The sequence below is a fragment of the Mytilus galloprovincialis genome, chromosome 9 (genome assembly GCF_965363235.1).
Source record: "Mytilus galloprovincialis chromosome 9, xbMytGall1.hap1.1, whole genome shotgun sequence".
Lineage (NCBI taxonomy): Eukaryota > Metazoa > Mollusca > Bivalvia > Mytilida > Mytilidae > Mytilus > Mytilus galloprovincialis.
Genome location: NC_134846.1, coordinates 61785293 through 61857381, shown reverse-complemented (window position 1 = coordinate 61857381; position 72089 = coordinate 61785293). Strand labels below are relative to the sequence as shown.

At 31.1% G+C, this 72089-nt stretch overlaps 1 protein-coding gene and 1 long non-coding RNA gene across 2 annotated transcripts; both read right to left on the bottom strand.

The window, feature by feature from the left end:
* Window positions 1-15635: 15635 nt before the first annotated feature.
* On the bottom strand, window positions 15636-49267 carry LOC143045533 (uncharacterized). The gene is made up of 3 exons (XR_012968969.1): window positions 48962-49267; window positions 17128-17211; window positions 15636-16305 (listed from the first exon to the last, which is right to left on the bottom strand). It is a non-coding gene; the product is annotated as an uncharacterized LOC143045533 (long non-coding RNA).
* A 17112-nt stretch (window positions 49268-66379) lies between these two features.
* LOC143045532 (pituitary homeobox x-like) lies at window positions 66380-71545 on the bottom strand. The gene is made up of 3 exons (XM_076218112.1): window positions 71203-71545; window positions 68494-68699; window positions 66380-67264 (listed from the first exon to the last, which is right to left on the bottom strand). Exons 1-3 carry the CDS (start codon window positions 71402-71404, stop codon window positions 66737-66739), a joined length of 936 nt encoding a protein of 311 aa, XP_076074227.1. The 5' UTR covers window positions 71405-71545; the 3' UTR covers window positions 66380-66736.
* Window positions 71546-72089: the final 544 nt, after the last annotated feature.

The window sequence follows — 72089 nt, the reverse complement described above, 5'->3', positions numbered from 1 at the left end:
TTGTTTCTTTTGAAAGATAAATTACTCATTGTGAGGGTATTACTAATTTACCTGATCTTAACAGAGGTAAAAAAAAAAAAAAAAAAAAAAAAAAGGATGTCCTTACAAAACAGAATACAAAAACATTGTACAAAAAGTATTTTTTTGTATGTAGACCAGTTTTTTTATGCTATTTCTGTCATCGGAACTTATTTCAAATGTGTTAACAGTTTAAAGAAAAAATACCATTGAAATTATCCTGTAAAACACGTTTTAATGAAAAAGATAGGTTACACTGTTTTGAACTTTACAGATTGTATTGTTGATGTAAACTTATTAGAGTTTTACAAAACTTTTTAATAATTTCAATTTAAGTATTTTTTTTTTTTTATTTTTCAGATCTATTTGAAGGTTTTGTAAATAGTTAACTGTCGTATTTTATTTTTTTTAATTTGGTCCCGAAACACAACTAATATTTTGCTTACATTTTATTTCAGTCCGATGGTTTTGGTAGTCATTGGTGGGACTTAAACACATTTGTTTGAATCCGATGGTTTTGGTGGTCGTTGGTGGGACTTAAACACATTTTGTTTGAATCCGATGGTTTTGGTGGTCATTGGTGGGACTTAAACACATTTGTTTGAATCCGTTGGTTTTGGTGGTCGTTGGTGGGACTTCAACACATTTTGTTTGAATCCGTTGGTTTTGGTGGTCGTTGGTGGGACTTAATAAAATTGAGAATGGAAATGGGGAATGTGTCAAAGAGACAACAACCCGACCAAATAAAAAACAACAGCAGAGGGTCACCAACAGGTCTTCAATGTAGCGAGAAATTCCCGCACCCGGAGTCGTCCTTCAGCTGGCCCCTAAACAAATATATACTAGTCCAGTGATAATGAACGCCATACTAATTTCCAAATTGTACACAAGAAACTAAAATTAAAATAATACAAGACTAACAAAGGCCAGAGGCTCCTGACTTGGGACAGGCGCAAAATGTTAAACACATTTTGTTTGAATCCGATGGTTTTGGTAGTCGTTGGTGGGACTTAAACACATTTTAAAAATATTTACTTCTATTTATACATATTCTTGCAGGATATCAAAGTTAGAGCAACCTAATATTTACAACATTACTTATTTTTTTTTTTATAATTTACACTTTTGTGCAGATTTTATACGAAAATTTTCACTTTATTCAATAAAAAAATATCAATGATAAAAATATAATAATAATAAAAAAATATAATGGAAAAATAAGGCGAAATGGTACATTTATCTATTTACATACCAAGCCATTCGGTAAAGTTCAAAACTGAACTCAAAATTTAACTTTATCAAGAAATTAGTTTTTGTAATTTGGTTGTTGAAAATATATTTAGTTTCTAAATAAATCATATGCATACATCAATATAAGTTTAATGCAAACATGTCTTCTTATATTTAAACTTTTGGGGCCAAAATTATTATTCTGATTTTTAAATTTGTTTAAAAATTTTTGTTTTCCCATATACTTTGCCTATCTTCAACATCATGATTCTGCAACTAATGTTTTCATTAATACAGCTTAAACATCAGGATATACATGTATGCTGGTAATGACTCCATTCCGAATTTAAAATTATTCATCACATTTTAAACTACACCACTGTCTGTTTTTTTGTTAAATTTAGGTACGCTCCCATTTTTTTTTTATAAAAACTGAAATTATGATTATAAAATCACTTTATTTTATTTCTTCAGTGTATTGTCCTGCTCACCTGTCAAGAAGTCTGAGTTTACAACAAGTCAAAACTACTTTTAAAAATATTTTTATTGATTTCAACCCTTTATTTTTGGCCAGTAACCATTCTCTTCGAACTCTGAAAACTGTCAAAAATATAATAAAATTGAGAATGAAAATCCAGATATGACAAATTGTGTTCCAAAATGGGTGTTGTAAGTGTTTGTATTTCATTTAGATCTTAAAATTGTCCTTAAGATATTGTATTGATCATTAAAATTCTTTCGTATGCTTTGTTAAAGAACATGTAGCATCCATTTAGCACATATTTTGGTCTTATATTACGCATAAATTAAAAATCGAAATAACATTTTATAAAATTCACGAACCCGAATCGTTTTTCTGGATTTACCTTCATCCGAAACGCTGAAAGTTAAGGATGGATAAGAACAGAAACAGATGAAGAGTATATGACCAAAATGGGCTTCAGCATAATAGCATTTATCTAAAAAAAATACTCAAGTGGAAATTGTGATGTTTTTTATGAAGTGGGTTGCAGCTGGAGAGGCTTAATACAATAAAATTCCTAGCTGTTGATTTTGTGGTTGTCATATCGTTCCTACGATAGAAAATGACAAGTTATGTTCTTTAAATTACCCAAAATAATAACGCAACTTGTTAATATGATATTTGACACATTTATCTGAAATTTGAACTTGGTCGAATTTAAGTACTAAAATAAAACTTTCCATAAGATATAACCACAAAAATGTTTACTTGACAGATCTTCTTGTAATGTCATGCAGTTTTAATGTTTTATACGAAAACAAAGAGAATGTATCTGTTATATATAGACATATGCTGGACCAATTCGTCAAGTCTGAAGAAAAAGGAATGATGAGGCCATGTGTTTTTTTATTACTTTAATCAGAGACTACTACATTGTGTTATAGTAGTCTTAGCTTTAATCTATAAATCACAACGCATTACAAATCCTCTAGATGTTTGCAAAACGTTATAATATATCAGAAATAATGTAACTTATTATATATCGTTTTCAGTCTTCAGACTCTCTGAATTCGATAGAAAAACGGCAAAAACTGCTTAAGTTAGTCTTTTTGTTTAAAACGTGTTCATTCACCTTAAATATTTTGCCACATGATGTCTTAAACAGAAACGAAAAATCTTTTAAAACGACAAAACAAGGTTATTATCATACTTAATTTTTTATTAAAATTTCTTAATGCATTAAAAAGTTAAAAAAAAAAATAAAAAAAACCCCTTCAATCGTACATGAAAATGTATTTTTTATTTGCAAAACCTTTTTCTCAAAGACACTTTCGAAATGAATTATTTCTTTGTAACAAGGCTTAACATGAGAATCAGCTTAAGGGTTTTTAATATCCCTTCTTTATTTTCCACTTGTTTATACGCAGAGCCATTACACAGATACAGACCATGGACCACATGTTACAGACCGTACATTGCCCGTTTTTGTAGGATGTTGTTTTCATCGGCTTGTACCCATAATTGTTATGTTAATCACACATACGAGTCAACAAAGGAGAGTTTAAAAAGTCATCAAACCTATATATACTTACGGAGAAAATCACTAGGAGTATTCTGAAAATATCGTTAGAAGTTCCTGTTCAACATATATTAATTTATGTATGCTTGACGTTCAGTGAAAAATATTACATACATATATTTAGGTATATAAGTACATAAGTATTATAATTCTGCTGAAAAATGCTGACGACTAAATTGAATATATTTGCCTTAAAATTTTATAAGATTCACGTGTCTCATTTTCTAAACAGAACAGAACAGGAGATAAAATGACGACTTTTCGTAATGTAAAATTGACAAAAAGGGAGGCAGATGTATAGTTTTCAAATTGCTGGAACCTTTGTGTATCGACGAATTATGAATAATTACTTGAAATTTTATGCTTTTTTTTTTTATTAAATTAATATTTCCATTAAACTATAAATGTGTCCTTTATATCTTGTTTATTTTTGTAAAGATATGCTATAACAATTTGGAATATATTGAAGTAACGTAAAGAAAGAAGAATAAGTAAGAACAGAAAACTATTACTATCTAATTATTGTTTTCACATACAATTCGAAAAGATGGAAACTTGAACTTTTATTTTATCTTTTAGTTATCATGTCACAGGTGTGGGACCTAAATATACAAAAGATAACGTTACCACGAGAACTATAAACTTAATATTCAAATAATTGCAATAAAGACACATCTCCCAAATCAAAAAGAAAAATATTTCATAAATTTTAAATAGACACTCCAATAATTTCTCACTCTTTTCTCGTTGTCAGTTATGAATCAAAGGAGGAATTAGTTATTGCGATAAAGGGATCATCGAACTGTCCACCCTCCCGTGTAAATGGCCATGCTTGATTCCTCCTAATCCAGATGTAGCTATTTATTTATAGTCCGGTCAAGTGATGTTTGTACCCAGATTATTTCACCTCATTACAAACCCCATATCTAGTCATATTACAGTTTCTTAACGACGAGTGGATGTAAGTATATAGGATGTAAAGCCCAAATAATGCCAAGTCTACATGTGGTCCTAACAAAGTGACAACGAGGCTTAAAAATATTAAAAATCTTTTATTATTATATGATATAAGTGACTGATTATGTAATAAATATTAGTTGGTTGATGTCGGACTTAATGCTAATGTTACAACATACAATAGTTAATAGTAGTAGTGATATTATATTTGCTGGTAATTTTATCCGGGGAACAAACATTAATGTTGACCAAGGATGATATTTGACATCAATGCAGCTTCTGACACATTGCTGTGTTGCACTGAAAAATACTATAACAGCTCTTCAAAGTTAGTCCATAGTATTTTGAGATAATGCCAGTAATTATGGAACAAATAGAATTGTCAATAACTAAAGCAGAATCTTAGTTTTGAGATTTTTGCAATAAATTCCAATAATTCCATCAAATTACGAAACAAACAGAACCAAAGTAATTCAGCAAACATTAGGTTTGTTTCAGAACGTTTCCCTTAACTTATCAAATATCTTGTTTAAAAGTTAATCTGGCTGACGATTTTGTCAGGAAATCATTTTATGTAAGTAGTTTTGATAAATAAATCTATAAACATATACTATAACAAATTATACCATGTCAAGTTTGCATATTGTTTTTGTCACTGTAGTATTTTTGAAGAGCCTTAATAATGCCACTGTTATTGCCAAAATACTTGACAAACACATGCACTATTTTTCAGCAACACATTACGATTTTTAACTTCTATCAGTTAGCTTGATAAAATTATTCATGCTGTTTGAAAAAAATATCATGCAGCATTTATATTCTACAATCTCCAGCCTTCCATAAAAATTCCTATGTAAACTTAAATAAAATAAAATACATGTATTTTTCTGTATTAAATAAAGGATATTTACAAAACAATATGCTTTTAATGTATATTTGGATCTGTTAAATAAATTTCAATATCATATATACATTTTCTATGATTATTTTCCAGCAGGCTAATAGAGCCAAAAATAATTGTAGTACTCTTAGATATTGAAGTAATTAAATATCTTCTTCGAAATTTGATTCGACAAAATATTTCTCCCTCTTTTCCTTAGAACCTAATGATAAACAATTAACACTTTTTGGAACCAGTAATTTTCTTGATTTAATATATTTCCATTTTTGTTTTATTTCAGACCTGGTATATTGAATACTCTGTACTAAGTGTCTGTTTAATTGTTGTCACGTCCAGTCTGTGTATATCTGCTTTGTATCAATGTTTTAGTTTGTTCTGATGTTCAGTTGTACTGTTATACCACTGTCTCAGGTTAGGGGAGAGTTGACACGCCTTCAAACTAATTTTACCCCGCCACATTCTTGATGTGCCTGTCCCATGTCAAGAGCCTGTTATACGTTGGTTGTCTTTTGTTGCTGTTTATCATATTTGTTTTTCGTTCATTTTATTGTTCATAAATCAGGCCGTTAGTTGTCTCGTTTGAATAGTTTTACATTTGTCATTTCGGTTTTTTTTATAGCTTACTATTCCGGTATCGGTTTTACTAATTATTGAAGGCCGACCTATAGTTGATAGTTCTGTGTCATTTGGTCTCTTGTAGAGAGTTTTCTCCTTGGCAATAATACTACATTGACATTTTCTTACTTTCATATTAACTGTATAATTTTTTTTTACAAAATTAAAATAAGTGGAATTTGCTTGCTTAGCTTTCAAACATTTTGCTATCAACGTTCCCGGTGAAAGTTCACAAAAGGGTTTCGGACTCATGAGTTGTTTCCATTTTTTTTACAGTTCTCGGTCGATATTGCTGCTGTTATATTATTAGTTCCCGAGGATATCATCAGCTCAGAAGTTATTCTTCTGTATACTGACATGATTTGTAACAAACTGTGCTTTGATTGTCCTGATTATAATTAAGAAACTAAGGTTTCAACTCCCTCTGGCAAAGTTTACCTTATATGAGTTTGGCTATTATATTCTTTAGCTCTTCAAATGTTTCTATTCTTTTACATCTTTGGGTTTCAAATATTTGGCTTTGAGCTTTTCTGGTGAGGCTATATGAAGAAAAGGGCTTCAGACGTATGAGTTTTATAAAGTGTTTAGAAAAAAAGTTATAAAAATGGAAAACAACACGTTATAATTTTCTGAGATGAATTTGTATTGCGCATTTTTGATTTAACCTTCATCAGGAAGATTACCACAGAAGATTTGAAAGCCAAGGATTTATAAGAACCCGAACTGTAGAAGACATAGATAAACGATAAAAAGTATTGAAATACAGCCATTTTAGAAGCTGGCATTTCTTGAAATACGATTTTTTTTTATTTAGAAGGAAATCACCAATGTACCTTGATTTGAAAGTATTTTTCCATGTTATATAAATACTTTTTTTCTGATCTTTTATTGAACATGCTCCCTAATAATAAAAAAAAAAGGTGGTGCACAATTAGCACCCATCAGAATAACAATGATTGAGATGTGAATTCCTCAAATTTAATCATCGTAGACCTTGTAAAGGTTTAATCATTACGGGTCTTAACAATTTTATAAAGGAAGAATAAATACCCTGCCACCCCCGATTTGTCATTTTTTCATTTTGTCCTTTTGTTTGATGTTTTTTTGTGTTGTATCAATTTAATGGGTTAAGTTTTTTTTCAACTGATTGTTATAGTTTGTCCCCAGTTATGGGAAGGGTTATGCGCTTACAAACATGTCTGACCCCTCTTCATTCTTTAAGCGCCTGTCCCAATCCAGGTACCAGTAGTTCAGTGATTGTCGTTGGGTCATGTCTGTCATATTTATTTTTCGTAAATTTTGTTTTTATAAATTGTGTCGTTATTTTTCATTTGAATTGTTTCATATTTTAATTTCATGGCGGGGCCTTATGGCTTTCTCTCATTATTGTAGCCCGTACTGTTGCTCAAATTGCCAAAGTCCACTTCATTTGAAATATGATGGACAGCTGTATCATTAGCAGTCATATCACATCTCCTTATTTTTATAGGAATGTTTTTTTTTAAATGTGAAAAGGAACAGATTTTTGATATTGCCAACCTCACGAGAAAAATATTTGTTCAAGGAAGTACTGTAAAGTACGGAAGAATATTAGCGCCACACATTTTTTTTTTTTTTTATTTTTCTTCCTATGTTTGCGTTGTAACGCAAACCTTTGCGTTATAACGCAAACATTTGCGTTACAACGCAAACCTTTGCGTTATAACGCAAACCTTTGCGATATAACGCAAACCTTTGTGATATAACGCAAACCTTTTGCGTTACAACGCAAACCTTTGCGTTGTAACGCAAACCTTTTGCGCTATAACGCAAACCTTTGCGTTGTAACGCAAACATTTGCGTTTTAACGCAAACCTTTGAGTTATAACGCAAACCTTTGCGATATAACGCAAACCTTTGTGATATAACGCAAACCTTTTGCGTTACAACGCAAACCTTTGCGTTGTAACGCAAACCTTTTGCGCTATAACGCAAACCTTTGCGTTGTAACGCAAACATTTGCGTTTTAACGCAAACCTTTGAGTTATAACGCAAACATTTGCGATATAACGCAAACATTTGCGTTATAACGCAAATATCTTGATTTCAATTATTCATTAAGTTTTGTATATATGTCGGTCTGTCATTCATTTCGGATGTGATTTACTAGTAGATAAAAAAAGAAACATACATACAAGGCCAAATCATTATAATAAATATGCATAGGAATAATGGAATAATAATAGTGCAATTATACATAAATTAAGACTGATTTGTGCATCAGAAAAGTATATAATTTAATAAGAAAATAGATATAGTTTAGTATATAGTCATATTAAAATTGAAAGATCAAAAATAATGTCATACAATTGTGAAACCAACCTCCAAGTCAAATAGACAAAATGATCTTTCTGCTTTAAAATGAATTATTAATAAGGAAACATTTTTTTTAAATCTCAGAATATGATCAAGATTCTTTGATAGAAAGTCATTGAATTTTCATTTCAGTATAATGAAGTATTTTTAAGATGCTTGGGTAGCAATTTGAATAGAGAGAACATAATTTTATTAATAAAACATCTTCATTCTATACATTTATTGCCAAAGGGTTGCTTGTTTGAATCTAACCTACTTTACACAGTTCTCAAACGAGAGCTTACTTTGGAAGTATATTTATTTTCGGTTATAGCTATATTACCAGGGTTGATTTTTTTCTTAGGTATAACCTCAATTTACTCAATTTTCATTGTAATATATATATATACTAGTAGAAACATGGATATCGTTTTTGGGGACCTTTATAGTTTGTTGTTCAGTGTGAGCCAATGCTCCGTGTTGAAGACCGTAATTCGGCCTATGATGGTTTACTTTTACGAATAGTGACTTAGATGGAGAGTTTTCTTATTAGCACTCATACCACATCTTCTTATATTATTCTGCTCATTATTAGTCATTGATATGATCTAATTATTCAAGCATTTTACTTTGCAATTACTACAAAGGTGATAAATTTTAATAAATACAGCCTCCTCCATTAATAACTACGGTTTCCTTTGGATCTTGAATAAGAAATAAGATAAAACAAATGTTTGCGTTTAACGCAAAAGGTTTGCGTTGTAACGCAAATGTTTGCGTTATATCGCAAAGGTTTGCGTCAAACGCAAAGGTTTGCGTTATAACGCAAAGGTTTTAACGCAAAGGTTTGCGTTACATAACGCAAAAGGTTTGAGTTATAACGCAAATGTTTGCGTTATATCGCAAAGGTTTGCGTTTAACGCAAACATAGGAAGAAAAATTAAAAAAAGAAATGTGTGGCGCTAATACGCTTCCGTAGTAAAGAGTATACAAAAGTTAAAAGTTTTAATATTTGCCACAGGTACCGCATAATATAACGCATAGAAAAATAATAGAATGGTGAATAGAAATGTCAATTTAAATAAGAAAAGATCTTAAAAAAATGAAAGCTTTGACGATGAAATAAGGAATTGCAACAAGTTGTTTATTTTTAATGTTGAGAGTACATTACATATACGTCATTCTGACCCAACGCCTTTCATTGTTTAGTGTAAAATACTTGTGGTCTCTGCATTCACCAGAAGACATGGTTCATTATACTTGGTGAAATTGTTTAAAATTAGAAATAAAACTTCACAAAGCTATATCAAAGAGGTAATTTCTTAGAAGGTAGAATATGGTATTTTCTAAAACCTATATTTAGTTATTAAATGTGATTCTAAATATTGTTAAATAATAATATAAAGTTATAGTCAGTAGAATAAAAAAAAAAAATCACACATATTCTTTCAATTGTGTGGTCATTAAATAGATTTGTTTTATTCTTTTTCCAGTAGCTGGCATTATCAACACAATATTTCTTCTCTACTTTAACTAATGAGAGCCAATAACACAACATAAAGATAAATATAACACTGATTAATTTATTGGTGTAAAACTTGATATTATTTTGTGAGAAGATCTACTTCTTTTTTTATAAAAAATACTCCTTTAACCTATGTTCCTAGAAAGACTAGCGGTAGCAATTGAAAACAACCTAGATGGTATTTGCGAAAAAGTTAATTTTTATTCTATTGGCGAGAAACAGTTTGTTTATAAATTTATTGCGTTGTACAAACACCTCAACCATCTCTTCTTTTTAAAAACAATACACTGAATCCTTATTCAACTGTCAAAACATTATAAGTGACTCATAAGATTTAATACTACTTGTATCCTCGTTTGCGACTTCCTTTTATTTTTCTCACGGTTACAAAAAGTGCTGTCACAGCCCATAAACAAGTACTAGGAAGTATTGTCTTTGTTCAGAAACATTAAAATGTATTACCAAGTAAATTTGTCATTATTTTTTGTTAATCCTTCTTGCTTTTAATACTACCGAGATGTAACAATATTCTATTGAGTCAAGTTCTCAACGTACACATCGTAGTGCTCTTTTCCCCGACCCACCTAATTAGACATATTACCGGGTGTGTTCTTACATGAGGTACACGACTGGTTCTACATGTAGAGCAGGATCTGATTACCCATCTAGAGCACACGAGATCACTCCCGATTTTTGATGGGTTCGTGTTGCTAGGTCTTTTGTTTTCTGTGTAGTGTAATGTATACGTGTTTTGGTCTTTTATCGTTATCGTCATGGTGTTGTCAGTTTATTTTCGACTTATGAGCTTGAATGTCCCTTTAGTATATTTGGTCGTTTGTTGTTTCGGTTAAACTGTAGATCATGATTATCTTACTCAGAATCAGGAATCACCCATTCAAAATACTTAATTTGGTGTTAAGAGAACACATTTTGTACTCCTGAGTAGGGAGTGAAGTTATATGACCGATAACCAAGGTATGCTCGAGACTTAAATTTTGAAAAAAAGCTTCATTAAATATTTCTTAAATGAAGGCTATTTTCAGAGGTTGTCTTTAGTATATAGATGGATGTTTGTTTTATTGTATTTTGTTGTATTTTGTTATTGTTTGTTGTTATAGGAATTTTCTTTTTTAACTGGTTCAAATTAATTTTATGCTGCGACCCTTTATGACTGTCTATCTGGTGTACGTTTTGTAGATTGTTGAAAGCCGCGCAGTGTCCATTAGTTGAAAACATCCTCGTAAGTGGTCTCTGATGGATAGTTGGGATAGTTTCATCATTGGCAATCATACCACATCTTACCATTATTTATGTTAGTTGACTTCCTGATGAATTATAAGCCAGCTAAAAAACAGTTCACCGGCAGCAAAACCGACTTTTAGCTATCGAGTTCAGTATTTTACGACAACTATGTCTGCCATACCTGTATGCTCGAAACCAATGCACAAAACAGTCAAAAGCATAAAACAAAATGAACACAATACTGGAATGACTTTCCGCACGAAGATAAAAAAAAAAACTATATACCTCTATTAAATTCATTTCATCAATAAACTGGAAATTAACAATAAAAATAAATTTGTAAATTTAGCCTACATACAAAACGTTTGGAGGATGGTTCCATTAATATCAGCGACACAGACCAAGTTGTAGTAATATAAACATATGATATTGATTTGAGTTTGCAAAACAGATTTTCTTAAGAATAACCTTTCATAGCCAAATTGTTACAATCTTCCAAACAGCATACAATTAAAACGGGCCTGAAATGACAAACAGCCTCAGCAAATGTCATACGCTTAGTTTCCCCTTATAACCTCTAATAATCATAAGTTTGAATTGTATTTTGGAAGCAAAACACAAAAAATATAGACACATCAATACACATTTTTCCTTGTGATATATAAGTAGCTATTTACTAAATCGTATAAAATGAAAGAAATGTCACGTGCTTCAAAATTGTGAAAAAATCTCCTCATTTGAACAAGTGTATGGATATTTTAAGCACGGAGAACACTTCCTTTCATCTTGTTTCTCCTTTCATTTTATTTGTGTGGTATTCAGCTCTAGCTTTACTTTCTGTAGAGTTTTTTTTTTATTTTGTTGCCATTTATATTTTGTTAGTATAGTCCAACCAACGATTTGTTGGTTATATTTCAATATACATTGTTAATGGAAATCAGGAGATTTTAGCTGTCTCGTAGCAGAGACATGTATTTATATGTCTCTGCTCGTAGTCATATCCAATAAAGAAATAAAGAATGAAATATCAAATATACAAAGGTTTTCAACCACCAGGTACCTAGAGGACCTTAGTCGGATATGAAACAACTCTTTTGAATGTTTATTTTATAGACAATGCCAAATTAGTAAAATTGGACAGACCTAACAAATGCTTTGTATCAAGAGCTGATGTCTATAGACGAAACGTAACTGGATACCGTCTGATGTATAGTCTAGTATCTTCAATTCCGTTTTTACTCTAATGTTTTGTCATATTTTAGATTTCTTGTGACCTTTTCATGCTATAATTGTTAAAACCGATTAAAAAGCATACCTCTTTTTCGATTTATAAGATTTATAAACTACAAATGATATTGTTTATAAACATTGCTCCACTTCCGAAGCACTGGTCAATGGCTGAAAACAATACCAATGGTTCATAGTCCTTTAATACTAGTTGTTACTCAATGGTATAAAATGTAAATCTAGTATTCACAACTTTTTTCATTTGAAGTACTTTTCTGTATTAACCTAGCTTCACCAAGAAAACTCCGAGCTTAGAGAAGTCATAGAAGTACTTTGTATATATCCTACCCAAAACTTATTTAATTTATATCTTAAATTAGTGAGTAGTCACTGTCTTTTGTTGATGACCATGAACTATCTTAGAACAGTCACAATGACTTAACAAATTTTCAATATTCAACGTAATATATCATTATGAAATATCTCTAATTTAGTACCACTAATTGTAGCGTCTCCTTATCTGCGCGTGCCTAAAAATCAAACACAATCATGCGAGAATTCATTACCCAGAGATAAATTATTTCAGCTTTATCCAAAATGACAAATTTATCATCGAGAAAGGGATATTAGGGGCAGTATTATAATTCAGGTTTGTCAATTACGAACAATTTATGATAGAAAGTTAAATCTTGTCATCTTATCATAGTTGCACGTCCTAGCTGCAGTGTAGTAACGTGAATGGTGACACGGATTTGGAGACTAACCCCATGGATTTCTTACACTATCAATAACAATAGAACCGTACATACAACTTTCGGGTGTGAAGTACTACCACATATATTTATTAGCTTTTCTTTTCAAACTGAATGGAAAATAAAACAAAAATTGAAATTTATAACCCATAGCTAGTTTTATTCGTTTCCTAGATTTAGAATTATCTTGAAGATTGGACGCGTTGTGTATGCATCTTGTGCCAAATGTAAAATATAATTTGTTTAAAATCAAACAATGCAATTTAATGATACATAGCAACTTTAATGAAAATAAAACCATAGTTTGTAATTTAAAAAAAAAAATGGTTTTATTCTTAGGTCCGAGAACACAATTAATTCGTAGTGCATTTCTTTTAGAACATAAATGAAAATTAAAAAAATCCCACCTGCGCTTTCTCAATGAAATTTTTTACAGTGTGCTGTACTCATTTTGGGACAAATCATATCAAAATTATAGAAAACTTCATCGGCTCTAACTCAAAATATGGACAATTTTATGTTTACGGCGTCTTGAAATCTTTTGACAGCTTCCGAAGTGCTAATTTTTAACCTTTTTCAGCTGGACCAAATCACTACTTTCCTTTGAAATTCTGGACCCAAATTTTTTTACAGTGTAATTTCACCCCCTACTTCCAATTTGAGGCATAAAACATGGAGGAAAGGGTATGCAAAATACTGGCAAGTAACCCACTGTCAACACTAGGGACTATATTCGTGAACACAAAGTCAAGGGACGACAATTGTGGTCTCGGACCATATGATCTTTTTAAATAACTATATAGTTTTGTTTATTGTGAATATTTCTTAAATTCCTAATTTAGAACAAAGAGGGCTTTAAAAAAAAACTTTCAGAGTTGGAGAAATTCAAAAAAGGTATTATATAATAATCATTATAAAAGAGTGTCTTTTATTTCTGATAACCCAGACCCATGCATTCACTTTCCTTTACTAAAATGTGGAGGGCATTTTTGCGCGCTTCCATATATTATATTTTTGATAATATTTTAGAAAATCTTAAAAAAGATGTCATTACAAGAATTAATTTATATGAATTTTTAAATCCAAAACAAAACAAACAAACAAAAACATTTTCAATTACACAATGCTTTCAAAATACATATAATTTTAATGTATCGTAATAAGTGACTTTATGTCGTCAAGAAAAATATATCTGGAAAGGAAAGAGACATGCATGGAGAGAAATATAAGTATGATGGAAAAAAGAGCGAGCGTATTGAGCCTTCCAAAAGGTTTAGGACGACATCAAAAGTTCAATGTAGGATAAAAAAAATAATTCACATATTTTTTTCACCGATGTCCATGTATCCATTCTTCTACACCACCAAAATGTTCTGGAAGCCAAACATTTCTGTCCCAAATATTGTTTGATTTCTTAAGAAATGTTTTTGCCAAAAATGCTCGAAGTCTTTATATTAAAATTTCCGTCGTGGGGTAGTTGATTACAAATGATTGCATCTTAAATACAAAATAAATCAAGAGATTTATTAATTTGTAGGAAACACCTACAAAGAACATAGGCAAAACCAAATCTAGACGTCAGACTCTTATTATTTTGCTCCGTAAAAGTCCCTGATTTTGGATGGAAATTGGCAATTTGAAGTGTGATATTTTACAAATAACTTTTGAATAAATAAGCCTATATAGAATTAATATAGAATTGTCATTTGAACTGTTTAAACTTAAATTAGTCAGTATCATTTTGTTTACTTTAAAAATTGACATTCATTTATCACGTTTAAATTATAATTTCAGGAAATGAAATATTTGGTGTACCCCGGAGACTGAGAAATGTAACATTAGTTACGGAACTATGACCCGTATTACATCTTGATCTTATTAACTTGCTTTCACAGAACAACATCTTTATTATTATATTTTTTCACAAGAGAGAAAATTCAAGTTAAGAATATGAAGCCGTCCATTCAAACTTGCAATTAAAGTTCTGTTCTATTTGTTTTCTACATAAAAATGTAAACAACGACAACACACTAATCGAATTTTGATTCTTAATATATTTGTATAATAACAATATTTCAAAACCGTTTTTAAGGTATTGGGAACATTGTAAAATGGAAATGCCATATTTTGGATAACTCCAGAAAATTACAATCTGTTTACTATACATTTATCAAATGCTCATTACTTAAAAAAAGGTATTTTGGTCTCTTGTGGAGAGTTGTCTCATTGGCAATCATATCACATCTTCTTTTTTTAAATGTCTATGCACTGCCACACATTGTTACTGTTATGATAATTTCAGACAAACGTTTTTTTATTACCACGCAAGCATCAAATTAAAACACAGTCTCAACACAACGGCTACTAACCAAGAAACAGATACTAAAGCTATGTTCACCTATGAGGACAGAGCTGAATCATGGCCGTTGTCTTTAAGTATCATTGCTGTACAGATCATCATTTGACAAACTAGTATGTAATACGTCAAAGTTTTGAAAATCAACATTTCTTGTGTACGCCCATGTATGTTCTTTTCTTTATCAGCTGTATGTATCTATCGAGTATGGATGTCCCTGATTGTACTGTTTAGAATTCCATATTTTACTGTTCGGAATTATGGACTTTTTTATATTAGTACAAACTAGGCACGTCAATTTTTGTTATATTCTGTCAGTAATAAGGTAGAAAACCCAATGTAAACTACAACGTTATATGTTAGGTTGTACTATATCTGTTTTGATAGAAAGATACAAATTTGATGTACTTAAGTAATTTAGATATTAAAGATGACAAAATTGATGAACATGTTTTATTAAATACAGAATACCAACGGATCGAAATTGAAAGGAGGTAAATATACACTGAAGTAAATACCATAATAGACAGGGATCCAAGAAAACAATGGCGTTTCGACAGTCTATAGTTATGTCAGTAGCTAACTGTGTATGTTCTTTGCAAAATACTTCATAATTATAATTTATACATCGATTAAAACACAGCATTAACGAAAGAACAATTTTATGATAAAATGCAGCATCAAAATAGCAGAACATAATTTTTACCCGAAATAAAAAAGACTGTTTTGCAATCATTCACAGAAACAAGAGTAGAGACTCAATCAAAAAACCTACCGTAATTCAAAATAAACACAGATGGGATTAGAATGATCAGTTCCAATTGTAAAAAAAAATGAAACAATTAGAATTTAGTTCTAAAACAAACGATAGTATAAAAAGAATCGAGTTTCAAAATTTGTTTTCTAACAACTAATAAACAATACAGTAACATCCTAGATGAAAACAGCTAAGACGCCTTCAAAATCTTGCGTTTGGCGATCTCGTTTTCTACACGTTGATATTCACATTAGTGCATGGCATTGAAAATACTACTGGAAGAAAGTCAATAGTTCCTCAGTGTTTCACTTTTAATAATAATCGCTGGATAGGCTGTGGTAAAATTCGCCTGAAAATAACAATAATAAAAAAGGACAGTTTTATTTAATAGTATGTAAGCATTTTGTGAAATAATAAGGTTTGTAGCAATTGTATTTTACTCAATGGACAGAGATATTGATATGTCAATTATGTTTAAAAAAACACACACACAACATACACACATGTAGTAAAGTAATAAATACTTGTTATTTGAATATGTGTTTTGCTTAAAGCCCAAAATTGAACAAGGATAACCCAATCTGCTAAATTCGACCAGGAAGACGGAATGGAAATTCGGACTGCAACTTTTAAAATGTGCTATGACGGATAGCGCCAAAAGTTTGATCTTGCAACAGTTAATCTGCGGACTCCTTAAAGAATTGCTTAAATGGTTATTCAACTTGTAGAGAGGTTCGAACTTTCCCTACATTAATCATCGTCTATATATCCGGACGTGGTTGCATATTTGCCCGAATAAGCGCTTTACAGAAGCTCCATGTCGATATTGTCTGGTGGATGTCTTACAGCTATGTCGGAGAAACTTTAGTTTCTTTATCATGAATTTTTTGAAGTATTTAATACAAAATATGAAAATAGGACACAAGCATTTCATGTATAGGCGCAACTAAACAGAAAGTATCGTCTAGTTAAATCAGTGGAAGATATAGAGTACTCTGTAAATGATGGGCGAAACTTAAATTCTTTTTTAAACTTGTTGTTGCCTTGTTTTGTCGCAAAGGTAGTCAGCATAACTGAGTATAACTAAAACAAAATTAATAATCTCATTCAGTCATCGATTGGTCTCTTTTGATGCAAATTACCCCTGAAAAAATACCACAACAAAACGAACCTGTAAACCATATCTGATCTGCTGCATCACGGGATACCACTTAATGGGATGACATCAAGTACCATTGACATTCCCTAGAACATCCTACGAAAAAAAAGTAAAATTTATGAAATATTTTAAATGATAAAGCCCGCTCAATATGAAATGCTCAAAAGCAGATGTACATTCAATAGAAAATCAGATAATGAGGTTCTTAGAACCTAAATAAACACTGAATTTTCTATAATATGATTACACTGAGGGAACAAAACTCGTGTAAGGAATATTTTAGAATGTTTTAAAAATTGTCATCGAGATATCAATACTATTGAAATACATGAGACAAGCCAACTTTTGAAAATACACATGCGAGTTTTATTGCATGAACAGATTTTTTGGGTAACATTTTTGGCGGTATTTCTGTATACACTGTTTTTTTTTTATCTAGAAATAGTCTCATATCTCTTCTTTTTTTCTTTTGATGAAAAAAAGAAGATGTCGTCTTATATATTCAAATACATATTGCAAATCTTTTTCTATTAAAAAAACATCGTCATTATTTAAAAATACTACGGTTAACAAACAAATAAGCAAACAATCAAACAACATAAGAACGAATAACAAAACATAAAATCAAACAGTAATAAAATTATTGCTCTAATTTCAAAAGGTTGAAAAGCTAAGAAAATTTAAAATTTAATTTATCCTAGTATTTTAGACAAAAAATATGGCTTTGCTTTTGGCTAGATTTTAAAAAGAGTTTTTTTCAATATGAAAGGATACATTGTATGCTACTTTTTTAACTGGCAATAACACCTTTTCGATTGCTTGGGTCCGAAGCTCTTCACTGGATACAATGGGACTAAAACATTTGAAAACAATGGATTTCTAATAACTTATAAACTGAGCTCACCCCCACTAGAAAGTGGGGTTCGTGTTATGAGTTTGAAAGTCTCTCTAGTATCTTTTGCCCCTCTTTTATTAATAAGAATTGTGTGTAATTGACAATACTGTTCTAGTGACACAACAGTCATCAATTATATTTTTTAGTTTTACTAAAAAGCATACAAGGAGCACAGTTTTCAAAAATAATATATGCATGTATATATATTCAAGTAAGATATTACAGAGCTTTCAATATAAATTTAATTTGGTTTAAATTTGCGTGCCTATAAAAGAAGTCAGACACATTTATAAAAAAAAAAACACAACGTTTTTTGTTTTGATTCTGTAAACTCCACGGATATATTTCGTGTACACTTCTTGTGCAATTCACGATTTAATACGTAATATCAAAACTCAAAACGTATTCATATAAGATAAAGTTTATGTTTTAACTTGGTTCAGCAGAATATCTTCCTTATAAACCATAGAAGATTAATCCAACCCAGATTTCTTCCATGACAGTAATCGCCATAAATGTATACTATAATTTAACCATGCCTAAGTTTGTGCCAATACCTCTATCAGTCTTAATCCCTCTGGACGCAAACTTTCAAATATTCTGAAATTTATTTTAGCTAAGAACACTTAACAGAAACGCGCTGGTAACCTTTGATTTTTAAGTTACCTGAAAATTGAAATTGAACAGTTTGAAAGTGACATGTTGTATGTTTCTGCCTACCTACTGATAAACAAACAATTCTAGTTTGTTTTCCTCAACGGATGGGTCTTAAAAGAGGAAAAGTGGATAGTTGTCTCCATTTGAAAAATGCAAAATCATTTCGGCACAACAGAGGTATTTCATTTTTTTTTAAATTTCAAAGTACAAAGTAAGCAAAATATCCTTGAAAAAAAAAAAAAAAAATAAGTATTGTAATTCTAAAAATGTAACAGCTAAATAAAAAAGGACTTGACAGTTTTAAAATTACTTTAAGGAGACGGGTGTTCATATCTAGACAATATTTGTCTTAATTACGAATATTTTTTTTCTTTTTCATTTAATTCTGGGCAACATTTGGTTTCAAAGATAATTCCTCTATTTAGATATGTTTTTCCTACTTTGAACCATGATGATAACTGCAAAGTAAATATGTAAAGTAAAAGTCGTTTCATTCGGCTTTACCATTCTAGTTTTTCGACCCCCGTGAAAAAGTAAGCTTTTACTTAAATTGATTTTTGCATAATTTAATGTCTTATATTGAGCTTTGTCCCCTGTGTGCCTATCTAATAAAAAAATAAATAAAACCATTTCTTCTTCCTATATAATGCCTTTTAAAAAATATATAGAATGCAGATAGTCGTTTGAATATGCAATTCATAGAAACCCAATAAGTAAATCAAAACTGCATTGCAAATTCCTACATATTCATTGACATATCAAAAACATTTTCCCCCTTTGTGATGTAAATTGTCACATTTTTTTTGTATTTATTATGTATATATATATATATATATATATATATTACTGAAGTTTACGCATCCCTTATTGATTCATTAATTTTTTTAAAGGATTACACCCACTCTCAACAAAACAACAAAGCAAAACAAAAAAAAAAAAAAAAAAAAACAACAAAAAAAAAAAACATAAAAAAAATTCCAGTAAAAACATAAGAGAGGCAAACTGTCACAAATAATTTTAGATTTTTATAAATAAATATAAATGAATACAGCAACAATTGCAATTATATTTTCATATATTGACAAAAATGCTGTCATGAAAATATTGACTATTAATAATAATATTTTATGACATGTCTGAAAAGGTGAATAAAGAGAGAGTGCTGAAGAAAAAAAAAAAAACAAAACAAAACAAAACAAATGATTATAAATAGAAATACTTAAACTTTATTTTCCCTTGCAGATAGCTACGACATACATGTCTATATTTGTCATAAGTACTAATGCGTCACTACAAAACGATATTCGAGTGGTCTTTATTCCTTGTTTATATTTCTGCTTCAATTTGGGATTTGCAAAATCTTTGAATTATCCTATATTTGTATGACTTTTAGTCCCTGTAAAATGCAACATAATCTAGCAGATCACAGCCACAGAGACTTAAGGTTTCTGATACATCAAAGGGGACGATCTTATTAAACACCTAAGACTCACTTCTTGACATGGAACTTAATTCTGTTTACAGTTTGATCAAGCTTATTGTATAAAACAAAGATTTTATATTTAAGTCATCACAAATATTTAATAGGATGAAAAATGGAAATAATTTCCGACACATCATAAGCATTCTGATAAAACTACTCAACCTTTATAACATTCCATTCGTAAACAAAGGATATAAGGCATTAAATTCAAGTTTTATTCGAGTAATTTTTAAAATAAGAAATGACAACGTTTGAATTTGTTGTTACTTGTTGGTTACATGCAAAAATTTAATATTGTTATGTCCTAGAAATAAATTATATAAACAAATCGCTAGCAATTTCAAAAAAATTCATGCGGAATTAAAGATCACAAAATAAAGAAAAATACATACAGATCTCTTACGTTTGTTTGATAGAACTTCGTCAAGAATGTAATCAGAGTCAAAAATGAATAAGCCAAATATGATTAGAAGCCAAAAATTACTATACAACCCTAAAGGAACATAAAAAGAAAGTCAAAACCATCGGCCAAGACAAGTGTTGCCGGAGGATGTTGCTACTTTATAGCTTTTTCATTATCAACTACATGATTTATATAGAAATTCTGTATGATTATACATTCTTGTTTTTGATTACATTCTGTTCAGAGATTCATGCGTTCGTGTATATAAACATGGCATCTGACCCATATTAACAGTTTGATTATCAACAATTTCAACGTTTAAGAACTTAAAAAATCTTCAGTTTGTTAATTTAATCACCATAGTGTCATTCATTTAAAATAAACCATTATTTTGGAATTATACTCGCGTTTTACCATTGCACATGTCATTTATTGGCGCAAATTGAATTTCGATTTTTGTTTTAAATTGGCGCAATTGCAATTTGCCCAAATGACATACAGAAGCCGGATTATATCTCTTGTATTAAATGTTCATCCGAAACTACAAAATGAGTGTCACACATTTAAAAAAAATCTAATTAAATGAAATTTACCACTAAATATAACAGAGCTGATGCAATTAATGTAATCTGTGTTGACCTTCCTGCAAAATTCAAATACATACAACACTCAGAAGCAGCATAATTCCGCGAATTATATTGGTTTAATCTATTTTCAGCCTTCAGAATTTCTTGGTTAATTTGAATTGTTTTGTTCGTTTATGTGTTTGTTTTTGTTTTAAGTATATAATTACAAAGGACGCAAATTGAGTATTACTGAAGTTTATTTCAAAGCAGGTGGCTTATACCTTTGATCTTATTGCTATTTTGAAACGAATGTTGTTGTTTGCAAAAAAATTACACCTAAAAGTTCAATTACTACCAACGAGCAATTGATAAACAGAGATACCGAAAAAAAGTGTTTTGCACAATTTAAACGTTAAATGCAAATTTGTAAACGAAACTATACTTGTTTGCTTTAGTACAGAACTATATTAATTTTAAAACTTCATAAGGATAACCACCCACTGGTTTTAAATTTAGTTCTGATGTTCAAAAGACGGGGTTATGCCTCTTTGTATATATTTCCAATATCGGCCTACCGCAGATTAAATTCCTGCCTACAGCTGAAATGTAACAAGAAACATGTTTAATTACTAGTAGTAGTTTATATTGTAAAAATATTCCTTTTTAAGTTTAATGATACAAGATTAATAATACTTCATAAATTAACCCTTGTATCTCCTTGACAATTTGTACTAGCCCATTTTAATTTTTGAATATTTTGTATTATCTGGGGCTTACTTTTCATGCAGCATATCTCAATGTACTTTGTTTTGTGAAAATATTTAATAGAAAGTCTATTGCAATATGATTTTGTTCAATGGTATTACATGAACTTGAAAAATAGCTATCCGTTTGAGAGGCAGTCATTTTGGTTCAATAAGTGCAACTATTTAAAACTGCTTAGGAAAATGACAGTCTTTTCCACATTTGCCTTGATCGTGAAGACGAGATCTGCTTTAGAATTCTTTTATACTAGTAATATATTTTCGCACTTATCTGCACAACGGAGCCCTTTGCAGTACCTGTAGTAAAAGCTGTTTCCACCATCGCCAGTGACAGAACAGGTAAAAATTGTAAAAGACTGTTCCTGTCATTCACAGTTGTTGACAGTTATACCCAGACAAATGTACAGTATCAGTTACTGAAGCAAAGATATCTTACCGTCATTTTATTTGATAAAACTTTGAAAAGTTATATTGCTTCATACGTTTTTCAAATTAATTCTGATGTTTTATAAACCACAAGGATATCGACCAAATATATATCTAAGTCATAAAGTAAATGGTAGATATTGTCTTTGTTTCTCTTCTTATTGTTATTTAAGAAATATTCCAACGAGATAACATTTTTCTCTTGCATTCGATTACTTGGTCATTCGGGGCTCTGCTGGATTAAAAAAAAGGCAACAGAAATATACCGGTATTCAAAAGTGATAAACTAAAACTGAGGGAAAAACATCAACTATAAGAGGAAAAACAAAGGAAGAACGTGAACACTGACGCGCAACAAAACAAACGACAACATACATAGAAACAAACTATTTGAAAACTGCCATATTCCTGACTTGGTACAGGACATTTTAAGAAAAAAATGGTGGGTTGAACCTAGTTTTATGGATAACTAAACCGACCGCTTATGTGGCAATATTAAAAAATAATCGCGAAAATGATAACACTGCGTGCCAGAAATACTGCACAAACACACGCAAGAACACTCATCACAGAGAAACTCACAAACTAATAATATATTAGTCGACTAAAACGGATAATTGTTGATTTTTTTTCTTCAATATGCTACTTTATTGCTCATTTATAATTTACACTTTGTTTTCTAATGCACATGTATTACCTCACAGTGTAACACACACTATTGGGGTGCAGTGGCGAATGATATAAATTGTGGTGAGAAATTTGAGGAGGCTCTTTTAATGATACTTCGTATTTCTGTCGTATATTTTAGGGAATGATTAGTTCATAAAAAAGTAAATGTTTTCGGATTCAGGCTTCTAAACAAAATATAGGAATCCAGGAATTCCCATAAAAAATGTAACTAAAGAATACGTAATCGCTTGTACTATGTTATACCTTTTATAAATAAATTTGAAAAGACTACAAAAAAACTCTGCATTGACGCTCGAATCAAAATTTTAAAAAGCTTAATAAAGTACGAGGCCGAAGAGCATTGAGGACAGAAAATTCCTAAAGGTTTTGCCAAATACTACTGACGTAATCTGTTCCTTGGTAATATATATAATAGATATTTGAATAATGTAACACTCATTATATAAATCTAAATGTTTTCAATTAAACAATTTATATTTTTGAAATAATGGTATATGGTAGAACAACACTATATGTAAGAACTGCAATCATTTTGTTGTTAATCTTTTTAGAAGATTTACCATATACAAATAAGGTGTGTTCTGACGTTAAATTGAGAATGGAAATAGATAATATTTCATAAAGACAACAACCCGACTAAAGAGCAGAAAACAGTCACCGATGGGTCTTCAACGCATCAAAATTTCCCGCACTATCCACCAGAGACGTCGATGCAAGCAACAACATACATTCTTGCGTTAATATGTATTGGATATAAAGACATAAGCAAACATCAATGAAACAAATATAAAAAAAAAAACAACAGGTGTGAAAATATTTTTAAAATAAAACGTTATAAATGTAATTCGTCCTAAACTCTTTTCCTGGATTAACTTTCAGCGGGAACGTTTGAATATGTTCCTTACGTCGTAACTACAATCCCCTTCCCTTTCATGAATGTGACCTACCGAATTAGACTATTTACCGGATTTGTTATCACATAAGCAACACGATGGGTGCAACATGTGGAGCAGGATCTGCTTACCCTTCCGGAGCACCCGAGATCACTTCATGTTTTTGGTGGGGTTCGTGTTGTTTATTCTTCAGTTTTCTATGTGTAATGTGTACTATCGTTTGCCTGTTTGTCTTTTTTTTATTTTTAGCCATGGCGTTGTCAGTTTATTTTCGATTTATGAGTTTGACTGTCCCTTTGGTATCTTTCGTCCCTCTTTTTGAAGCCCAAAATTTGAAAGCTAAGGATGTTTAAGAACCAAACCACTCGACCAGCTTCAAAAGTGTACAGGTTCAATAAAACAATAAGATGCTAAGACTGAAAATACTTAATTTTGAAACAATACGTAAATCGATAAATAGACTGAAAACAAGGAATTATGTTAAAGAGGACATTCATTAGGATAGTGTGTAATAGGTCGAAAATAAAAGTCAAAAATTCATTTGTTTTAAGTTTTCTGAAACTTAAAATTTACTCTTCTTTTCGTTATCTTAATTCATGTTTCCATAGTATAGTTAAGGTTCTTACAAGTCCAGATTAAAGTAAGGAGATGTGTTGTACTGGCAAAAACTAGCCACCATAGTTCAAATGGCGTGCATGTAATCAACTATAGGTCACAGGTACGGTTGCTTTTATCTATATCTGTTATATTTATTGCATTTTTATTCGCATGTTTTACTTCCCACTACAAAACAGTATAACGCATTTTGAAGTGTTGATACTTAGAATTTATCTTTTCTGCACTTATAAAAAAGTAGAATGCCTCAAATCTTAATTTGCAATTTGTCGACAAGTTATGAACATGAATTTCGAAACTTCATATAAATCTTCAGCGAAAGTTTACAGTATATATTTTTATTTTGCAATTTCGTCTATCATTTTAAAAAACACATACAAGGGTGAATAATTTAAAATCTCATCAATTTATGGAAGATTAATTCACATTTAAGATTGTTCAATTTCGTTAAAAAATCAAATTTGATGAAATGATTTTTGAAGCTGTAAAGCAAATGAATAAAGTGTAAAATAGTTCTTTCTATTTTTGGAACTACATTGTTTCCCTTCTTTCAATCTATCATTGGTTACTGGGGTGACATAAAAGTCGTGTATATGTGTAGGTACGTCCGTCAAAGAATCGTTTTACAAATGACGAGAGAAAACAAAATAAATGCTTCTTTAGTTTGTTTCATACCTTCGTTGTTAACAAATGTACTTTCATGTTGGCGGCAATGGTTTTCAATAACCCCATTACCGGGGAAGAAAGCATCGTTTATTCAGTGAAATGTTACACTCTTAGACTCACATTAAAAGATAGGAGTAAATCCCATTGTATTCAAGATGGAAGTCATTTTGTAAACACGGCTTAGTTCAAGAGTCGTGAAGTGACCATTTCAATACTTGGAGTTGAATATCTTTACTTTTGCACAAATGGAACCTGATAAGGAAAACCGATAAGATTTTCTGGTGTAGATATTCAGTAAACTCATACCACGAATTATTCTTCACATAAATAAACTAAATCAATTATCTAGATTTTTAAAGTAAACACATTCATCTTGATTAGGTGCTACTTATAATGTAAGTATTTATCTAGAACTTAAAAATGTGTTTAAAGCATTAGTTGCTATATATGATACAACATGGTTGGAAATTGTTTATCATTATATGCATCCCACTTTACAATTGTAATTGTTTCTTTATGCAGATATAACTATTTCTGGTTATAGTTACATGAAGAAAAAAACCCACATAATTTTCTAACTTTGAAATTCGTCTTTCACAGATGAAATAGCAATATAGCTAAACGACGCATTTGAAAAAAATATCTTCAGCTTATATATGTTATTATGTGTCCCATATAAAACTTGAATACAGCTTTGTAAAAAGAAATATTTAATTGGTATTGTTGAGCTAACATCTTTACAGAACAAAAATATAGTCTGCATGTTGAATAATGACGAATGAAAATATGTTTCTCACATAGATGTTCCTCTTTCTTTATTCAGAGAATTTGTATCAGTTGAAATATAATATCAACATAAACGGTACTAATTTTATTGCACCAGATTCGCATTTCGACAATTATTGTCTATTCAGTAATGTTCGCGGCCAATATATTCGGAAATACCACATCTTCTTATATCTACTAACTAAAATATTGCCAAATCCGAACATGGAATCAGAGGGGAAACCTGTTAATAGCATGTTTTGAAGACACAACCATTATTCATACTTCAAATATGTCCCCGTTAACAAATCAGAATGGATAATAATTATCAAAAATTGATATCTGGTGTCACTAGAAATGGTACTCAAATGTTAAGAACACGTACTTGGCAAGAATAAAATACCAGTTCCAGAACATCTGAAGGATAATGCACGATTTCAAACATAGACAACTCTCGTGCAAGGTGTTCTTAGTTTGTAGTGCCAATACTAAACTCATACCTAAACATTTGCTACAAACCAAAATTTATTGTTACCAAACATCGGAACTCTAACACAGGCTGATAAAACAAGGCAGCTTTCATGCACATTGGAATCTAACACCGGAAAAAGTACAATCAAATTACAAAGCATCTGGACATATAAAAGAGGAAAAACTTACAAGGCAGTTACCTAACATCAGTAAATCGAACTTAGCTCATATTATGGGGTATGATAACAAACGCATAAAGACATATCAAAATATGAATTATCTTTAAAATAAACGCTGTATTTTAAGTCGTAAGCAAAACAAAACTTTGCTTTTATAAGCATATATGTGCAATCAACTTTCATTGGCTAAAATATATAAAAAAAAAAAGTAGATGTGGTATAACTGCCAATGAGACAACTTTCCATAAGAGACCAAATGACACAGAAATTAACAACTATAGGTAACCGTACGGCCTTCAACCATGAGCAAAGCCCACACCGCATAGTCAGCTATAAAAGGCCCCGAAATGACAAATGTAAAACAATTCAAACGAGAAGACTAACTATTTATGTACAAAAAATGAATGATAAACAAATATGTAACACATCAACAAACAGACTCCTAACTTGGGACAGGCACATGTATACAAAATATGGCGAAATTAAAAATGTTAGCGGGAAACCCCCTAACCTGGGACAGTGGTGTAACAGTACAACATAAGAACGAACAATAAAAATCAGTTGAAAAAGTTTTAACTCGTCATATGGATACAAATAGAAATACGACACAGAGTGGACGTGGCCAGGTACTTGTATATCCCTACAACAAAAAGACACTAAGTACATATCTGAGAGTAAGTCTGCTTTAATTTTAATTCGGAGGAAATTAAAATATTCCTTTTCAACATTCGCTTATACACATATATGCATATAACGAAGGATTCCTACCTCTGTTTAGCACAAATTCAATCCAGACGAAAGTTCGACATTATCTAAATATAGTTTCTGTAACTTTACATTTATACAATCGTTTTTCATTTATCTGTTCAGATTCAATGTATGCACATTACTGGTAGAATGTTTTGATATATTTCACTCTTTGCGCAAAAATGTAGTGTTTAGAATAGTTTCAGAGCCTGTTGTGTGTGGTAGAAAATTAGCAACATTGCCAAATATTATTTTTACAAATATCATAATTATAACAATATGTTGGCAACTTATGGGACCTTTTGTACTATGTTTTGTATATAGATAGATTTATTTTAACAAATTATATCCATCCATTTTTTTTATTACTTTTTATCAAACAGCTAAAAAGCTACAGAACTACTCATTAGTTCTAATTTATTTCAAACTGGCTTGAATGCAAAGAATGCAATACCAATACAAAATTAGTTTCTGTCTCATATTACACTATGTTTTGAAATATTAATAATAATTGGATGCATAAACATGTTAATATACTGCAAAGAATAAACTGCATGTGTGCGTTAGCATCACGAAAACGAGACTCGATTAAAATGCGATACAGTCGATGGAGCTGCTAAAACAGGTTTATTTGCATGAAACTTTCAATGTTTTTTTTTTTTCATTTTTCTTTAATATCTGATGAGAAGTTGAAGCTACCAAACAGAATGATGACTTCCTGGAACCTTTATTTTGCTACATTTGAACTGCTTACGTTGTAGTACAACAATTAATTTTGCTTTGTGGTGTCAGCAATTTCTCTTGTGACGTAAAATGCTTACATATGTCCTGTAATTGTTTAATAAACTCAATTGTATTCGTACGACCAGAACTGAAGGAGCATCCGTTCGCAAGTGATGACTGCTAAGTTTATTTCATTCTAATTAGAGACATTAAATCAAAGGGACGTGATGGGGAAAACACTCGTGTAAAAAGAAGACCAAGGACCAAAAGGACGACGAGGTAGACAACAATAGGGTTTCGCTTTAAAAATGAACAAACACTCTCACGTATAGTACTTAGCTATAAAAGACACGGCATGTGAAACAATTCATAAAAGAAAAACAATGGTCTGATTCATGAAGTTTCGGAGGTCATTTTTGTAACGCTAAATTTCAACAACCTAACATATTTCCATTTTTTGTTTGTATTCGGAATTAGTAACGCTTTTTACCCGGTCATACACCATTTTATAAGCATACACATTACATGGACCTAGTGTACTTGTGCTAATACTGAATATATTTTGAACGCATCAAATATTTGTAATAGGTATGCCACTTCAAATGATTTTAAGAAACTTAAGATTTTAAGAAGTTTTGTACATGAATTTGTTATTGAAACTAAACCGTCACTTACAGATACTGCTTCGTTTGAGAAACTTCCAAAATAAATTTAAAAATTGATCAAAATGACATGAAGAAACTTATACTTTATTAGAGAGTAGAAGCGTAATATTATTCGATGATCTACATACAACTGATAAGGAAAATAACAAAATCAATAACTTAAAATCGTTATTAGATAATCCAAATAGCTTTATTGATTTACCGCTTGTCTTTCAATGAAATAATATTAATAGATATATTTATCCAATTTTCTTGAATTTTTTGAATTGTAGAAAAATAAAAAGAGTTAATCCCTATGGATTAACACGTTGTATTGAAATATTCCAGGTGCTCAAAAGATAAGCGTCAACTTGCTTGTTAAGGATATTATTTCTGTTTGTAGTGAAATAGTTTACTGATTTCTTTTTCAAATATAAATCAATTCATGTGTACAAACCGCCCATGGACATTTAGATATGTATAAGAGAAAACAGAGAACAAGAAACTATCAACAATGTATTGAATTAAAACTTAGCAAACAAAAAAGTTTCTTGCTAAATGAAACACACCTTGAAGCATGTTATGTTTATTAAAATTTACACAGTCTCTCTTTGGTACTGACATGATTTATAACACGCGTTTTTTTTAATTGCCCCGTTTAAAAACTTAGAAATTATAAGGAAACTAAGGTCTGAACTACCCCAGACAAATGTGATCTAAGATGGATTTGGCTATTGTTTTGTCTTTTTTGGTCATATAGCTCTTCAATTTTCCTGTTCTTATACCTTCTTGGCTTTCAAATATTCGGCACTGAGTGTTCCCTATAAAGGTAAATTCAGACAAGTGATTCGGACGCATGGAAATTAAGAAGTGTTATTGTTTTCAATTTTTCACCACTTTTTTGTGCAATAAATGATGCTCGATATTATTTATGCACTTTATAACACGATAATTGTACGTTACAAGAACGTTCAAATCAACATGACTTGGTGACAAAACCCATTCGTGATGTTTCACTCCTGCAGAACAAACATTGAAAAAGCATACATCTGAAGAAGCTGTACATCGTTGTTAATATATACTAAATATTTCATCGTCAATGCTAGATAGTTTATCGTAAATTCTAAATATATCTGTGTCCATTCAAACCAATCCCGAAGGTATTTTTTGTAACAATTCGGCGGTCTGAAAAGTTACTAAAAAGTAAAATAACAAAAATACCGAACTCCAAGGAAAATGAAAACTGAAAGTTCCTTAAAAATGACAAAATACAATGCTCAAACGAATGGAAAACAACTGACTTGGTATAAACGTTTTTCTATGTAGAAAATGGTGGAAAAACCTGAGTGTATAGCTAGCTGAACCTAGAGAAAGGATAGAAACAGAGGCAAGCAGTTTAAAATTTCCTTGAAAATATTGATAAGCTGTGTAGAATAGCAACATGGGGAACTTAAGAAGCACACGCAGTCACTGGTGTCCATTTAATTGGTAAAATTTAAACAACTCAGTTTCCATACATTGCATCTTATATAAAAATGTACATTGGTCTTGGCATTGCAAATTATAAATACTGTGTTGAATTTACGAATATAAGCATACATTCATAATCAGGAATATAATTGTTGTTTTCGTTCGTTCCGTTTGTTGTTTAAGAAATAATTGATGCAAGCTATACTTTATTGTTGTTTTAACATGGGTAAGCATTGTATTCGTGATTATTTTTGCCTGAGCGATAGTGAGGGCTAAAATAACACGAATATAATGCATATCCATGTTAAAACTACAATAAAGTAAAGTTTGCATCAATTATTTCGATTCTGATTATGACAATTAAGGTTATTTTCATGTTCGATGTGTATAAAGCGTAGAGCGTTTGTGTAGGCTATTCCATGAACCTCCCTTTTTGTTTGTAAAATATGCAAACGACTGGCAATGTGATTTTTCAGAGGGAGGAGTTTTAAACAGCCAACATGAACGGTTTTCGTATCTAGGTCAAATATGTCAATTTCCAATTGCAACACATTACAGTCATAAAAAAATGAAAAAGTAGCAACATGTGCATCATTTAAGAGTTTGGAAGTGTTTTACGTAAATGAAATATATTATTATATTGATTAAATTTATTGTTCTGCAGTAGTCAATATACGCATACCGACCGTGCGAGGGATGTATATCCAGTCAAGGTCGTTAAACACTTCCAGTTGTTGTAATACACGCATGTGCAAACAAATTTTATTGGGTTTAGAACATGGGTTTATTCACAAAGCTACAGAAGCACGTCATATTAGAATAAAGTCCAAGTTTGAAGTTTTAAGAATTTATGGACTTCCTCGTTTTTTTATATTACCGTGAAATTCGGACTTTGTTCAACGTTATTGCTATAATATAACTTTTGAAAAATGAAGAAATGTTCAAGTTGCTCAGGAAATTTCAAATACAAAATGCAACCTGTCATACGTTACATTAAGAACAAAGTCTGACACATTTATAACTTATACGTTACCTATTTGGTTCTACCAATATTCTCGTTGAGATTTTTATCATAATTTCCCTTCAACATCTGAACATCAAAGAGGACCACACAAATCAACCACTAAACATGACATTGCTAAAATCTGACAACGTATGACAGAAAAAACAAAATGACCCGTGCGAATTACATTCATTTATTGTTTAGTTTAAATGTTTTCTTCCCCCTGCAAAGTGTGCCAGAGACTCTAGCTAAACATGATCAAAGCAATCACAGAGTACAAGCTATCATAACTTGTAAAAGGATTAAAACAAAGAAAACGGGATCAGAAGAGGGCACTAATATACTTAAATCTAATCCATATATGTCAATGAATTACACTGTTAAAACTAATCTCAACAAATAAATGCTTGAAGTTTTAGAAAGAAAATTTATAGATACATCATATGCTTGCTCTTCAGCGACACCAATCTTGTCATAACGAATATGTACAAACAGCATTAATTGAGCATTAAGTTATAGCTGTGATACACAAACTGAACAGTTTTCATTGTTAAATTTTATTATACATAAAATGTTGATCTGACAACGTACTATCAAGGTGTCTTCAAAACTATTTCAAAGTTGTCATCTCACATAAAGATTTTCTTTAGATCAGGCTGTACTCGTGGAGCAGGAACTCCTTACCCTTTCGGAGCAATCTTTTGTTTTTATGTTGTGTTTTGGATTGCCCCACTCTCACTATTTTTTTCAAAATTCAAGTGTAGATTTTAGATAAATCGTTACGGAGAACAGAAAATTAAACACAAATTAAAACAACAGAAATTTCTGTAGCATTTTCACCCGTCATTAAAAAAAAACTGCCAGCAATAAAAACTTCTGCATAACAACAAAAAAACAATTTTGTATGATGGTCAACTTATATTGCAAGAGAACTTTATCAAACATAGATCAGCATGTGGAGTATTCTGCAATGCAGTAATATTAAAATCATAGTAACCTAATATTTATTTTCGCTAGTTCGTAATCAACTGCTAGGCAATATCAAAGAGGATTAACCATGTATAGGAATATAATAAAATATGCATGCCGTGTGTTAAATTATTTGAATTATTCAAAAGGAGGGATAAAGGAAAAACATAACTATTATTATCATTTTTCCTAAAAAAAAGGAGACCATTGTCGACTGAATTTATATTTTGGTTCTTTTTTTTCGAATTTTTAGGGATTTTAAACTTATTTACTTGTGTGCATCCTACATCTATGAGCAAAACTGCTTAAACTTTTTAATTCAGATTTAACTTAAATGTTGCTCAAATTGCAGAAAAGAAATGTTGTCACTAGATGTCTAGAATTTCCATGTCTACCTAAATGTATGTCCGCTACTGCTAACTCGCTGGTACTGTATATAAATCAATGGATAATGGCGAGCCTACATGCCACAGAAGATTTTCGATTCCGCTTTGCCAATAATTATATAATTAGCGTAGTGCTTTGCCATTTTTCAAATAAATAGTTTTTGTGCTGTTTGATCGCAGCAACTTATTCAGAGAGAACATTTCTTTTTCCCGCCATTTTTATGGGAACACGAGTCGCATTCCAAATGGATTAGTACAAAAGCTAATCAGCAAGCCAGATGTGAATTGTACCAGAAAAACCTATCTTAGATATGTAATTATATTATTTGTGTACATTTAGATTTACAAACACTAGAAATTGGTCCTAACATATTCGTCACCGACGCAAATGTGATATAATTCGTAAAATATTTGATAACGAAAGCGTGATACAGTGATCCTTAACAACAGATGTCTGACGAACGATAACAGTCCTAATGAAAAATCGCCAAATCACACAAGGGGCCATTTCTCGCGATATATGTTATTGAATGTAAATGGAAAATAATTTGACGAATTGATTTAAACTTGGAGATAAATGATTTGTTAATCAAACTTTTGTAGCTCGTTCGTTTTGATTTGTGAATGGAAGGTCAGTATAAAGAAGATTGCAAGATCATTTTTTCATTTCACCGGTGCGTTTTTATCAGGCGTTAAATTACAATTTGACAGACTGTCGTTTCCAAATTTACAAAGCTTTTAAAAGAGCACGATTTACTGCTTGTACGAAACTAACAATACGAATTGTAAGACATTTTGAATTGATATCCGTTATCGACTGCTACATTTTTTTACTATGAGTCAGAAATCTCATTTATAATGCCAAAAGTGAATAACCAGAGAAAAGATTAAAAACGGAATGAAAACAAACTCATTTACAGTATAATCATTCTAAATATTTTACAACAGAAAATATAAATTATACTCTCAAGCAGTTGTATATGTAACTAAATGAAAGTCATTTAAGATGTTAAATTGACAAATTAACTTATATTAAAACTGAGTTTGAAATCAACGGAAAGATTTTAAAATTCAAATCATCAAAACAAAGAAAAAAAAATAAAAGTGCAAAAAAAAAAAAAAAATAATAAAAAAAATAAATTCTTAACACATCTCTGAATAAAATGTCTTTTGATTCAGTTGTACTCTGAATAAAGTGTTTTTTAATTCAGTTGTACTAATAAATATTTTCAAACCCCAAAATAGTCATTCCTTGTGAAGTATTTTGGATTCTGAAACCTAGTGTTTTGGATTAGTGATATGCAGTACAATTCGACATTTGTTCGATGTAGTTTCTACACATAAAACCCTTACAATATAGAAATAAGATTGTATGATTGCTAATGAGACAACTCTTCACCAGAGATCTAAATGACACAGAAAATGTCACCGTAAAGGTCGCTGTACGACTTTCAACAATGATCAAAACCCATACATAGTAATTTATTAAAGGCCCAAACTTGACAAACGTAAAACAATTCAAAAACTAACGACCTGCTTTAATTACAAAACAATAAAAACGAAAACAAAATTTTAGTATACAGCAATAAACTACAACCTCTGCATGTCGGCCTCCTTACTTGGGACAGCACATATATAATGTGGCAGTTTTACCCGCGAATCCGCCCCTAACATGGAATAGTTGTGTTACGACACAATACAAGAACAAACTATGTTAAACAATAAACGAAAAATAGATGTGAGAAACAACAAAAAAGACAACAATTCAATACCAGGCTCCTAACTTGGGATCGGCACATATAGAATGTAATAGGGTTATACATATTTGCTGGCGGTAAACCATTCCATAATCTTGTTCAGTGGTGTAACAGTACAACACAAGAACAAACTTTTTATAAAAATGAGTTGAAAAGGGCTTAACTCATCAGACTGAGTCAAAGCACATAAAAAACTAACAAAAACAAAGTACAATTCCGAGAGTACTACAATTTCTTAAAGCTAGTTCACAGCCAATAACAAATAATAAAAAAACATGCGTCTAAGACTAAAATATCAATTAGTTCTCATCCCACATTCAATGGATGTATTGTATATATGTTATTGACAGTCAGGGAAAACATTTTCTTATGCAATGCCAGAACATGGGTTTCGACAGATTGTAGAACCTTTTTTTGTTTTAATTACTAATAACAAAAGAACTAATTAAGGTGTTGAATTGGTAAATTTTTAGAATAAGTTTATTTTAACAATCGATAAGTTTAACCGGATCGTATCTAAATTTACTGGATCGGTAAACAACATCATCATAAAAGTAAGAATGTGCTAATCTGTTTGTAATAAGCCTTCGACAGGTACAGCCAAACTTCTAAACCAAATTTTTATCTATGAAAGAATTTAGTATATGAAATTTAAGTAAATTTGTAGTTACGTAATCGTTGACTCAATCATTTACTAGAAATACAAAGTTTTCTTCCATTGAAATCCAAAACGTCACTATAAACACGGACATGCCGAACTAGTTGCTATCTTTGAAGATAACTCGCAACAACCCTTTGCGAGGTATGCTGTTAGCCTGATGCGATGCAACATACAACCTCAGGAATTGATGAGTTGTCCTAAATGCATGAATTTACATCCTATATCCATTCATATTTGCATCATAAGCATTTTTATACAATGTTTAAAGTTTCTCATTTCTTTTTAAACATTTAAAAGATGGCCAACCAGAATCAGATAACCATTTTGTATTCTTACTCCTCTTTGAATTGAAAACTAAAGCTAGAACATTTGCCACCTTATGTATTATTTGGTCCAGTTTTTTTCGAAATAATAGTGTATAGTCCAAGTACGTGAAATATTGCAAAAAAATGACATAACTCAAATGACTCACATGGGCTACTGGAGCAAATAAATATATAATTCTCTGACACCATAAGAAAGGTGTCTAAATGTATTACTAGTATATATTACTAGTAGTTATATTAACTACACACATAAAAGATAAATGATAAAAGTATGAATGTAGTACTGATTTTTTAAACCAAAAAGAAGTACAATATAGAATAGAGAATGTTATCGGTGAATGTGTTCAAGAGACAACAACCCGATCATTGAACAGCAAACGGCACATGGACAAAATCAAGCACCCAGAGGCGAGCTTCAGTTGGCCCCTTAACTCCGAAACAGAGAAATGAACCAAAACTTATATTACGTGCAAGACTAACAAAGGCTAGATGTGGTATGATTGCCAACAAGACAAATCTCAACAAGAGACCAAATGACAAAGAAATTAACAACTACAGGTCACCGTACGGCCTTCAAAAATTAGCAAAACCCCTACCACACAGTCAGCTATAAAATGCCCAGAACTGAAAAATGTAAAACAATTCAAACGAGAAAACAAACGGTCTGATTTGTGTACAAGATAGTGAACAAAAAACAAAAATGATATACAGCTACATACGACAACCACTTACATTGCAGGCTCCTGACTTAGTACATTTGCATACATAATGTGATTGTGTTAAACTAGTAAACGCCAATCATCTGATGAGCTGGGAAAGTGATGCAACAATACAACATAAGAACATACTATTAAAATCAGTCAGATGGGTTTACTTATCGGGTCGATACAAACGGACGTGGAAGGGTACTTTTACATCCCCACAACAAGAGAGACCCTTAGTAAAAATCTGAGGGTACTAGCAATTACTGACAGTTAGTTCGAAGCCAATAACATCAAATAAAAAAAAATCATGAATATGAGACTAATTAGACTAATGCCTCGTTCACATCTACATTTAATTCGAATTGAATTCAAATCGAATGCAAATCAAATTTGCCTTCTTTTTTTTTTTTTTTTATAAGAATCGAATTTGAATTGGCTAATTCGCATTGTCCAATGCGCGTTTTCGATCATACGAATAAGTCAATTCGCCTTATTTCGAATTAAACTGTGATGTGGACACTTTCTAAATAGTAATTCGAATTAAATCATAATCAATTAATTAATATTTCGAATTAAAAGTCAACATCGTTAGGACAGTAAAGCTAATTTGACTAGCATTGCGATTCGTATTAAAAAAAAACCATTTACGTTCGACCGTAAAATGATTCGAATGCGAATTAAACTAATTCGAGTTAGTTAATGCGAATCGAATTCGAATTAATTGTGAACGCAGCATAACATTTCAATTAATCAGTACACATCCCACATTCAATGGATTTATGTGCAATGAAAAGACTTTTGTTCAAAGGCGCGGTATATATTACATTCAGAGAAAGGAGAAAAAAGTACTGCATAGGGGGTTGTATAACTAGGCAGCGAAATCTGGTCTGAATGGGGAGATCAAAGTCAACGCCTCTTGTAGGGAGAGCGTTTTAATGCTCATTGCAAACCCCCTTTAAATGACCATTCGAGAGGAACTTCTGCGCCAAATTACCTTACCTTTTATATTACATTTAAAAAATGTAATTAGATTTATTTATACACCCTGAATATCCTTAATTCGCAGAAGCTTCACGTTTCATGAATAAAAAGATTTAAAAAAAGACAAAAGTACCAATAAGACAATAAAAAACACTATTACTAGTAGTCGAAAAATAAACTATATAATACATGAAAATAAACGACGAAAATACAAACAACAGTCACCACTAGAAACTATATATTCAGAGCCCCACCAAAAACTGTCGGTGAATTTGGGTGCTGAGGAAAGGTAAGCAGATCCTGTGCAACACAGAAGATACCATTATTGAAGCAGAAGTACACAACAAGATACTTAAATGTATGCATACAGAAGGTAACTTAATAGGATAGAAAGTTCAACCGGTATTGATTTGTTTTAAAATATACCTTTTTACGGAAAACAAAAAAGTTTGATTGAAGGCAAAAGGATTGATGGTAACATATTTGCATTGTCTCTTTTCGATATCTTATTTCGGATAAGAGAGATCATAGCTCAAAAATGTTTTTAATGTTTCATCATTAAAGATAATTTTCTTTTTGATACTTCGATTACAACACAGTGGTTTGTGCTGATAAAAGTTATAATTGCTCAAAGCAGAAAACTCGCCGAAAATATATTGATAACAATGTTAGACTATTTGGAAAGTCGAAGTCGTTTGTTGTTTGTTGGTTCATATAGAAACCAATAAAAAAAATAGGTATTTGCCCTGTCTGTTTCTATGACAGCTTTATCCCTCTAAACAAACAAATATTCACATCAAACGTTTTAATGACGCAAAAAAAAAATGTTCCCATTCCTGTAAAATACCTGTACTCATGCCAAACCAATATTTGGTAACTGTTGAAGTACTAATGCCAAAGGTATAATTCACACCTAGCGTCAAAGTAATTAGCCCTTATTAATCGTAGATCCAGGATAAGGTCTGTTCAAACTTAATGGCAATTTAAGACGCCCATTCAAGAATCGTATCAACCGAAAAAGTGAAATGACAAATAAGACTACACGAAAAAAGTGACATTTAGCTGATAAAGACGTCATGATAAAGTTACGATGGTCCTATACTTTCATTATAGGTTTTTAATTAAAAAAAATCCTTACTATGCATTTTTTGTTCAAGCTTAATAATAAACAAACAGCCATATATCGGAATATGTATATTTATATAAAGATAAGAAGATGTGGTATGATTGCCGATGAGACGTCTCTCCACTAGAGACCAAAACGCGTAGAGGTGAAAATTAGAGATCACCGACGACGACCGGACGGCTTTCAATAATGAGCAAACCCCATACCACATAGTTAGCTAGAAAAGGCCCCAAATGAAAAAAATTAATGTAAAGCGACTCAAACAGAAAACCTTAACGTCCTGATTTATGTACAAAACTATAAACGAAAAACAAATATACTCTATTAGTTTTCATAATTCCAATGTCTCATTAGGAAAGCAGCAGTTTTCTGAGGTTAAAATCTTATAAATTGATTGAAGAGATACAAATCAAGATAACATACAAAATAACTGAGGGAATCGCATGAACTCAAAAATGAGCGAGATTTTAGAAAAAAGTATTTTAGAATTTCTTCAGTGTGTGTGTTTTTTTTTTACAAAATATTTGTTATAAAAAATGGTAAGATGCCTGGTTTTCGCTGACCCAAAAATTAATCGTATGCGGCTAGTTCAGTTTACCATCTATGTTTTCTATAATAACTTTTTATGTATGTCCACCAGACAAATATGCCAAATATTGGTAAGAACCAATAGCTAGTATAAAGGCGAGCATTTGACTATGACATATAAATAGTATCGATTGAAACATGCAAGTAGTATTTGCCACTGGACATCAATCTATAAAGTCATTGTCTTTATTTATAGTTAGATTAATACTCCTCTGCGACTGCATTGATTTTAAAACTACATAACGTTAACAAAGTTATCACGATATGACCCACTTTACATATTATACTTATTAAAAACTATTCAGAATCTTTTGAACGCTTCTATGCAAACTTTAGTTATATACAAGGCATTTGCAACATGATGACTGCTTATGTTTATTATCAAATATATATTGAATTAAAAACAAATATGAACACTTTAAATCTAAGTGTTAATAAATAGAACACTGCTTGAACGCTGTTTTGTAAGAAGCTGAGCTTGTAAATAAATTAATTATAATACAGTCGTTCAAAATATGTTCTACTGCAATGGTTATACATTTAAAGTTTGGATCGTGATCTGCGCGATAACATTTTCCAAACAGTTCTAACATTATGCTGAAAGAACAAGCTATTTGCAGATATGCGTTATTGAAATGTGTTGTTTTAAAATTTTGAAATTATTCAGATTAAGGAAAACTCTTTTCTGAAGCATGCAAAACTGTAATTGCTTCCAGGCTTTGACTATGTTTTTTTTTTCATTTTTTTTTGTTTTGTCAGCTCTTCAAATTTATAATAAGTTTAGTTTTAAAAAGTATTGGCTGCGAGCAACCAGTTAAGAGAAAATTTAGGTTAAAAATTATTGTCCATAAATACCATTTAGTTTCTCCATCTGGTTCGTGTTCAATATCGTTGCAGCTACGTAGCCGCTACGAAGCTGCTATCCTTTTCTATGTATGAACTATAGGCTAGTTACACATTCAATAGACAAAAATCTACGTAGCACTACGTAGCAGCTACGATATTGAACGCGGCACAGTTTAAGCTGTCGATATTTGCGATATCGATTTAAAAATATTGACATTTTGAAAAAAATGTCGGGATTTGTTTCTCTGTTGATTTCATCTAGTTTAGTTTCTGGCCTTATTCAAAATGTGAAATTTAGTAATTTAGAAAATAAAGGAATTGTTTTATTTTCAATTATACTTTAAGATATTTCCTTATCTAGTTTGTTGGTTCTATGAGTTTACACTATGTTTATCTGATACAATATCAGCAATATCTACAAGCCATCTTCTAAATGTCCATGGCCATCTGCTAAAGTTATCTTTATAGACAAAATAGGTCACCGTAAAGACTCAAAAATAAGCAGCACTCATACAGCATTGACACAAGGTCAAATATTTCAAATGCGAAAACAAGCACTATGATATATCTAAAAACGATAAACGAAAAACAAATATGGATAACAGCAACCGGGGATAACCACTAAATTAAAGAGCTACAGAGTATAAGAGCTGTCATATTGAGGATGTAGTGTGTATAAGCGTTAATGCCTTCTCGTAATTATAGGACAGTGGTGTGGCAAATATACATAACTACGAAATGTAACATTCAGTTGGAAAGGGCTTTAGATTGCTTTGTTAAAATTGAAAAAAAAAAATTACAATCCAGTCACCCTCTTAGTTATCTCGCCCTATGTCAATTATTATATTCATTCTTGACTTGATCAGCTTGATATGTTAATGATATCGATTCGATATCGACGATTTCGTCAAACCAATTTTGTCATCGAAAACAACGTCTGGTAATGTCATGAGTGTATACGTTGAATCGATATCGTGTCGAAATTGTCGATATCAACATCTGGATAAGTCTTGGACATGTATGCAAAGTGAAATGGTTGGTTTCAAATGAAATAAATGGTACAACTGTATTGTTAAAAATTCATAACAATTCACTAAATTATATGGGCTCGGAAACGGTTTTACCATGACCGCAAATAGCTATTTGTGTCCTATAATTCATATGAAAGAGTTTGCAATCTTGTGATGTTGGTTTTGAACTTACTGAAGAACCTAGCAAAAATACGAAGAAGTATTTTCTGCCTTATTCTTCGACATATTATAAAGTTTTCCGTTAAATCAAAGAATGCAACAACGTTTTATAAATGTGGAGATGTTGAATGATAGACAAACAGACAACTATCCACCAATGTTAAAATGAAGTAGAAGTTAAGCAACTATAGGCCATCGTACGGCCTTCGACAATGATAAAACCCCATACTGTATGCAATTGCCCAAACTCAAAGATCAGTATGAAGCGCAAAAACAACTAACATCAAAACAAAAGAAGCACCAAAATTATAGTACTTGCGGTGACTGAAACCTAGTTCAAAGCCAATTACAACTAATAAATAAAAAATGTTTTCCCAGACAAAAGTATCAATCATTACACATGCATCCAACGGATTTAGTGTAAATGATGTCATGAACAGTATAATTGTTTTAACCGTAATTTAAATACTTTTTGGACCTTTTGGATTAAAGCTCTTCATCTTTTATATAAGCTTTGGATTTCAAATATTTTGGCCACGAGCATCACTGAAAAGACATGTATTGTCGAAATGCGCATCTGGTGCAACAAAATTGGCACCGTTTATTTTATTAAATATAGATTTTTACCAAATCAATAAAATCCAGAACATTATAAACCACTATTAATTACTATAACCGATAATGTTAATTGTAAATGAAGCTTTCTGTAATTCAGTAGTTGTCGTTTGTTGATGTGTTACATATTTGTTTTTCGTTCATTTTTGTACTTAAATTAGGGAAGAAGTATGTCCAGTGCACGATGTTTTGTCGATATTGTCAACATCGCAATGTCAACTTTATAGTGTCGTTATTGTGTTAACATTGTATCCTATCTTTATTTCCTGTATCTTTGTGTTAACATTGTTCACATCGTATATTCGTAATGTTAACAATGTCGTTTCAACATCGTGTTTATGTTGTATATCGACTCTATAACTTTCTGTTTACATCGGTGACATCGTATACATCGTGATGTTGACAATATCGTTTTTACAATGTCAACATTGTATAGATGTTGTGAACCAAGTCTTTACTTTTGTGTTTACATCGTTCACATCGTATACATCGTGATGTTGACAATATCGCTTTTACATTTTCAACATTGTATAAATGTTGTGAACCAAGTCTTAATCCTTGTGTTTACATCGTTCACATCGTATACATCGTGATGTTAACAATATCGTGTCAACATCGTGTTTATTTTGAATATAGAGTCCATACCTACCTGTTTACATCGTTCACATCGTATACATCGTGATGTTGACAATATCGTTTTTACATCGTCAACATCGTATAGATGTTTTGAAAGTCTTTACCTTTGTGTTTACATCGTTCCCATCGTATTCATCGCAATGTTGACAATATCGTGTCAACATCGTGTTTATGTTGTATATCGACTCTATAACTTTCTGTTTACATCGTTAACATCGTTTACATCGTGATGTTGACAATATCGTTTATACATCATTTACATCGTCAACATCGTATAAATAATGTGTACCAAGTCTATACCTTTGTATTTACATCGTCCACATCGCATACATTGTGATGTTGACAATATAAAAAAAAAGGTTTTTGATTCATTTATATAATAATTATTCAATGAAGTTTGTCGATTACATGTATATAGTTGCATTTTTATGTTTTTTTTTAACAACACATCTTTTAAAAAAAATGTGATGTTATAGCTCTAAAATAGTGTCAACATAGTTTATATGGCATGTAAACAATGTAAACACAAAATCTTTTTAACATGGTATACATCACGATGTTAACGATGTTAACGATGAAAACAATACATAAGAGTTAAGACAATGTAAACGATGTTGACATAACATCGTGCTAACATTGTATACATCGCAATGTTAACGATGTCAACGATGTGAACAATATATAAGAGTTAAGACAATGTAAACGATGTTGACAAAACATCGTGTTAACATTGTATACATCGCGAGGTTAACGATGTCAACAATGTAAACAATATATAAAGGTTCAAACATTGTATACAATGTTGACACAACATTGTGTTAACATTGTATACATCGCAATGTTAACGATGTCAACGATGTAAACAATATATAAGGGTTGAAACAATGTATACGATGTTGACACAACATCGTGTTAACATTGTATACATCGCGATGTCAACAATGTAAACACAATATATTTTCTAGATTGTATACATCGCGATGTTAACGATGTCAACGATGTCAACAATATATAAGGGTTCAAACAATGTAAACAATGTTGACACAATATCGTGTTAACATTGTCGATATTGCGATGTCTACAATATTGATTAATCATCGTGCACTGGACATGAATGAAATTAGGCCGCTAGTTTTCTCGTTTGAATTGTTTTACATTTGTCATTTCGGGGCCTTTCATAGCTGACAAAGCGGTATGTGCGTTGCTCATTGTTGAAGGCCGTATGGTGTTCTTTAGTTGTTAATTTCTGTGTTATTTGGACACTTGCGGGGAGTTGTCTCATTGGCAATTATACCACATCTTCTTTTTTAAATTCATTATGACACAGCATTCGATCTAATTAACTTAAGATTTTCCCCCCTATTTCATTAAACACAAGTTAAAAAAAAGTCATTTAAACGGGAGAATTGTTTGTCTCATTTTGTTTAAAATAAAAATCTACCTTGCAACCGTATATAAAATAGTTATTTGCCAACAGTAGTTATGAGTTCTTATGCCTACGGAAAATAGCAGTCTTTGTTTTATTCTTACAGAATATCACATATTTTCTGTTTAAAATAAATGCAAAATAGTATACGAAAACGGATGGATGGATTAAAAAGTAAAGTGAAAGTTATATTAAGTTTGCTAAACTGACTTTTGAACAGTTCTACCCAAAGGCCATTTGGGGTTCTGAGAAAACTTTCTGAATTACCACAAATGTTGATGGACATCGTTTACTTATAAAATTAATTCTTTAATACTGTAATATATTTGTGGACTTAAGTTTCATATTCATCGTTTCAGTTGAATATTATTCAGTCAATTTTCATAATTCTAAAGCTTAAAATACGAAGAAATAATTTGGACAACATCAAAGCTAGATGCGACAAAAGGTCTTTAGGTAGGCTTCAATTTTGCACTTTAATTACAGATAATGGGACTGGAAATAAAAATGGTGGGATTACGGGATGAAATTTATTTATTTGTGATAAATATTCTGCGAATTAAGTTTATCTGGTGACAAATTTGAAGCTATTTTATCAGTTGCTCTGATCATGGATGTTATCTTAATCAAATTCCTTCATCCCTAACTACCGTCTCTTTTTGGATTTCTATCATTTTTCTTTAATGAATTTCTGCAATATGTAAGAAAACGGTCAGTTGTTTGAAAAACAAGATTCATAGTGAAATGTTTAAACATTTCATTTTGCACTGTCTTCCCCCATGCATGCGTTGAAAAATAGCATAAGATGTCTACACAGCACGGGTTATTACAAAACAGATATAATTTACTGACAAAAACAGATATATTTTACTGACATTGCCATTGATGCTGGTTTACACCTTTTAATGAACATGAACTACATGTAATTGAAATATATCAAAAACTTGTGTTATAATTAAGAAAAGGAGACGATTTATTTAGTTTAAATACTATTTTATTTTTCAAAGTTCACAAAATCCAAATATACAATAGAAATACAGGGATTCGGATACAAGTTGTATAAAGGAAGACGATTTATTTGGTGTGGTTCGTGTTGCTCAGCCTTTAGGTTTCTATGTTGATTGTCTGTACTTTTGTTTTCAATTTATGAGTTTGAATATCACTTTATATTCAGATTTGTAAATGGTTGTTTTCTTTAGTTTAAACGATCTTCATTTGTTCGATTGGTCTTGTATAAAAGCTGATAAAACAATAAGACTTCTTAGTCATGTCACTTCGGTTACTTTTATTTTATCTGAGAAAAATCCGAACGTGTTCTGTTTATAAAATACAGTGACTAAGTCTCTTTTGTTGCTTGAAAAATCTCTATGCATCATTTGTCAGACTCGTTGAAATTACTGTACACAGTGCTTCGAATACTTGTAATTATTTTCACTTTTAATTTAAAACGGTCGAACAATGGACGGATTACTAGTAAATATTATTCGGTATAGATAACCATTTTTTTTATAAGCAGCATTTAAGCATTGATACAAAAAATCAGACACAAGAGATAACAAATATAACCAAATGCCTTGACATTTGAAACCATCTAGTTGATTGTTCTAACAATGAAGTTGCATGTATAAAATCGTTTATGTGTGAAGAGTCTTGATTTGAAGTCATTGGAGTATAAGATACTAATTGAAAAATTACAAAGTTTTGATACAGTTTTGAGATTGTGGTAAATCAAGATATTTCATAGCTGATTTATTGCAAAATCCGAAACAATAGTCATTGGAGCGAAATAACACACATTGGTCAATTTGAGCACAGTGCTGCTCGCAAAATGTGTGCATGCTAGTTTTGTCAATGATAAAAGTTTGTCGGAATATTGTCAATAAAATTCATTGAACCAAAGAATGGTGTGAAGATCTTTGAAAAATGTATTCAAAATAGTAAACAAGACACGCCCTTTATGTATGTGTGGTCAGTTATTATGATAACCAGAACAAGTCACTCCTTTGTAATGGCTGACCTCTGTGCCTCAATGATTTTTAAAAGATATTGAATTTTGAAAGATATGTATGAATTAAATAAGACTACTAGTATTTTCAATTTGACCCAGAAAAATTTCAAGTTTTAGATAATTTAAAATGTGTCCAGTCACCGTTCAATTTTTTTTTTACATCTTTATTTCATACATGTATCTTTACATGTAGTAGTGATTTCATTAATACTTATACTTGATTTTTATAAATATGTTTCAGACCTTTGTTTTATTAAAAGCATGCATTAAAATTGAGCATATGCAAATTTAAAAGCATTGCAAGCATTCATTGGTTACAATATGATAATTTAAAAGAAGCGCAAAGCTCAATCCATGCAGAAGGACAAAATAGTATTTATCAGACATAATACAAAATTGTTTTCAATGTTATTCGACTTTAAAAAGAAAATATTCCCATCTATAGATATACAAAAATATACCCATGAATAAAAACATTTATAAAATAACCAAGGATGATACTTTGGTGTTATCAGTTGGCGCAAGCGCGTGAGTTAATTTTATGGTGCGATAACATTATTTTTTTTAATCCAGTGTCGTTTCTGCAGATTAGGTCTCGACATGCTAATTGTTATGTATGAATAAATATGGATTAGTATCAATGCTATAGTCTTTCATATTCAATTCTATCATTTCATGCTTACTTAACTCGGATTCAAATGGGATTAAAATCATTATTTTTCACTAAATAAATGGCCTCTTCCAATAAATTTCGAAACAATGTTCAATTTTGGATTTGTTTGCCAGTAACTCAGTTTTGTGTCTTTACTATAAGGAATACCAAAACAGCATCAAATATCTTGCTTTTTAATAATACTAATGGATTTTTATTCATTTAAGATAAGTCAGAGAAAACGTTTCAACTTGTTCATCATAATCATTTTTTGTTTTCCCTTTCCCCCCGACTGCTCCTGTTACCAGAAGAACTAGCAAGGTTGATAAGACAGTAAAATATTTATAAATCAATAAATAACTGCTACAACTCCAGTAAAAATAACTCCAAATCAATTATCATTTACTAATGGCTGTTTTTCATGGAAATGTTAATAGCTCTGTACACAACATTTTCTCCATTAAAAGACTTGTTATTGATTAGAAGAGTAAGCGCAACAAGTTAAATAGGGATAAGGCGGAACCAGTGTGTATTGAAATAAAACAATACAAATATACAAATCTCGGCAACCTTTAATTGCTTTCTTCTTTCAAACACAAACAGTTGTCGAAATGTAAATTTCGCATACATCTAAGAACTCCGCCTTATGATAAATCAAACAGTCAAACCAAACTACAAATACTTTAACATTTCATTAGCATAATTTTCTTGGGAAAAAGAAATAAAAGCATTCAAAAGTGAAAATAAGGTCATAGTTAATTTATTTGTTTTAAGTTTGAGTTTTTAATTAAGAATTTGTTTTTGACAAGAAATAAGCGTTTTGTGTAAACTTATTCTAGCTGGGGACAACCTTCATGATTATATAAAATTAGCCTTTATAGAGAACTAGTGATCTCTTTTTTTTCATTTTTAAAACAAATCATTGGATCAAAAATGAGTAGGAAACTAAAGTTATCACACGACAAATAATATTTTCATGTCGTTTGCTTTGTAAATTTACAAATTTTCAAGCACAGAACTCTTTTAACTTGTCAAACCACACATAGAGGTTTGAGAAAAGTGGTAATTTCAATACTGTTATACGTTAGTTTGTGAAATAAAAATATTGCAATGAAAAATGACAAAAATAAATAAATGAATAGAAATATAAAAAAGATAATATTAAATACATTTACAACTCATACTAATATATTCTTTACATATATTGAAATATTATAAAAATAGATTTAGAATAATTTTAATATATATTTCAAATCATTTTGAAATGACGAAACTTTTGAAATATCACAGTTTGACTTATTTGTATCAGCAATAACAATTTAAAAATAAAAAAAAACTGACCTTGTCCCCACGCCGGTGCGATACATTGCTGTTTGCAATTTTATAATTTAGAAAATAAAAATTCATCAAGAGCTAGCACGAATATATAGTAAAATTATAAAATTTTCAAAATTATAGTAAATGAAAAAAAAAAATGAAAAACAAATGTATAAATTTGAATAAAAGATCAATTAAATTATTTCTACTTATTTTAAAAAATCTGATATATAGTAAAATTATAATATTTTCAAAATTATTGTAAATGAAAAAAAAAATGTATAAATTTGAATAAAGATCAATTAAAGTATTTCTATTTATTTTCAAAACTCTGATTTAACTTTTGTATAAAAGGGCAAAATATGTAAAAATAGAATAGTATAATTTTGTTTTAAATTTGTAAATATATTCTTAAAAATAAAATCACACAACGTGCGAGATCTTATGCTAAATGTTTGAAATAACAAGACGGGTTTGCGACAAACGGACGAAGTAATTGCAATTAAGTTGTCTACGGATTTATGATTCAATTATCTCCTAGGAAATAAATTATTTAGATCTTATTTCTTCGTAGACAGAATAAATTATTAAAACGGATGCGAAAATTACAATATTATAATTAGGATATTAAAAGTGTAATTCATAGGACAATAACATAAAAATATTTAATATTTTTGTCAAAAATTGAATTTGAAATATTCAAAGTTTATGAAAATCTCTGATCTGTTTTGTCTGCTGAATTGATATACCCCTTATTTTTGTAAAAGAATTATTATTTTGTTTGAGTGAATTTTAATAATATTCAGTCATTATTCGTTTATAGCCATAGATCAAATTATTTCTAAAATGATATGAGCTACATTTCAAACCACGTGGGAAGCAATGCATCAAGTAATTAATACTGTTTGAATGATATGTTTTAGTATTGAAATTTTAATAAAAATGTCTACATGCATTGCATCAATTTATAAATATTCTAATATTATAACTTTATTTTTTTTATATTTCAACTTGTGTGGACGCAAAATTTGATTGAGGTATATACTTTACAGTCAGTGTTTATTTCACTGTATCGGTGACTTTATTTAAAATAATTTTGTATAAATAGAATAACTATTATTGTTTTGTCTTGATTTAGTATTGCATTTGTACAGGAAAGTTAAATTTAATATATAACATTTTCACGCATTTTTAATTTCAAAATAATTTGTTTGAAAGGAAATAACATAAATTTATTCCCTTGTTTGGTGACATAGAAGGAAATAAATAATTTAATCATTTGGTAAATATCATATGAAAAAGACATACCTAAATGTCGTAATTACAGCTTTATTACAGATTCTTAGATTCATTGTTGAAACATATATTCTTGATAAATGTAATTTGAAAATAGGAATAAACATGGCTGTTTGTTTTCAAGTAAGAATTTCACGATGTTCTGTTTTCAAATCAATTGTTTTTCTACAGTTCAATTCTACATTGCATTTCATTTCTTTTCTAGTAGATTTTGCCTTTTTTGTTATAAAGAAAAGGGGGCATCAAGAAGAGTGGAACTTGTTCCATGACCTTTTGACCTAAAATAGAAAACGAGGACTTACCGATAACCATAGACCAATCCACGCTAGAAATGTGACATTCCAGAACAAAGCACCGTTGCCCATGTTTTACACTGAACGGGTGAAATAAAAAGTTCCTATACAATTGAAATAAACACGGTTCACCATATAATTTTGATCAGAAAACAGCAGTTACCGGTCTAAAGCCCAACCTAAAACTGATACAATATCAGGTAGCTATGATTATTGACATGGATTATGTCGCATTCAGCCTCCCAGGTAGTTAAATAATTCTGCAAAGTGTTTAAAAACTGCAGTCTTAATGGCTTTATTTCAATTAATGTAATATAATACCAAAGTTAGACACACATAAGATCTCCCATCACTCATTACTAATATTCAAATTGTAATCGGACCTTATCATTGGTTAAAAATAAGCCGAGGATAAAACATCAGACAAAAAGTCCTCAAGGGCAAACAAAAATAGTATTATGACAATTCAATAACTTCGGATATTCCCGCAAGCCACATGGATTACAAAATGTTTCAAATGTTCTCAATTCAAATACCAATTAAATCGTCTCAAATACATATAGGGAAAGGAAACTGTCAAAAAGTGAGACATTTTACGAGTTTTTCAATATAATGTGTATTGAAAGCAATGTAAATAAACACGTTTTAGAGAAATATTTCCACAAAGATATCAGTAAAATTTTATCTTTGTTTTAATAACGATATATTTCCAGTATCCACCTATATTTGATTTACCGGTTTAAGTAGTGTAAACTCAGACGAAATCATAATCCGGCTTTGATAAAATTACAAGAAAAAATTGTGATATTTAACTAAAAAGGCGACACGCTCAAATCAGACGCGTGAAAAACACGTATTAAGGGGTACCTTGTGGCTGTTAGGACAACACAGTAATTGCCTCTTAGGATTTCCATATCATTTGGCTTTACGCCTCTTTGGTTTCCGATTTTCCAATAGTTCGCACATTTGCAGACATTAAATGATAAATGCAGTTAAAATGCGATGTACATGGTGTATGTAATCCTCAGCTAGGTGTTGGATGGCTTAGTGAAACCCCATTCTGACTCAACCAAAATTGTTTGAAGGTATACAAGATGCAATATCTGATATTTGAACTGTATAGTTCAGTTTTAGTTTTGCCAAAAAGGCTGTAATTGATAAAAGACTGGAGGATTTAAGGTTGCTGTACTACGTTCCTTATTTGATTCCGCTCTTTTTAAGTTGTTGCTGTTTTATGCTTTGGTATGGGCATCCAGATAGAGGTGAATACATCCAGATAGAGGTGAATACATCCAGATAGAGGTGAATACATCCAGATAGAGGTGAATACAGGATGTTTCCAGGAATCCTACAATTTACTATATATCGCTAAAAAGACAAAAAGTATGCATGATAATAAAAGTAAGCCTTGACTGCAACAATATCATGGACATAACGAACAGTAATAATACTTTTATTGAATAAGATACTACTTCCCGAACGTATTTCATGTAAAGGCTCAGCACAGTAGTATGTCTACATTAAGTGATCAGGTTCAGTATGCACCTATAAAAAAATGAATGATTAAATGTGTATATTCAGGACAACAATTTAAACAAAATTTAAGTTTTCCTAGGACAGCCGAGCGACATGAAGGGTGAAGATTTGGAATGCCACTAGAAGATGCATGAGGGTATGTTGGATAGTGGAGGAAACATTGCTGAGTGTCATAGGCTTCCTCTCGACTCCTTAGAAAACTGTTTCAAGAACTCAACATACAGACAGCATGTTATATTCTTTATTTACTTTAAACAATACAGTTTATCAGCATAATATGCATAGATTCTAAATATACAGTTTACTTGTTGTTACTCTCTCTAAACGAGACATGCAAAATAATTTCACGTCTCCATTCTTATTGGCTACGTATTTAAACATCCCGTGCAGCCTATTTGACGCTCCCTTTAGCATGAGTTTTACTGTCAAATGGAGGTTTCTTTTCTTCAGTCAACCATGTGGTGGCATTGGCCAATGCACCAAAATGCTTTAGATATAAAGAACAATCCTCAATAAATAAAACAACCTAACTAGTAAAAGTCCACAACATTCACAACTTTTAATTTTTATATTAAGTTATATGAAAACAAGAATGTGTCCAAAGTACACGGATGCCCCACTCGCACTATCCTTTTCCATGTTCCATGGACCGTGAAATTGGGTAATTATCTAATTTGACATTTAAATTAGAAAGATCATATCATAAGCAACAAGTGTACTAAGTTTCAAGTTGATTGGACTTCAGCTTCATCAAAAACTACCTTGACCAAAAACTTTAACCTGAAACTCCCACTTTCATTTTCTATGTTCAGTGGACCGTGAAATTGGGGTCAAAAGTCTAATTTGGCTTTTAAATTAGAAAGATCATCTCAAAAGCAACAAGTGTACTAAGTTTCAAGTTGATTGGACTTCAGCTTCATCAAAAACTACCTTGACCAAAAACTTTAACCTGGACGGACGAACGGAACCACAGACGGACGGACGGACGGACGAACGGAGCCAAAGACCAGAACACATAATGCCCCTCTACTATCGTAGGTGGGGCATAAAAAAGATGAATTATGATTGCAAACGAGACAACTATCTACCGGTGACCATAGGACGAAGTTGTAAACAAATGTAAACAACTCTAGAGGTCAACAATGAATGCAATAAAAACCAATACCGTATTGTAAGTTGTGGCAGAAACATTAAACAAGAAAACATATAACAATCGAGTTTTATGTTCATAACTTGTGTTGGGAAGATACCGAATGTGGCGTGGATACTCATGTTTGTGAGCGCTCATCTACCATTGGATAATGATGTAACAGCATATCATAAGAATTAACCGTAAAATCAGCTGAAAAGGGACTATAATCAGATCAACACAAATAGGGGGGAAATATACCAGAAGGGTGATCTCATGTGCTCCGGAAGGGTAAGCAGATCCTTCTCCACATATGGCATCCGTTGTGTTGGCTTGCTCATGTTAGTACAAACCTGTATGGTAAGTCTTATTCGGCAGGTCACATTCGTGAAAAAGGGAACTTTATTGTAGTTTATACGACATAAGGAACATATATCCACTATCATCTATGAAACGGATATCCCATAACGGTCAACCAACTCGTGATGGCGTCCGTCAATTTTAAGGAGAGACGATTTCAACTTCACCATTTGAAACTCTTTGTTTAACAGCTTACTTATGAGCAGCAACCCTCTACGAAGGAAATCATGATAGGAAATACAAGCCCGGGAATATCGTATCAATTGGAAGATATTATTAGTTACATAGTGTGCTAGTGACCTATACGGTATATATGGAATTTACTGACCCATATATACCGTATTACGTCACTAGCACACTATGTAACGAATTTATCTTAACGTGTAAAATTTAGACTAGTGACCTATCAAAGTGAGCAAGTTTTCAATACAGTTAGCATAAACATGATTAAGAAACTACTTCCTTTGATCCTACAAAAACAGATGCCAACAATGACAACTTGTTAGATTTAAATGTGTTTTATGAATTTATTTCACTTTATCATCACTTTCTTCGTCTGTTGAAACCTTTAAGATTTTTTCTCAGTACTGTTTTGTTTTTCTAAAGGGACGTAATGAAATAAGCCCCGCCTCCCAACAAACCTAATATTAAATATACACGGTTTCCACGAGGTCGCTTTTAACCAATCATATTCCTAGAAATGTATAGGAGGAAAGATAAATACATATGCAAACGCTGATAGAAGGTTGCTACATAGGAATAGAAAGTTCACAATAGGGAAGATGAAATCATCTCTTTTGTCGAAAGGTTGTTTTCAACCGATCCTCATTGTCAATTTCTAGATGCAAGTCAAGATATAAGGCAGGCTTAACTGTATCTGTTTTATCCTTTATCTCTAAGTTCGATGATATAGATGCATTCAAAGTAATATCGTCTTTCTAAGTATTTTTTGTTTAGTTTCCTGTTTGAGAAATAAATATCTAACTCCAGAAACGGACAATTATTGCTGTACCCGCAGTATACTAATAATTAGACACTATTTGGGTAATGAATGGACAACATAAGCTGTTTTTTGGGTCCAGTGGTGTATAATGATGATTCCAGATTGAGTTTTGTTTCGTTCCGGTTTGCCGACTTTCTGCACCAAGGCTGCAGTTTGGGACTGTCGTGTCTGGTCGACATATATGCATATTCAATTTTTTTAATCGAAATTGCTACTGAATGCATGTGCCAATTAAATTTTGACTGTAGTGTTAGCAAAAATTGGCTCTTTCTAGTGAAAAAACAACAAGCAAAAATTGTACAGACAATCATACCTTTTTACATATTAATGATAATAACCAATTATTGGTTCCTTCAAAGAAAGGTATAACTTTTGTTTTTAAATGACTGTGGCTTGAAATAATAACTGTTTTTTTCTCTTCTTTTCCCGACACAAAATATAGTAACGATCTTTCTCTTTAAGTTTAGAAAAAGTGCGATCTGTTATTCGAAGTGTAATATACGGAGAAATAGAACGTTTGCATGCTATTGTCATCAGATAATTTTTGATACTTGATCTACAGTATCAGGACAAATAATCATTATTTTAATCACGCGAAAGCTATGTAATAGTACTTTATACAGGCTTACGAGTTTCGAGTCGGTCCTGATAGACAAAGGTAATTTTTTATGGAATTGGTATGATAAAATCGACTTTTCGTGTCTGTACCAAGTCAGGTTATTTGGAATACAGACGGAAATTTTAGGACTAAAAACCTTTCGAAGATTGCAAGAACCTTTGCAACCTGAGTGTCCTTGGAAATACTACCAGACTGACTTGATTCCGGTAGGAATCAATGAATTTCATTGGTCGCGATATTAGTACTTACAGGTAGTCATTAGCATATACGAAAAGAAAGACTCGAAACTAATGGTTCGCACAATACAATTTGTCACCATATAATCCAAAGGTAAACTAATTGTCGATTTGAAGTTATATTTGCAATTGTTTGCATTTAGTAAATTATATAGGACAGGCATATATACAAATACACAGCCTAAACCATTTGTAATATTGTCTCACTTCTCTCATAGTAACAGCATAAGAAAGAGTAGAAAGATACCAAGTTCAAAGTGATAGATCAATTTTTCTCTCACATTTTCAAACATATAAATGTAAAATATCTGTTTAAACAATAAATTCACATGTACGTTTTTTGCCAGATAGTCATATTGCAATATATGCAATGCAATCGATCAGTAAGTTATCTTCTGAAACATAGTATCTGTGTATTTCTATCGCCCACTCGTTAGTAACGACTGGCAGTGTTTCGTAATCGAAGGGAACTTACTGGTAATTTGAGTACGAAAATGTTCCAAATTGTTTTTGATTTATTTCTTTTCAATATCTTATTTCCGTTTAAACAATGATAAGAAATCTGTTTATTTTTTTATACTGTATCTGCCAAAAATTTAGTTTTACTTTATTGACATAAACGCTCAAGTTACGTCAGTATATACAACGGTGTTATTTTTCTGTACTTTATTTTAAGTAGCTGCACTAGTACTGCATGGTATAAACCATATAATGAAAAATTTTCTAACTTTAGCACATTCACAAACCAAAACACCTTACGCTACAGCTAAGCAAGTGTATTGAACGTTTAGGAGGATGTAAAACGTTATTATTGCAAACGGTCTTCTATTTTAGCAAACACCAATGTCATCTGGAAATAAATGTTAAATTAACTTTAGAAAAACATCATAATTACTACCGATTTATAAAACTACAATTAATACCCTTCTTTTAAAATAAAATAAATTATTCACCTCGTTTGACACCACTAGTAAAATAAAATATACAGATCTACTGCGAAACATATTCTGTAAAACATTCTGTGTCTTCCCAAGTCATGTGCCTGTAGTTCAGTGGTTGTCGGAATTTTTCACCTACGATTGCTTGACTTGTTTTGAAATGATATTATATTAGGTCTAATGTTCGTTTATAAGCATTTTCGTAAAATCTTCATATACAACACTGTTTTTCTGTAAAATAAAATTAACCGTACACAGAAGTTTTGCATTGCAATAACAGAGATCATCACCATCAAAGGTATCAGTCCTTTGCCATGGGTATGTCTTATACTATACTTTTCTTAAATTTTTAGATATAATTACGACGAAACCAATGTGTCTTCTCACACAGGAGGTTGTGATTCGCGCATGAAGGTGAATCCATAAAATCGTTTCTTAAAAACGTACATCGTTTTCTGTTCTCAATTCAATCATTTGGACTTTGTAATTGTAAGCAGCACACCATAAATACTCTGTTCTATTTTCGCGATATGTTGAACATTCAGATAGAATTTACCAGCTATAGAGCAGTATTAGTTTATCTAACTTATGAATACAGTTCTCATATTAGTAAAAGGAAATATACGATGTGTAGTATCGTTCAATTTAAATTTTGTAGTATACTTAAGTGGTCGAGCTCATTTTTGTTTGAAAGTGAAAAAAGAAGATATTATTTACTTAGTAAACAGTTGTCTTGTTTGTTCAAATAAAATTTGCAAAAAAAGAAACCCGTAAGGAATGAATGAGGCGGATACAAAATACGAAGTGTACGTTCTGTTTTTCATTATCGTGCTCTTGTCAATCTTAAACTGTCATTGGTATTTCATAATTGTGAAATGTATAGTCTTGTAGCAATTAAACAACACAGATCAAATGGAACTGTATACAATCTAAATACATAAAAAAAATTACCATTTTAAATTAGAAATCATTTTATATAACAGATAAAAGTACGAATTAGAAAAAGCGGTTCCAGTCTGCTCGAAACCAAACTGCTAATAAAATAAAACACAAGTGTCAAATTTTGATATTAAAGACCACATTGTGGTACTTCTTTGACCTTTATGCTGTGTTTTGTTATTTCTCATAGTGCATTAGAAACTGTATACAGATGTTCGTCATTTTGCACCAGACGGACACGAAAACATACACGTCGCGTGGTGGAGATTTGGAATTTAAGAAACAAAAACATTTGCTGCCGTAAATGTTTTTAGTAAATAAACATTCTAAAGTACAGGAAATATAAACATAGTATAATTTTTTACAATAACAAAACATTTCCTCTTCAAAACACAAGTTACTACAACTATGAAAGAAATTGAAATGGAGATATTTAGTACATGGCACCAAGCCGAGAAACGCTTGTTTTAGCGAGTTTAAGGATTAGTGTGGGGATATTTCAGGTCAACCAGTAAAACGATAAGCTAAATCTTTCCCAGTATACATTCAAGCTAAGGTAATGCACCGGTTAAAACAACACACAAATATATAGGTAATCAAAATAAAAAAGCGGGAAATTTTTAAGTATAAGATTTCCGAAAAAACTGTATGGAACAGGACTGCTTCTATTACCTCTCTCAGAGACAGCTACTCTTGGTCCAATATCGTAGTAAAACAAGATTAACGTCTAGATACTTAAACTTATCCAATAAAGTAGATTTCAATTTCTTTCATTCATATATACTCAATTACAAAGAACGTATACAAATGCAGATAAGTGTGTGCAGAATATAACTATACTGCGTCCGTATGTTTTAAAAAAACCCTTTTAATTTCAAATTTACAGTTTCTGTACGAATTGCGATTCTTTTTGTTTGTCGGTTGGAATTTTTTTTAATTTTTTTCGAATTAGTTATTTTTTCAATTGCAATTGGAGCACTAAAATTATTTTGCTCAGTTGATGGTTGCTTAAGTCCAGTTGGTAAACATTGCACGCATATATACAGAAAAAAACTAAAAACGTTAAATGTGTTTCAATTGGTAAGGTCTACGTTTGACCGTATGATGCGGCGGGTAGTTTTGACAGCATATTAAGCAATAAAGGGTGCATTATTTTTAATTTTAGTTTCTTGGGTACAATTTGGAGTTTAGTTTGGCGTTCATTATCACTGAACTAGTATATATATTTGTTTAGGGGCCAGCTGAAGGACGCCTCCGGGAGCGGGAATTTCTCGCTGCATTGAAGACCTGTTGGTGACCTTCTGCTGTTGTCTTCTCTATGGTCGGGTTGTTGTCTCTTGGACACATTCCCCATTTCCATTCTCAATTTTATTAGGTTTTATTTATAGTCTTAAATGAAAAAATAGTGCAAAAACTTGCATTATTTTGAGTTTCACAACTTCATATTTTTTTTTATATAAAGTCATAATCGCAAACATATATAAGAGACAGTTCTTATTTTTTTATTCTGAAGTTTTCCTTTTATGGACTATTTGACCTCTCCATATGCATGCATCTGGCCTCTTGAATCCAAGTAACAAAGTAGATATAAACTACCGTTTCACACAGGAATGAGGCTAAGACACCAATAAGATGGCCATATCATATCTCAATGTAAACAAGTATTCCTCATTGAAATTTTATCATGAATATGTCTAAAATTATGATAATTCATCACGATTGATACGTTTATCAACAGAAAAGCTTAGAAAATGTTACATCTTCTAAATGTAAGCTGATGAAAATCCCGAGATAGAAAGATGAATGGGATTGAAAAGAGAGATTCTGATACATTTGTATGTAAAGTAAAAAGTCTTTGTTTTACTAGAAGAATGGAGTTTTCGGTCACATATCTGTTCATCCAAAATAATAAGAATTAAGTATATATCGAATGTAATTCACGCGAAAATATTCACCATTTTGGGAATGTCTTTATATGTCGAAGGAAAAGTTTTAAAATTGCTGCATGTACTTCTTATTGACACTATAATGCCAGACATTCATCACAATGCTAAAAAAATAAAAATTAAGCGGAGACAACTTTTACGTCATAAAATTGTTTATTTTCAATAAATGTATTACAAAAAAATATATATTGACGGTTTAAACATTAAAGTACACTCACTACTACAACTCATTCACTGAAATTCAAATATAGAATGTGCAGAATGAATGAAATTCGTCTTTTTCAAATTACCTTTAACAAAATAGAACTTGGCTTTTATAATAAAAGAATAAATCAGTAATTTACTTGTGTAACCACATGTTCAAGTTGATATTGAAAACTGTAAATTAAACACAAACAGTGTTAAAACAAGGTGAAAACTTTAACTTTCTAAGGATTAAAATTTTTCATTAACTTGCAAGCGTAAAGTGAAATTAAAGATTTGACATAATCAGGATTAGGATCAAAGGAAGCCACAACGTGACTAAAGAAGACAGCAATACACGTTTGTTTTATTTGCAGGATTAGATACTCATAATTAAACCGGCACATCACAGACTTTGGAACAAGGAATAACTAAATGATTGGAGTATATCTAGGGCCTTAGAACAATTGTACATTATATATTTATGAAATATCAGTACTAAATTTATATTTATCTGGTAATATTGTCACTGTTGAGTTTAATTGAATAAATCTTGACAAGATTCAGCATGAGAAATGCACATGTTAGACAATTTCCAAATGGACACATCGTTTATTTTGATATGTTTCTATTTGAAAGCAGGTTTCGGTTTGTTAGATGTTGCATAACTTATGAAACTTTTCAAATACTTTAACCTTATTTGCAATGGTAATTGTACTTGCTAATTTCAGTAGAATCACAAGATTTCAACCTGTATTTACCACTTGTCTGTTTCAAATTTCATAAGGAACGGTCTGGGCTTAAAAATAACAGATGTTAAAAATTGTTCATGCATTTGACATAATCTGTGGAATTGATAAATTTTTCATTTCGAGAAATTTTAGGCAATACGTACCTCAGGTTATTATCTGTTACATTCAAAGAGTCTTAAATTAAGATTCAATTTGATTAACATTAAAATGATATTAATATTAAAAATGTAGGATGTTTTTCATAGCTGTGTGGCACCTTTAAAGTCCACAATTCCTCTATAGTCCACAACACCGCTAAAATCCACAACATTTTGCCGCTAAAGTCCACAACGCCGCTAAAGTCCACAAACTTTCCGCTAAAGTCCACAAAATGACCTCCGCTCAAGTCCACAAGAAAACACCGTTAAAGTCCTCAATAACAAGTTACGCTAAAGTCCACAAAAAAGCACCGTTAAAGTCCACATTTTATTTCATTGACAAAAAACATCAATTCGTGTTTTTAATCCCGTCAGTACAATAAAAAGCATGGACTTTTTCCTCGGTAGTTATTTGTTTCATCTTGCTATCATTTTGTAATGCTGACACACAACTGCTTAGATTAGAAGTTTAGAAAAAGCGATGGTGTGTAGCTTTATTTAAAATGAGATACTATTTCAAATATAAACAGAAAACTACACATTAATTTATGAACAGATCTAAACCATACATACTTTTGGTAACATATCATGGGACTGGCGTTTACTTTCATTCAAATGTACTATCTGCCAAATTATTTTGAAATAATTTTGTTGGTTTTCAAGTGCAAAATCAGTTAAAAGATACCAAGTAGGGCAGAATCATAAATTGAAGATGAGTCCGAAAACGACATGACCAAACAAATAACTATCAAAGATAAACAGCAATCTGCATAACTGAAAACAGCTATGCAAGAAAATTAAAAAAGCGAAAAATAGGAAAAGATAAGCAAAGAATACAAAGACAGACAGACAGACAGAAAAAAAAGACTTACAACAATACACAAAATAGTATACACAGGCACACAAAATAAGAAGAACCAGACCGAACATCATGTGTAAGTCGAATAAAGACAAGTAAAACAGCACGGACAAAGACATAACACAGGCTACAAAAAGAATAGAACTGCAAGGATTGAGCAACAGAAAATTCCATTGTTAAGAAATAAACGGTATCCACCATTTAAAACCTTAATGTATTGCAAACCATAGTGCTGATTTGCTTATAAGAGTTAGTACAGCATTACACAAGTCATAAGGGCAACTAGATTAAAAAGACTGTTTCAGTTGACAAAATTCTATAATTAACAATTTGATATAAGACACAGCGTACATCGTTCGCAGCAGTTAAATACATATTGCTAAGTGTAAACAATAGGCATTTTGGTATTCGCATTGTCTCCCTTTTATCTGTTGCGTGCAATGCAAATTGTAACTCGATCGAATCATAAGACTTGAAATAGTGAACACGTTATTGTTATAGAGCTTATGGTTAATCCGTTATTATTGTTCAAATTAAACTAAAATCGACATGGCAGTTAGTTATCATATCATGTGATATTGTTAAGACTTGTGTTTTCAGTATCAGTTTCATATTATGTCAATCATTTTATTTGTGAATAACAGGTAATAGATATGCGCGATCTTAATCAATTGCAACCAACAGCAAGAAATGAGAAGCTGGAAATAGGCAATTCAAAAACCATTAGACCGATGTACGAACAGAGAAAACTAACACCAACACAACAAGTTCGAGAGTGATATTAGCGGGTCTCTATGAGTTGCATTTTTGAATGCTAGCACATTTTGGAATCATCTTCTCCCTATATAGAAACATCTTCTCCCTATACGGTAACATCTTTTCTTTTCAAGGTAACACCTTCTCCCTCTACTACAAAATGCGCTAGCATTTATAATGCAACGCATAGAGAAGTACAATAATGGGGTATGACAATAATGGCGTATGACAATAATGGGGTATGACAACTGTGTTGACTTTTATAAATGAACTGAATGGGCGTTTTCAAGATCAATCACTTTATACCCTCTTATTGAAGCACTGATAGTATACCAAGATTTGGAATTCATTCAGGGAAACATGCAATTAATATGTATGAAACATAACAATTTACCATCTGACGAAATATTATAGCTAGCATATTAAAGGTATGATTGAAAATACAGTAATAGTCATCTAATTGTGCATCCATAGTTTTCAGTGAAAATCACAAAAATGCGATTGGATGTCAATTTTAGAAGGCTAAACTCGCTAGCATCAATATACATTTTATTCACTTTGACATAAAACTCTGTCGTCTTTGAAATGAAGAAGATACTTATACTTAAGGAAAAAATAATAACCATCAAAGATGAAAAGACTCAAAAATCCACGATACAATAAAAAGAAAAAAGAATATTGAGCTACACCAAATCCTTGAAATCAAAAACAAAGTAAAATCAGCTGCACTGGAATAGTAAGCAATGCCTGCTATTCTAGTGTCACCCGTCTGGTGGTTCAATACATGTAAAGCGGGTGATATATAAAACGTATTCGAGAAAAAGTCTCGTAAAACAAAGGAAAGAAAAGCAGTACATAGATACTCCGTTGACCAAGTCATGATGGTATCCGTATCCAACTTTACCTGAAACATATCCTTGTTTTAGCTACAAAGATTACCTATATGTAAATGGCGACGACCGATGGACGCCTTGAATGGTCAACTTAAGCTTCAAGTCAATCGTAAAGTATATATATAATATATTCATGTTTGCGGTATACCATCTTCTCCGCACGTTTATAATTTCTGTTTGGTATTAGATCCATGTTACATTCTTTGGCAATCGTCAATAGCAGACAGCAGGGTTAAACAACCTAAGTTGTTCGACCTGTAAGTCAAATGCGTTTTGTTAAAATTTACTTTTCACTTTTTTGGTCTTTTGGAAAATGCTGTTTGTGCTGTGTTTAGACCCTTCTACCAAGAAATTTGTTTTACATGCACACGTATAACAATTGCGTTTTCTATCCAACGCAATCATAGGTTTGAACGTTGTATTCAATTTAGTTCAACTTGTATATAATTTATTTTATATCTGATGTGTTTATTGTTATTTGTAAAAATATGAAATCATAGAAACATATCCAAAGTAATTTTTCTCTAGCTGCAATTAATTAACAATCACATATCCTATTCGAATCAAAGTATATTATGAAACATTTATTTCATTTGTTACATAGTTTTATTACATTTAGATGACGCGTCTAGACTAGAAGGAATATCTCAATCGCACAAAATGTTACATGTAAAATACAAACATATTATATTGAGAGATATTTAGATTCTTGAATTAGAAATAAAAAAAAAAACCGCTTGAACACACGAAATTGACCTATATGTTATATATCCTCTTAGGTACTGAAAAGGTATGCATCTACTAAACATTTGGAATGGTAAAGTTAAATCAAGAAAAAAATCACAAACATACAAAATGATAATTGTTTTTCACTCGTTTGATGTGTTTGAGCTTTTGATATTGCCATTTGAAATCCTCCTATTGGAATTTTCCTTGGAGTTCGGTATTTTTGTTATTATACCTTAAAAGAAGTCTGATAAATATGAATTAATTGTTATTCTGTGAGAAAAAATCCAAAACCAAAACGCAATGCCTTGAAACTGAATACCATATGTTATTCTGGAGTTTCACAGGGGATATGGGCTCGTATACCCTGTCAGTGTTTTATATGCCGTGGGCCCTCAGGCAATGGGTATATGAGCCCTACAAACTGTGAAGCCTGCATAACAATTATATATATCATACTGGAGTGTCCTGATCTTAACTTTAACTACCAATGTGATCTTCTTTTTTATTGAAAGGTATTTCAGGATTAGCCAGGATATTTCACTCTAGAATAAGATAATTTCATATAACTATACCATTCTAAAACCAGAGAGCGCTTTATTTGATTATGTAAACGTGGACATATCGAAGAAATGACACCAATCTATTTACTATTTTTCAACGAATTTTCTTAATTCATAATCAAACAGTGACATAAGTTGAAACATGCATGAAAGTGTTTTTGTGTAACTAAGATAAATATAGGAAAAAATATCAACAACACACGCTCAGGGAAACATAATATAAGAAAAAATGAAAAAGGGCTCTAAAATGATATATAAGTGCCTATAAATATCAACATATAACATAAAAATCCATTGAGTGTGGATAAACAGCACTTATTATTTTTGTAGATCATTTGACAGTTTATTCAGTGCAAGCAGATATAAACTTGTGCTGCTTGAAACTGTATGACAATCAAATTTATTCTGATTTTGTGGATGTATTGAGGTAAGATTGCAAGTCCCAGGGACTAATATTACAAAGATGTACAGGAATGTGCCACACCACACATTTTATATGACACATTTACTACAGATATTCTCCAACGAATATATAACTTCAGGTTATACAGGGCTAAAAACTATATTAATCACATATATAATTCGTCTTAAATTCAGCCAAAACAATTTGCTATAGCAAATTTCTGATTTTTCCTCATTTTGATGTATACATGATAAGCATTATTTTAGAAATGCGCGAATGGTGCATTAAGCTAAATCTGATATGTTTTGAATTTGTATCGTATGGCCAAATCATTTGCTGTTTTTCTAAATTTTCTTCTACATGTATTAAAAAAAATTCAGAGATAAATAAGTTTTCGACGTATTTTATGTATCAGCAGAGAAAAATAAATACCAATAATCATAATGGTTAAGTCCCTTTGGTATCTTTCGTCCCTCTTTTAAGAGAGAGCGTACAGAAAAAAACTCAAAACGAGACTAATCAACTTAAAATACAAAGCTAACACCTAAGTCATTTGGTCTCTGGCGAACAAAGCTAACACCTAAGTCATTTGGTCTCTGGCGGACTAATCAACTAAAAATACAAACAAAGCTAACACCTAAGTCATTTGGTCTCTGGCGGACTAATCAACTTAAAATACAAACAAAGCTAACACCTAAGTCATTTGGTCTCTGGCGAACAAAGCTAACACCTAAGTCATTTGGTCTCTGGCGAACAAAGCTAACACCTAAGTCATTTGGTCTCTGGCGAATAGCATGCAGGCTCATTTGTGATCACACCACATCTTATTGCATTCAGACAAAAACAGACAATCATAATGCAGGCTTCATAGTTATATATGTTGCGAATGGACAAGATTGCAGTGATTTTAGAAGATAAGAAGTTAATGTGGGACAGTCAACTACATAATAAATCTATAAACAAGATGGTGAAGGACTGGTTAACAGGAAACAGACCAAATATATATATAAAAAAAACAAAAAACAAATAAAAAACACAAACATATGGTCAACTGGAGAAAACAAATCTAAAAGATAAAAATTTCGCACACGAAAGAAAAAGAAAAGCAAAGGTTAACAGCAAAGGACAAAAGGACTTGATCTGCAATACTTTTGTTCATGCAATAACACACAATTAAGAATAGATTTATTGGTGGAGCAAAACTTTGCATTTGATGACCATACAAGTTGATGCATATATAAAATTCACAATTGAAAACGTACTTTGAAATTGTGTTTAATAATGAACCAAAATACAGATTCTATTGCAAGAATACAGTGCTGAAAAAAAGTTGAGGGTAATACAATCTAAAAGGTTCGAACAGTTACTTCCAAATCGATCAGAGAGATATTTTTTTTATTACATTGGGGACTTTATGAATCAAATGTGTTTAAATAAGAAACAAATGTTTATTCGGTGCATTTAAATAATAGTAAGTAGTTTTTCCAGCCTGTGGAGTAGCTACATAACTAGAATGAAATTCAAAACAGTGTGGTTGTGGCCGTTGATTGACACATTAAATTCATCCATTGACTTGGACAATTTAGGTGAACGTTTGTATGTAACGATCACTGTTCACTATGTACTTTTTAAAGACACATAAACTATGGGGTCACCAAAGGTTCTCAACACCTTAATAAAGTAATTCGAAAAATTAATCAGAAATAACACGATGTTTTGATTTATATCAATTATATAAATCAAAACATACAGGTTATTCCTTATTAATTTTTCGAATTATTTTATAATTATAGGCGTTGAGAAACCTTTGGTGACCCCACAGTTAAAATGTCTATCGTAGGTACGTCGTTAACAGTGGTCGTTACAGACAAACGTTCACGTAAATTGTCCAAGTCAATGGATGAATTTAATGAGTCAATCAATGGCCACAGCCACACTGTTTTGAATTTCATTCCTTATATTATCTATAAGGATTGGCAATCTGTCGATCAAGCTAACAAGTTTGGTAATTGTTCTCTTCATTTTATATTTGATTTTTTAGATGTATTGATATGTTATTTTGTGGTATAATCATTGCAAATGTTTTTCGTTTTTTTAACGGATGGAGATGAACGTCAATTCATTCGTTTGATTGTTTGAAGCAGGACTAACTTTTTCCGTTTTTTCTCTGCATTGAAATTTTGTACTTGTTCTATTTATGCAATGCAAAAGACTGTGTCGTCCTTTCTTGTTCGTTGCTGTGTAAAGGCTACTGTGGTGCGTAGGAAACTCTATTTGAATTAAGGACGGCATCATTTCGTATCAGCTGGTTCTGTACTCTAACCTTGCCTGACAAAAAAATGCTAGCGTTCTTTGGTACGATATTGGCAATTATAGATTTTGTGCTTTTTGGTTTTGTTATCTTGTTATTCGTTTTAATATTTAAATTTTTGCTGTGCCTTTGTTTTTGTTTTTTGTATGTACCTTTCATTAGTCTACGGATTAAGTTTAAATAGAAAGGGTTTGCTATTAATACAGCATTGGGTTAACCCCGTCACAAGTTTATGTATAAAAAACATGTGGTATGATTGCCAAATAAGACCACCCTCGACAAGAGACAAATCTACATGTGCCTATCCCAAACCAGAACCCTCTTCAATTATTATATTAAATCATATATGTACGTGGTTTTTTAAAAACTTATTTCTTGAATTAGAGTTTGATGGAATCACAAGCAGATTTTGAAAATCTCTTGAGTATTTTTTTCCCACTTTTTTTCAAATTCAGGTGATTCAGAGCTTAAAACCAGAGACTACTATGTGTTATAGTAGTCTCAGTTGAAACATTTTCATAGTATTGACATTTGCATATTGTCTTTAATTGGAAACAGTATAGATATCGACCTCTAGTTATGTAGTTGTAATTTGTTTTGTTGGTTTGCTGTCTCATTCACATAAATAAAACATCACATTCTATTTTTAAATGTCGGACTATAATAAATATGCATGCAGTCATTATTCAATATCTTGTATTTCTGTTTACTCATATACCAAATCTGCTACAGACATCAGGGAAAGTGTACATAATGAAAAACAAAAACACTATAAAGGAAAAATACAGTGCTTCAAAACTCTAAACAAAATTTCTTATGTTTTTTAGTGTTTTTTGTTTTGTTTTTGTTTTTTGTTTTTTTAAGAGGCGTTGTAATTTTACAACTGTGTTCTATCGAGTTTAATTTTGTTTGAATGAAAACTTTGTTATAAATCCAATGGACAAATAAAATACAACAAGAGAATGCGTGGAAAAAATCGTGGAATAGTCTATCTCATTTGGGCAAATGAAAACTGAAAATTCAATTTAATATATTTTTGATATTTTATTATGAACAACATATTTCAAAGAATTTAGATATTTTATCCAAATTCTCAAGTTTATATTGTTGTTACTGCGAGAGAGCAGCAAAAGCACTATGATAGATGAAATGTTGCAAACATATTGCTCTTGGACTAGACTAGACATTTTACTCTATATCATATTAACAAAACAATAAATATGTGTATACATGTAGTTCTAACAACTGCTGTTTACACGTGTTGTCAACATATATATACATTTTGTTCATACATCGAATGCACATGTCTCCAAAATACAGTCATTTCATGTACTATCATTCCGACAAACCAATCTTACATCTATTACTGGCAGTGTCTTAGTTAATCGTGGCAAGATACGCAAGGAACCAGTTCTTTGTCCATCTACTGATAGTCTTGATGTGTAAACCGAAGATCCAGTTCATGTCAATTGTATATATTTCAATGTTATATTTATCAAACGACACTTCCATTTCCTACAGTTGCATATTGACATGCAGACAATGATGGCTGTCGTGGAGGATAACCAAATGTCGAATGTTGTTTAGCTCGAAGTCTAAGAGAAGCGATACTACTTGAACACTGGTCTCTATTTGCTGTGTATAAATACTGGGCACCGGGAGGTCCATATGGACACGGTGTTCCAGTGGCACCCATATTCGTTGGTACATTTTGAACATTTTGCACCATAGCATTGCTGATACTGTTTGACATGCTGGATGGCGAAGAGAAACACATTGGCTGTGTAGAAACTACGGAAGACAAATGAGGATTAACAGAGTTCAGTCCCCATGGAAATGATTTTGCGCCTAGTGGGCTGGGAACTTTTGTAGCCCAGTAATTTGGATTCGTGTATCCATTGTAGATAGAATCGTCAAAAGGTGTCTGCATAAGTCCTGTGAATTGAGATCCGAATCCAGTTTTGAAAGTATCAATGTTCCTTTCCCTTTTTCTCCATTTTGCTCTCCTGTTCTTGAACCAGACCTACAATTTAAGAATAAATATTGAATGTCATAGAATTCTGTCAACAAAATAAATTTGCTAATTACATGTTAATGGATATGTCCAGTCTATGTCAGACATATAAAAAGATAAAATTTTTATATCAGTTAAACATTTATCTGTAGAAAATTCAATATCGTTTTGAAAACGTCATATGTTGTTTGAATAGTGACCATTATATAAGGGAAGTCTGTTTGGAAACGGTTGAGATCTCCTACTTTATTAAATCATAAACTTGGATATTAGCTATTAATTCTCCGTAAGAAATTTATAAAAATTTATTGTGTAAATTTACAGTCAATTTAGAAAACTAATTAAGCTTTATAAAGGATAGCTACTGTATATCAAGCTTATTAGCACAGATAAGTGGTATATTGTTCAAATCAAATATTAAAACTCCCATATTAATAAATTATTATCAAGTATCATATAGTAAGTGAGTGAAAAGTTTTCAATTTTTTATGTGTCATGTTTTCATGCAGCCACTCTAAAATATTACTAAAAATCAAGTTTTAAAATCAGAAATTATATAAATAATTCATATTTCTTTGGAGTGTAATTCAAAGAACTATTTCAGGAGGAAAATGAACTCCCGAAAACAGTGAAATCGTATAAAACAGCTCAAATTTCTGTATCTTGATCAAATCTGACAGAAAGCTGCGGTAACAAATTAGGGGTGGGAGGTTTAACATGGCACTTGAAAACTATCCGTTATAATGTGATAAAATTTATTGTATAAACTTCTCACCCCCTCCTATCAATGCATTTGAATGCTGATAACTTTTCTAACACCTTATGTAATTATTTGTGTATCTTAAATCAAATACATCAAGATAAACTGATACGGTTATTAGCAAATTACAAAACGTGTCAGATTGAACAGATTTCTGGATAGGAAAATCATAAGTCATCAACTATTAACTGTAATTTGTTGTTTCTTTGCAATAAATACTACAAGAATTACAGATAAAAACCTGTCTTGAAATTCCCCAATTTTTTCCTATATTATGATAGAAACAATTTGTAAATGTTAAAATATTTCGAATGAATACGCGCCTGTGAAAATTTTGTTGGTTAAGACACAACACAAAATGTGAAAAGTAGTTTTATGAGACCTCGCAGAACCCTAAAATACTTTTCAATTTCTTATTTTATATTACTGAAATATGCTATAATTAATATAATATTATATGACTATAAAGAAAACTTACTCTGACTCGTGCTTCCGTTAAGTTGGTCCAGGCAGATATTTCCTCTCTGGTAGCCATGTCTGGATAACGATTCCTGGCGAAGGTTGCTTCTAGTTCTTGTAATTGCTGACTAGTAAAATGGGTTCTCTGTCGTCGCTGTCTCTTTTTCTTTTTGTCATCCTCCGATCCGCTATCTTCGCATTTCAACTTGGAACTATCAAGAGATTCTGTTGGAAGAAGAAGAAAAAAAAATAATGGATGTGTTCAATGTTTTAATTATGAATATAAGATGCATTTAACAAAAGTCGTTACAAAGATCGGTTTTATATAAAGGTGGTATGTAAAGATATGCCTGTCTTGTTCTAAAAGATTGTATAAATATGTTTCATGTCTAGAAATATATATTATATTTAACTTGTTATCGCTTTTTAAAAGTGTTCGACACTTCCAAAAGAAAAAAAAAACAGGAACATGCATGAGCAAATATTTACATCAGAATACTTCGAAAATTTACAAATTCAAACATTTTGTAATTTAATGTATTTTCGGTCAAATCGAATAACAGAATAAAACAAAGTTCATTTAACACTTCAGTAATCCGTTTTAATTTGAAGATAAAGTAAATTTATTTAAAGGGTTTATAGTTTTATTTAAGAATTTGAAGAACAAAATTCAATTCATACGCCTATAAATCATTCTTATTAAATAGAATTAAATAATTTACTACATTTGAAAGTTTTAACTAAATAGAGATTGTTTAAAATTCCACACATTTAAACACAACAAAACACATAGTTAATAGTTCATTTACATAAATTATTTGAAAACCCCATTTAAATTATGTGTAAACTATGGGATAAAAAGACACATATATTTGACATGCAATTGAGACGGACTGATACTCCAATAGCAAATTAGTCAGTGACATTAATTGTAATTGAAACGTAATTCAATAACATTAATATCATATTCTACATAATTCCGATACTTGAAAAAGACTGACATTGCTAAAATAAAATACATAAGAACAATTTGGACCAAAAATCGTGATCTCAATAACTAACAGATAGGGCAAAGCTATCATACTCTGACATTAATAATGAAAACAAACGAATTTCACCAATTTTCAAGAGTTTATTTTATTCCTCTTCGTTAGATTTAATTCAGAGATATGTACACTTAAAAGTAAAATACTATGAACCCGGGCGCCTTTACTATTCATCGACATAGGAATTTATGGAGGCAAGTGGCTTTTCTAAAAAGTACTTGTCAAAAAGATCTAACCCTACTGCGACACTACTTGAGTATAATTTGATGTAAATTTAAATATCTTTGAAATACTTTCTTCTTAATTGCAACAAGCAGACTTTAGCATGAAACATTAAAATAGAGAACATTTTAACTTGTGAAGAGTTCTTCATGAAAAGATAAATTGTCACCCATGGATGTAGGAAATAAGTAATAATGCTAAATAGTGAGCAAGACAGTCTAAATCAGCCGCATGCAAGAAATTCATTTAAGCACTTTTACAATTATTTAAAATGTGTTTCTAGACGGGATTTTCATTTAGAATCAAAATAAAAACATTGTACAACATGAACACCGTTGCTTTTTTAGTTTTACCACCATTAAAATTAATAAATATCGATGTTAATCGCCATTTGTAGGTGTCATGTTACTCGACAGAGCTGGTTAAATCTATTAAGAAGTCAGCTACCTTTCATAAACTTAACCTTTTCTATTGTGTCAGCATGAATGCTATGTTTTTATCTTTAACCTTTTTAATTATACATTATATGTGGTCGAATAAAACACACACAGTATAACCATGCATGCAAATAACTTTGTTGTGTAAAGTTTAATTGTTTAGTTACTAATAAATTATGTTTCTTAATATTTGTAAAAATAAATTTTGTACTTGTTTTGAGTTTTTGTAACATATTTTAATTGTATAATTCAAAAGAAAAGAAAAAAGAACATGTTGTACGGGCTTAACCGTGTGAAATAAACCGCAAATTAGCTTCATTTAATAGAAATATTTATTCACTTTAAAGCATGGCACCAAAGAGCTACTGAGAATACACATATTCAACAGCATCTCAAACATACTTTAGTATGTAATAGTAAAATACCCCCAGAAAATAAAACGTCTGGGATAATGCTAAAATTAATAAAATTGAAGAGGCATACATTTAATATATTTTTACAATTATTCTTAAAATATTAATAAAATCATGCATTATTAATAGTAAGAGAAAAGTCGAACTAAAGTACTACATGGCACTGCAATAATAAATGAAACTTATTTTTCAGTAAGGAATTGACAAGCGTCATTCAAAAAGTCCTCTTGAAACGTACTTGACAAGACAAAAGGTCACACTTATGTCTTTAAAATCCATCAAATTTTATTGCAAAAGACTCACAAGGACCGTGCTGTGCTTAGAGAGTCTGGTATTATATCTTGTTTAAATGATTTATTCCCCACTTAAAAAAGTAAAATAAAATAGCATGCATCAAAATGTAAGAAGATAGAAATAATTTTCAAAGTTATATATTAAATATTTTTCACATACTATCTGAAATATTCTAATGTCTGAAAGTATTTTTATCATTATGCACAGCTATGTAAATTTATTTTTGATATTTTATTTTATTTTGCTCAAGAGACGTTTATATTCTAATTTACGAAACTTTGAGCAATTTATCTTAACATTACTTTAAGTTTCTTACCAGAATGGCCTTTATCCAAGGAACTTTCTGTCGAGCTCGGAGACTCCAGCATTGTAGCATGTGTATTATGTGTACTGTGAGGTACAGTTAAAGACGATTCTGTGGAGCCTGTTGGTACTGTTTCTAAATGATGCATGGTCATCTTGGAATCTTGGTTATGAACACTGGCTACGAATTCTTCTAGTGATATATGTTCGCTCATAGAGTCCGTTTATTGTAATAAAAACACTATTGTCTTCTTATCCTCTCAGGACCAGAAATAACAATTTTAAAATATTTTGAATGAATGAAAATCACTTTTGGTAAGTATCTGTTTAAAGATAAAGTCCCATTGATCTCACTCCGACAGTATTATCTTGCTCGACTCTAATTCTCCTATCAAATTTCAACACTGTGGATCATACCATAATGTAACTGTAACAAAGTTTTAAACTGATAACTTTTAACTCCCCAATGTAAGAAAGATTTGTGAATATATAAAGACTGCTTATCAAACTTGATATAGCAAGAACCATATCAATCATGAATATATACCCCCTTGCTTCGCCTTATGGGCATGTGCTTGTTCGTGACGTCACAAATAGAAAAGCAATGGCTACTGTCTTTAGAAAGTAAGCCAGCCAATCCCTGAAGAGCCTTATTATCATTAGCCACGCGCTAATTTAAATATGAATCTCTAAGGGCATAATATTGAAGAATACATGGAAGATTTGTTTATAATTTGATAATTCAGTTTCACTCAATAATTATCCTTCTTCACGTGTATTGAATTTTACGGATCATTGAAATTTTGTAATACTTTACATATTTTTATTTAAGATTTGGATAAAATTTACAATAAATATTATAATTATATTAAGTTATAATAACAAAATTAATGGTTTTGG

What these genes read in the sequence shown, in the direction of transcription:
- LOC143045532 (XM_076218112.1), bottom strand. Translation starts at nt 71,404, where the DNA reads ATGAGCGAACATATATCACTAGAAGAATTCGTAGCCAGTGTTCATAAC. An exon ending in CTTGGATAAAGGCCATTCTG is followed by an intron (nt 68,700 to 71,202) that starts GTAAGAAACTTA and finishes TTCTTCCAACAG; the next exon opens with AATCTCTTGATAGTTCCAAG. An exon ending in TAACGGAAGCACGAGTCAGA is followed by an intron (nt 67,265 to 68,493) that starts GTAAGTTTTCTT and finishes CTTAAATTGTAG; the next exon opens with GTCTGGTTCAAGAACAGGAG.